General features: G+C 38.3%; 4 protein-coding genes across 11 annotated transcripts in view; 3 read left to right on the top strand and 1 right to left on the bottom strand.

The window, feature by feature from the left end:
- LOC122648973 (alanine--glyoxylate aminotransferase 2 homolog 1, mitochondrial-like) overlaps positions 1-2,044 on the top strand; it is a 5,383-nt gene extending 3,339 nt beyond the window's left edge. Inside the window, exons 6-9 of the mRNA XM_043842304.1 lie at positions 103-328; positions 1,540-1,653; positions 1,760-1,846; positions 1,933-2,044. Of these exons, the coding sequence (XP_043698239.1) occupies positions 103-328; positions 1,540-1,653; positions 1,760-1,846; positions 1,933-1,976 (471 nt within the window). The 3' untranslated portion in view covers positions 1,977-2,044. The remainder of the gene's footprint in view (positions 1-102; positions 329-1,539; positions 1,654-1,759; positions 1,847-1,932) is intronic.
- Positions 2,045-6,621: 4,577 nt separating this feature from the next.
- LOC122640932 (transcription factor TGA1-like) lies at positions 6,622-19,709 on the bottom strand. 6 transcript variants are annotated; one of them, XM_043834242.1, is made up of 9 exons: positions 19,678-19,709; positions 16,810-17,023; positions 16,634-16,708; positions 15,657-15,716; positions 15,489-15,566; positions 15,272-15,335; positions 10,415-10,686; positions 8,918-9,145; positions 6,622-7,226 (listed from the first exon to the last, which is right to left on the bottom strand). In XM_043834242.1, the coding sequence occupies exons 2-9, from the start codon at positions 16,966-16,968 to the stop codon at positions 7,074-7,076; spliced, it is 1,089 nt and encodes a 362-aa protein (XP_043690177.1). In that variant the 5' UTR covers positions 16,969-17,023; positions 19,678-19,709; the 3' UTR covers positions 6,622-7,073. The 6 variants fall into 6 exon arrangements, with proteins under 6 accessions (XP_043690177.1, XP_043690192.1, XP_043690170.1 ...); XM_043834257.1 differs by having other exon boundaries at positions 16,810-17,007; positions 19,678-19,695; XM_043834235.1 differs by lacking the exon at positions 19,678-19,709 and adding an exon at positions 19,411-19,465.
- Positions 19,710-28,728: 9,019 nt separating this feature from the next.
- LOC122667805 (nuclear pore complex protein NUP96) lies at positions 28,729-44,523 on the top strand. Of its 2 annotated transcripts, XM_043864250.1 has the most exons (7): positions 28,729-28,901; positions 29,407-32,012; positions 32,216-32,339; positions 33,099-33,238; positions 39,872-39,877; positions 41,563-41,657; positions 44,158-44,523. In XM_043864250.1, the coding sequence occupies exons 1-7, from the start codon at positions 28,871-28,873 to the stop codon at positions 44,351-44,353; spliced, it is 3,198 nt and encodes a 1,065-aa protein (XP_043720185.1). In that variant the 5' UTR covers positions 28,729-28,870; the 3' UTR covers positions 44,354-44,523. The 2 variants fall into 2 exon arrangements, with proteins under 2 accessions (XP_043720185.1, XP_043720177.1); XM_043864242.1 differs by lacking the exon at positions 39,872-39,877 and having other exon boundaries at positions 33,099-33,241; positions 41,560-41,657.
- Positions 44,524-48,615: 4,092 nt separating this feature from the next.
- On the top strand, positions 48,616-50,914 carry LOC122648883 (UBP1-associated protein 2A-like). Of its 2 annotated transcripts, none has more exons than XM_043842176.1 (2): positions 48,616-50,047; positions 50,708-50,914. In XM_043842176.1, the coding sequence occupies exon 1, from the start codon at positions 48,641-48,643 to the stop codon at positions 50,045-50,047; it is 1,407 nt and encodes a 468-aa protein (XP_043698111.1). In that variant the 5' UTR covers positions 48,616-48,640; the 3' UTR covers positions 50,708-50,914. The 2 variants fall into 2 exon arrangements, with proteins under 2 accessions (XP_043698111.1, XP_043698110.1); XM_043842175.1 differs by lacking the exon at positions 50,708-50,914 and adding an exon at positions 50,161-50,365.
- Positions 50,915-55,482: the final 4,568 nt, after the last annotated feature.

Here is a 55,482-nt window from a genome sequence, read left to right as displayed (position 1 = left end):
AGGTACATTGGAAACTTTAATTAGGTTTTTTCTTTTAACAACAAATTCCAATATTCATACATGTAAGTTATCATTCTTTTAATTTGCTGATGCACTCAACAGGGCATTGGCAATGGTCTACCTTTAGGGGCAGTAGTGACGACACCAGAAATTGCAAAGGTTTTGGCTGAAAAAATTCAGTTTAACACTTTCGGTGGGAACCCTGTATGTTCTGCTGGTGGACTTGCAGTGCTTAGGGTTCTTGACAAGGAGAAGCGTCAAGCCCATTGTGCGGATGTTGGATTACACTTAATTGAGCGTTTGAGAGCCCTTCAGCAAAAACATGACAGTAACTATTCTTGAACCATGGCATAAAAATTTCTTAGGGATAGATTTCTCATGGTTGCTTTCTGAAATACATACTGGAAAATTGCTTTCAACTAATGGTTGTTTGGTAATTGGCATTGATTATTAATTGTTATTTGTAATTCTGGAAAATATTTTGCCTATTTTTATATTTTCAACAATCAACTTAGCTGTCATAACTCGGGTATGAAATATTCACTGAGCAATGTTTGAAATCTCGAGTGAAATCTATCAAACTTGGTGAAATATTTCTATTTGGTTGAAATGTAGTAAAATTGTCGAAAAAGTTGCCAAAATTCTGATTGAATCCTGCCAAAATTGGCGAAATATTTCCCTAGTGGTCGCAATCACCCTACCAGGCGAAATCTCAAACATTGCATCTGGGTGGGCTTTTTTCCGTGGATGCGTATGAGACTGGCCTTGCATTTGCCTCATCTGTGACCTAAACATCTTCTAGTAAGTGGAAGCATCAAGTCAAAGCATTTAACATTATAAAAATAAATTATTTGTAGCCATGTGATCATTCATTGGAGTTTTTTGGGGTGAACAAGTTCAGGACATAAAGCCATACCCAAGCCCAATGCAATGCTTCTGAAAGAGCAGTATACTGTATGTACTTTCCTTGGATTAATAATGGGGAACTCCTGAATCAAACTCCTGTATTCAAACTTATGACTTTGAAAGGCAACAAGCTAATTGCTTCTGATTTGGGGTTGAATTAGATGGGCTGCAAAACATAGACTCATGTATGATGGCTTAGCCAAGATTGGGATAATGGAATTTGACTTCTAAAAGTGAAAGTCAAATTTTGCATTGAATATTGGAATTTTGTGTTAGATACACCTTTGAATCCACACTCTTTTTGATTGATTTTGGCATTAATTGGGGTTATGATGCAGGAGGATGTGTTTTTTTAATTGGGTTCCATGCTATTGTATGTGAAAATATCGCATATCATTTTAGTGCAAGGGATGTTTTGTGCATTCTATTCTTTCTGAGGTTTTTATTTAAGACTTTTACAACAGTTTTAATAGTAGACTGCAGCCCTTACTCTTTAGTCTCAAGTAATTGAGGGTTGTTATGCATTTTGATAAAAAGGGGGTAGACGCTAGGTACCACTTGGAAAGTGTTGCATCATGTATACTGACATGATTCTCTGATCTATTTGTCTCATATTTACATCTTTTCCTGCAGTCATTGGAAATGTGAGAGGCAGAGGTTTAATGGTCGGGGTAGAATTTGTTACTGACAAGAAAGAGAAGACGCCTGCAAAGGCAGAAACTACTGTTCTATTTGAGAAGCTGAGAGGTAATACAATACAATAATACATAAACAAAAGTTCATGCGTATATCTGTTACATTTTTCTTTCAAGTCTAATTTCCTTAACATTTTTGGATTCCATTACTACTGAAGAGCTTGGAGTGCTAATTGGGAAGGGGGGTCTCCATGGAAATGTTTTCAGAATAAAACCACCTATGTGCTTCACAAAAGATGATGCAGGTCTCTCTCTCTCTCTTCCTCCTCCCCCATTTCTCCTAAAAAATATTTTACTTTTTGCAGACTTTAACTTGTTTATGTATTTGCAGATTTCGTCGTTGATGCAATGGACTATGCCATGTCAAAGTTGTGAGCATTGACCTGCCATGATTCTAGAGTCCACATAAGATCTAACTGTAATATAAATAAGTAGATTTCTTGGGTACTTTAATGTTTTTTTTTTTGATAAAGTTGGGTACTCTAATGTTAATAAATAAGAAATAGCTGTTTTCCTTCTCAATGAGTATAAACAAGAGGGATATGTGAATTTGTGGGGATCAGGGCATGGGTTTCAAGGTGGTTCATCTAGTGAAGTCTGGGTGGATTGGTTTTGGGAGTAACAATTTAGCTGGTCGAAAGGTCATGGATTTTTCCACTTCATCCTCTCCTTGTGGCAAGTTTGGTGCCATCTGTCTTACATTGGAAGGAACCCTTTCCTTTTCTGTTGTTTTGGGGCTCATGTAGATTGTGGACTAGGCTTGTTCAGTGGATGTTCTAATTTGCTTTTGCCAACACCTACTTTGGTCTGTAAGGGTGGCCTTTTTCCTAAAAAGATATAGGGAGAGGGTTCTCCATGACCCTAGTGTGTGACAGGAGGGGGGGGGGGGGGAGGATCTGCAAGCCACACTAATGGCGGTGCTTAGAAATGTGGTCAGAGCAAGGGAGAGAAAATAATAAAGAACATCATGCGAGAGGGAAATAGTACTCCAACGTTGTGGGGATTCTTTTGCCAAAGATATATTAAAAAATTAAAAAAATGATTTTATCACTAATAAGATAAAGTCAAAGCCAAGTGAGGGGCATTATGAACAAACTATTTGTATGAAATGATATTTGCTTTCCCTGATCTTATAGGTTTCCCAACATTTCTTTGGCCTTTATAATTTGTTTTTGGGGGTAAAAGATCTATTCATTAGAATGGGTTGAGCTCATGGTTGTAGGGTCAATAGGTTCTTTGCTAAGGCGACAGTAACAGTGTTTGACGGATAATGACCAAACTGTCGTACACATCATGGACTAGACCTGTAGGGTCAATAGGTTCCTTCAACTATGGCCTTTATAATTATTTGGTGCAGTATGATCTAGAGCATAAACCTACCCCCACCCCAACCTAACTGGGATATTGGCTCAAAGTAATTCTTTTTGCATATTGAGATCCATTATATGAGCTGCGTCTTTTTACAGCTTTGCTTGTTCTGTCTAGCTAGATCCTTTTAAAACCTACCTCATTCCCCCAGCGCGATTGAATGAAACATCTCTTGGAAACAATAGATTCAAACCTAATACTAATCTAGTTTTAGGCATAACATCTTTTATAGGCCCCAGAACCAAAACCGAAATATGATGGTAAGCTGACACGTGTATATGTGGTAACCGGCAACCTTCTCCTCCCACGAGTTTTTTGTTAATTTTTTATTTTTAAAATGTTATACAGTGGTGGGACCCACATCTTTCCTCTTCCCCAGCGAAGTGCGAACTGCATTTATCATTTTCATCGTTGAACTCCATGGTTCTCCTCTCTTCGAAACAGCTATCATCAGAAAACTTACTTCGCTTTTGCCCAGATTATCCTGCTGAACCTTCCCCGTTCCCATTGAAGCACTCGTTGGTGATGAATCTGGCGAAATCAGTGTTGAGTTTGAGGACTCGCGACATGCACTTGTGGATGGACGAAGCCAATCTCCTTGGATTGCAGAATATCTAGGTCCACAAAAATTAGGGCTTTTGCTCTATTTTTCAAAGGAGAGAGAATACCTCCAGGCTGTCCCCAAAGCCCTACGGCACGCTCAACTCCACCAGCAGCTCCCTTTGGAACTTGGTTGGGTTGACAACATGATTGAACGAAAAGGTTTATAGACGAGAGAGAGAGAGAGAGAGAGAGAACCAGCTTTCCTCTCCTTTGTATCTCCTGTCAAAAACCCCACTTTAGGAATCAAAACCAGAAAATTGTACTTGCTGCGAATAAAGTACTAAAACCGGATCAAATATACTCCCAAACTAGAACAGCAACTCAGAAAACAGGGTATTGGAGTTGAGAAACGGGAAGAATTATAACTAGCTGTGACTGAATTGCAAAACCAGAAAAACCCTAATAATAGAAGTGGAATTCGAAGAAGATTGAAAAGGAAATATTGCGTCTGAGAATCCAAAGTAAAGAACCAAAATAAGTATGTAATTTGGTGTGGTTATGCAGTTACGTTTCCGTTCAACTCCTTCCCAAATCGAGATCCAATTTTTTGTTTAGGCTATCGTGCTCTGCAATTCCTTAGACATTGGTTGAGGCATAGGCTGGGAAGGAAGGGCAATCGTGTATGCAACTCCTCCGTTGGTAAGGGAATCGTGTTCTGCAACTCCCAAACACTGTCCTCGTTTGCTCCTCCTCCGACTCCACCCCCTACAACTTACTGCCCACCTTCTTGATGGCCATCACCTTCTCCTTCTCAGCTTCAGCAAGCACAATTCTAGCGCCGGCAGCAGGCAGAGAAGAGAACTAGAGAAGAAGAAAAGAAAGAGATAGGGAGTAGGGGCAGGGTTTAAGATCTCAGCCAAAACCTTCTTTTGGACGTCTTTCTTTGTCATGTCTTCGATGAAGTGAAGAAGTGCCTTTCGCGTGCTCCTCACAAGCAGCAGTGCCAAGTGGCGTAGGGACAATAGCCATCGTTGATACAGAGACAGTGAGCAAGCGAGAGAGGAAGGTATAGCGAAGCACCGAAGAGAAAAGAAAATGGGACTTTTTGATTTGGATTAGGTTGGGAATGAATTATTCTTAAATAAAAGGGTTTTGGGGAGGGATTCAACACATCCCCGGGGAACTGGGAAGGGATCATCGTTGGATTTTTAATTGTTTGTAAAATTAAAGATTCTAAATGTGGTTCTTCTCTAGGGTTGTGTCTTTTTTCTTAATAGACATCTAAATAGTCAATAGGTGTCCATTGGAAGACTTGTTTGAATGGCTAATAAACAAGTCCTATGAAAAAAGACACATGTTTTGAGGACATATCTTCTGGAGATATCCTTTAGTGGTGTCTCCTCCTCTCCTGTATAGAAAGAGGAGTTCTTGCTCGTCCTCTAACAATTGGTTTTGAAAACATCTTTAGAAGCATTTCTAGTTTATGTTTTCTTTCCCATCGTAGCCGGTTAGCATTGATGAGTTAGTGAATATAGCCTCTGGACACCTTTTGTAATCACATTTGAAAGTGTAATCTATATAATTAGAGAGTTGTTTCGTCTTGGAGGTATAAGTGCATGTCAACCCGGATTACAGAATTGAGGCATCTAAAAATCTTAAGGAGAGCATTGTTTGATGCGACTCAACTCTACCATTTATTATTTGGGTTACACAAAAAGACGTGTATTATTGATGCGGTACGATACTATCTACCATACCAATGAGATAAGTCTTGTATTTACTTGTTTGTTGTATTTGTAGTCTTACATTAGCAGTCCATGATATTTGATTCTTACAATCATCTCAAGAATCCGACCAAATGCCAAAGTACCTTGGAGTGATAATTACAGGTGATTGTTTGTTCGGAGAGAGGAGATCCATGGAGGTCACCTTTGTGGTCGACAGTCGGAGATGTTGAAGATAAAGCAAGTGGGTCCCACTATTTCCTTTTATAATATTTTAAAAAATTTAACAAGAAGCTAAGTAGGGGGAGAAGGTTGCCTGGTACGATGTGAAACAGACGTCATCTTATCACCATACATATGTGGAGTTGATCCAGACTCCCAAATGTCTATCTGAGCCTTAAGGAAAAAAAATAAAATAAATGCACCTCTTAGAATAAGACAAGGGGGTAATTCAATGAAGGCGTTAAGTTCTAAATACAACTATAGATGTGTCATTTAAACACTCCCCAAAATATATAAAGAAAAACCATAACTATCAACTAGTGACACTGCTACACCGCCACCATCCTCAACTCAGAATTCGATCCAAACCAGGTTCAGCTGATTCTGATTCAGCCAGAATTGGCTGAAATCGGCCAGAACCTTTAGAAACCCAACATGGATTGACCCCTCCGGATCGGCCAGAATCAGAATTGGCCGATTTGATAGATTTGATTTTGATTCCAATTCTTGAAACCCCGATGCCAGCTCCTCTTTATTTTTTTTTCTTTAAAACCTGTCCTTCAAAGAGTCTGCAACAACTATCCATAAATGGGACTGGCGGACTTGATCCATCCATCCGTAGAGCTATACCATTCGATGATTGATTTATAGCTTTCATCTCCAAACCACCTTCCAATTTCCCTTTTCATATAAGAAAGAAATGAGAAAATAGCATTTAATCTTCGGGTTTCCAATAGATCAGATCTTTCCTGTTTCTTGAATCCAAGGTCAGAGATTCACAACCTGACTCAGTTCTCTTTGTTAAACTTAACAGAAAAATAAATGCAGGCATGCAAAGCAGTTTGGCATGGAGGAAAATACCCTCACGAGCTTTTTGAGTTTAGTCTTCTTCTTTGTTTACAAGCAACCATGTCTTGAGAAGACCGAGAATTCATTTTCCTTTAATTACAGAGAAAAGTAAAAAAGATTAAAAAAGCATGAAATAGGATCAAGCCAAGGGTAGGGTGAGGGGAAGGAGGGGAGCTTACAAATTAAATTTTGATTCTTTTGAAGAAATATAACATTGGTTGTCTTTTTCATCTGTCCTGGTGAAAGTGACCAAAGGAGAATAAAAAAAATAAATAAATAAAAATGAAGGCATATCCACTAACAAAAGGAGATTTAAAAAAAAGTGAGCCATTTAAAGTGTGCAAAGGCACATCAACATGAAGAAATATGAATGTACATCTTTCCTCCCCCAGATCCTAGCAGTGCAGACAACTATTCTACAATTTTACATGAGAAGTTCCTTTTTCCGCTCAAACACTAAACCTACAATTCAACAACTTTGTGTAGACATATATTACAAATGTCCATGAAAGATAAACTTACAGAACAAAACTTCCTCTTCACAGATGGCTTCTGGAGTTTCATATTTACAAGTTTTCTTTCAATAGTGGGGGCACTGCTTAAAAAATGTCAGCAGCTTAGATAATGTTCATAAGAAGCTAAAATGATCACTATCGAGAGGCTTCTGATAATCGAAGTAACATTTTCCCTTGCCGCTGAGACATGATTTCTCCAGCCCAAGATCAAAACCAAGAAACTGTAAAGTCAGCATGTCTTTCTCAACAGATTAGGATGGCTCACGAGGACGGGCAGCCCAAAGAGAACTTAAGGCTCTAAGGCGGTGGAAATAATCTCCCAAGGCAAGCAGACCCCGAGCTGCTTGACGAATTGTCAGGATGCGAGCCATTTGCTGCAGGGTTTGCTGGCGAAGGTGGTCTGCCTGTTAGGAAGAAACAACCCTTGTTAGTTCACTAAACAATTTAAAGGTGTTTGGATGGATGGATGGATGGATGGGGTGAGTTTCAAACAAACAACCAATTAAACAAAACAATGCAACTGGTTTTGCAGGTGAAATTATTCTGTGGACAAGATTCACTTTCCACATACTGGACTGAAAGCACTTGAATAGCCAAGTTGCCATCTAGAGAGACTAGTTTAGGTATGCCCCATAATTTTTACACCCATTGTAGAACAAGGGCCCTGAAACTGTGTCAAAACCCTCTAGAAGGTTCTTTCTCATTAGAGTCTTCACAACAATGATTTTCGCAAATATGACAAGAAGTTCAATTTTTACCACCTGATATTGTCACAATCAAAAACCAAATAGACTTTTCTACTATTCAGGTACTAGGTTCAGCTCATTAACTAAAGATAATCACAATATTGGATCTCATTCAAGCGTATTTCAAACTTCCATCTTCCAATGGAACCAATACAGCAATACTAACTATTTTAATTCAAGAACTTATGTGAGTTACCCCTTCAATGACTACATGGGAAAAACTTTTCCTGGTACTTTGGCATAAATAACATTATCTATTAATGGAAAGGGCCACGATGAGAAAACAACTGTAAGCACAATAAAATGTGAATGCAATAGTAAAGCTCACCCACAGTAAGCACATACAGGATGATCCCCAACATACATACATATTATTCTTCAAGGCCCAGCGCTCGGCTAAGTTTATTGGCTAGGGAGAGCTAGATCTGACTCTGTTTCTTATAATACAAGGGCCTGGGGCCTGGTCCCTGCCTATACAAAGAAATTTCTTTTTTACATCTAAAGTGATCACTCTAAATTCCTCCACATATTGAAGTATTATCACTTGGTATTTGGAAAATATTTCTAACTCGGCATGTTTCAAGGTAACTGAAAATTTCCATTCTTGAGACCTCTTCAGTTAATTCCTCCAAAAGAATTTTGCAATGTTCTAGGAACCACTTCTGGAATTTTCAATACCCTATAGGAAACAGGTCTTTTCAAGTCGTCTTTAGAGACAGGTCTTTCAGATTGCACATCCAGAGACCTTGCAATGAAAAACCCACCTCACATCCACAACCCACATAAAAAGCAAAAGCAAGGAGGATTGAGATGGCCAATCCAAATGATACACTAGACAGGTGACCCTCTAGATTGCACCACATGTACAGCACACATGCCCATGTCCACCCTACCCTCCTGTATTGGACCCTTCACCTATAAATGTCAGCCACTGAGATATTGTTTGCTCCAAATGAAGGAGGACAAGAAAGGAAAAGCTTTTTTGGCTTCACTTCACGTGTGTTGGGCTAAAACCAGACAGACAGATGGAGAGGTGAATCAGGTGATGTAGCAAAAATGGTGCACCTTCTTGCAAAACTCAGGTTCCATGTCTAACCTACCAGGTCCACTCAAAATCCTTGGGAAGTGCCTCCCATGAAGCCCTTTAGATATATATCCATGTTAAGAAACATACCAATAGTTAAACTAATGCCCATTCTATACAAACAAAAGACTCCATTTAGACAAAGGACGCTGAACAAATATCTCAAGAAACATAATGCTTGAGGAAGTACAAGAGAAAGCAATGACTGAATTTGGAGTAAAATGCACAAAGACAAACTACATGATAAGAAGAAGTAATATGATACCTGGTTCACAAAGGTTACAAGAGCATCCAAATTTCCTATCGCTGTAGCCATCTGTGATGTATAACTTCCAGCTCCTAGTGGATCAGCTGCTAGAGTCTCAGCCAGAGTTAGCTGCAGTTTATCCATCCCTTGTGAAAGAGCATCCTCTGCTTGCTGAGATGATTGCTGGAGGTTGCAGACATCCATAATCTGTTGTTCTGTTAAAGGGTCAAGTTGATGTAGGAGAACCTGAAACCAACACAATTATATCATCACACATTTCACAAACAGAAGACCATCCATATAAGAATATGACATAAATGAAGAGTGGTCTGCAGAAAAAGGTATAGTGTTATAGGTTTTCAAACACCCAAATATATGAGTTTCACATCAAATAAGAGACTATAATAGAACATAGTGTTTAGAATTCATGCAAGAAACTGAGACTGGTCTAACGTACAGTGCATGGATTGTTAAGTCATAAGCAAATAAGGGATGACTAATGACATGCTAATCCAATGTGTAAAGATAAGTGAAGCAGCTCCCATTACACCAACAAAGGCATACTCGGTGTCAAGATTCCAGAGAAAATTTTGGGGGAAAAAATGAATAGTTTAAATTAACTTTTACCCTCAAACTAAACAATGTACCAAGATGCAGAATAAATTCAGTCTGATCATGTCAAACAATAGATATGCAGTCCCTCCCCTGACCTTCTTAGTTCCACCGCAATGAGTAGACATGATGGCATCTAACAAAGACTAATTTACTATACAGTCAACTTATGAACCCCCAGCCTCAAGGTCACAAGTCCTTGGATGTTTCCAAATGATACGGAATTCTCATGCAAGGGGCAAATGCAGAAACACAAATAACTTTCATTAAGGCAATAGATTACTAACTTTTCCTTGTTACATATCTTAATATTTCTGAAGGAATTGAGAATCTGCATAAACACATTGTTCCTTGATATGACTAAACATTTATGTATTCCTTAAGAACCTTACTTCATCAGTTCTATCATTAAGGTCAGAGACAAATTGTCGGCATCCTGCCAAAGGAAAGCAAGGTCTCAATGTCATAAAACTATATTACTGAGGGTAGTTTATCATGCTGCATAAGTTTGCTACTGTATCATCACTCATGACTTCTACATGTTATAATAGAGACATTTTGAGCAGTTGTACCTGGATGGATCAATAGCTTGATGATAATAACAATAAAATAATAAAAAAAATAATAAGATCATTGCTTAATATTAATTCCAAAAATATTGGGTCAGTACGCTTCTGTTTAATCCTTTACTTGTTGACCCAAAAAAGGAAAAGTGTAGACTACAATAAACTTAATGTTAACAAAATAGCAAATATAGAATAAAGGGAGATATAAGATGCAAGCATTATGTCCATTAACTGAAGAATTAGCATGTAGAAGGATGTACTTGGTAACACAGAAGTGGAAGATTTTTTACGATCATGTTCATCATATATCCACAGATTTAAGTTAACAATGCATCACCTTTAGAACCTCAGATGGGCGAAATCCTCCAATCCAAAGAAAAAACCGTTCAGCTGATGTTTTCCACATGCCAGACATTAAATAGAAAACATCAGCTTTTGCTACAGCAGCTTTCATGCGGAAAAGATCATAATAGTGGCTCATGCCACCATCTACAAGTATGCGGAGCTCTATATCAGTTACATGAGCTTGCAAAGCAGTTCTTAATTCACGTGTCTGTCTCATTTGCTCTTCAACCCAATGTCCATACTCCATCTCAAATGTAGCAACCCCTGAAATATCACCGGCCAAGTATCAGGAAGACAAGTAGTAGAAGTACAGCAAAACAATTTCATGAATCAGAATAAGATATTAGAAACAAACCATAAGCAGTGCAAATACAAGGCTCAATTGGTTCATAACAAGCACTCAAAGAATTGGCCTTCCACTTCCCCTATTTCTTTTGGATGGGGAACAAAGTAGGTAATTGGAAAGAGAGCACTACACAAGAAAACTGTTACAGTGTGTATCGGTTTAGGGGTCCATGGATCTTGTACCATGGGATCATGTCTAAGTAGCTTAGCTAGTTTATGTTTTATCTTTCCCATTGTAATTAGACTTATTAGGTTTAGTTAAGAGTTTTTTTTTTTTTTTGGTGAATAAATAATTAATTACCAAAACCCCAAAAAAAGGGGGGGGGGGAATACACAGGGGGGAAGATACAAAGCCTCAAGCCCTAGGGAGAAGGGACAGGAGGCTGAAAAAGAGAGACAGATAAGCCCCAGGAGACAACAATAGGCATGTTCCTTGGTGAATCAATAAGAGAACTATGACGTAACATGTAGAGCCTGGAGCTAGTGTCAAAATAGATGGCTTTCCAAATCATAAGAGAGCGAGAGTGATAGGTCTTATTTGTATTTTACTTTAATTGTAATAGGTCTTTTGACTCTTAGAAGACTGCCAACTAAGAGTCGATTTTCATTACTATAAATAAAGGTTCCGCTCATGATAGATGTATTATTCTATCGTGTTCAGCTTTTCCCATCCTCTTGATCTCCTCCATCTTCTTCTTTTTTTGGGAGGGAGGGGGGGGGGGGCAGCAACCTATGCTGCCTAACTTCTACCTAAGGCCCTAGTTGGTGATGATATGAAGACAAACTAGGGCCTCCTTGCATCTACTACCTGATTTTACCTACTATGGAGATTCATCTACAGAAATCAAGGGTTATGAGCTGTGATATTATGTTCTGGATTTTTTTTCTTCACTGCATACAAGAATTGAAATTACTTTCTATCCAGCGAGCCAATTATCTTTATTTTGCAGGAACTGATTCATCATTCTGGTAAGACCACTCGTCCCCACTATTGGGCTGATCTGGGCATCGGATTTTATGTAATTGGAAATCCCCTTTAGGGTCTGCGATACCCTGTTTCTCGCCCTTTTTTTTTCAGATTCAATATCTGAAATTAAATTGGATCAGTCCATCAGATCCCTACCAGTTATTTGGGGCATTGCTGCCCTCTATTTGTAGGACCTTCGATTCTATTGGATGTCCATCTGACACCCTGTGTTGCTGCAATCAAAAAATCACTCAAATCTGGGTTTTCCTGGATACTGATTTGGTTTTTTGTGCTGCTGTCTTGGTAATACTCATCACATCAGTATTATTTTGTGGGTTGTTACCCTCCACTACTATACTACAAATCTCCAGGCTTGGAGACTACTCAGAAGTTGTTATTTGTATCGGCTGTGCATGATGACTGAACCCAAATCTACCTCAGACCATGTTAATGTCCAGATCACTACCAATTAAACTCAATGGAGTTTCCGATTATCTACTATGGGTTCAGGCAGTAAAGGTTTATATTATTGCCAAAGGGAAGTTGAAGTACCTCCAATCTGAACCTCCTTCTGCTGATTCCAAAGAACTTTCTGATGTTAAAGCATATGAGGAATGAATAGGTGAGAATGACACTCTGCTTAAATGGTTGTGGAACAGTATGGATCCTGCTATTGTTGCAAATGCCATGTTTCACACAACAGCAAAAGGAGTTTGAGATGACTTGAAGCAAACCTTCATAATGACTTATAGGATAAAAATTTTAACCTCAAACAGGGGGATAGGTCTTTAAATGAGTACTTCGGTGCCTTTAAGAGTATGACAAAGGAACTCAATATTCATCAGCCTCTAACCACTAATCTGAAACAATGGAAAATTCAGCGAGAAGAATTTCACGTTGCAAAGTTTATGTCCGGCTTAAATTCAGGTTATCAGTGTTAAGAGTTAGTTGGTTTTTTTTTATTTTTTATTTTTATGATATAAGAGTTAGTTGCTAGCTGGGGAGAAAGTGTCTTCCCTTAATGAATCTTTTGCACATCTACAGCGTACACTTGTGTGAAAACAAAGACTTCATGGATAAACATCAATACAGAAGACTGGTTGGAAAACTTATTTATTTAACTGTTAATCATCCTGATATTTCCTTTGTCATTGGAGTTATCAGTCAGTTTATGGATATTTCTTAAACATGCTCACTGGGATGCTGCTTGTCACATTTTGAGATATCTTAAAGGTGTTCCTGGCAAAGGTCTTGTTTATCGTTGTCATGGTCACACCGAGATTGTGGGTTACTCTGATGTTGATTGTGTAGGTGCAGCCAAGCGGCAACGATCTAGATCAACTATTGTATATTGCACTTTTGTTGGAATTAATCTTGTGTCTTAGAGGAGTAAGAAACAAACTACCATGGCTTACTCGGGTGTCGAGAATGAGTATAGAATTATGGCTCCTACTGCAGTAGAATTGATGTGGTTGAAGTCCCTCATACAAGAATTGGGGTTCTCTGTCACTAAACCTATGAAGATGTATTGTGACAATCAAGCTGCAATTTATATTGTCAGTAATCCGGTTTTTCATGGGAGGACTAAGCATATTGAAGTCGACTGTCACTTTGTGAGAAATGTGGTTATGCAAAAGCTTATTTCGATTCCATATATCAACTCTGACAATCAACTTGGTGATATGTTCATGAAGGTGTGTTCTGGCCTGTGTTTCTTAGACTGCCACTAAGAGTCGGATTTCATTTTTATAAATAAAAGATGTCACTCACAATAGATGTATTAGTTTATCGTGTTCAACTCTTTCCATCCTCTTGATCTCCACCATCTTCTTCTCTTCTCTTTGTTTCTATCACTGGTTGTTCTAGCTGTGACATTATTTCACAAACTACATAAAGAAGCAATCCTACAAGGCTTGGCCAATACAACAATGTCTACCAGAAGAGCCACAAACAAACGCTCACAAATTTACGTTGTATGAAAAGGACCAGAACCCTTGTCTAAAACCTAAAACCAGCAACAAAGATATCTACTCACCCCCAAAAGAATCATAAAACAGCCAAACAAAATTGATCCATGAGACTTCACCATCAAAAGAAAAGGTGGGGGGGGGGGGGAGGAAGCTGTCCTGTGGAACCGAAATTCTGCATTAGGAAGACCATAGGCTGTGTTTCCAACTCCTACAAGTACTCTTTTGAAGAGCATATATTCTTAATTGTTCTTTTCTTTTATTGTATCATATACTATATTTTTAGGTGGGGAAAGGGGCAGTGGATAGGAAAGTCATAAATTGACCACAAGCATTGGGTTTTGGTATTGCAAGGACGAAGAACTAGAATATTAAAAGATAACTTTTTATGTACTTTACAGGAGTATGTACATGTGTACAGTAAAATAATAGAGGTGTTAAACCAATTGGGATTTTATCTTGTAAAGAATTTATTGGGAAGGTAGGAATGGTTTTACTTCCAGTTGGGAATCCTTGTTGTTTCCGTGACCAGTTTTGTTTTTGTTTTTGTTCATAGATACATTTGCTGCATAGCTCAGTTTTTGCATGGGGGTCAGTTTTGGATATCACTACCAATTGCAATTATCATCTTTCCCTCAATGAAATGACATATCATGTTGTTGCTGACATAGGGGGAAAAAAGAGAGGTGTTTGTGAAGAACAATTATTCCATGAAACGGTAGAGCAGAAATAGATGGTGTAGTAACATAAAACTCCATTTCTTGTGGGTTGGGACAGACAAGAAATCAAAACCCAACCAACATATAGCTTTAGCACAGGAACATTTCCTTCATTTGTTTTAATAACCGAATGGAAATCCTAAAAAAGATCCTCATAGCTGGCCAAGCTATATGAAACTTGGAGGTTCTCAAAGGATAAGACATCGAAATATACCAGGGATCTAGATCTGTTCTAGAAAAGAGATCCAGCACAGGAACCTTTCCTTCATTTAGATTTTGAAGAATAAATGAAAATCCTCAAAAGGATCCTTACAGCTGGTCACAGTCTGTCAATACGGAGGGGCTTTCCCTCCATGATTATCCAGAGATTGGAAAGCAACCCACATAACCTTTATGACACTGTTTATTCTCATCTGTCTGCCACCATTTTGGACTACGATGATAAAGTTTAACAAACATCAAATAACAGGATATAGACAGAAGAAAGAATTAAAAGAAAATCCATAAATATTTTCCCAGAAAAGAGAACTTTGTCTAATGATGGATTAAGAAAAAATTGATTGAGAATCCCATTCCTCATCTTCAAATGAAATTCTATGTAAAACCAGAGTTTTAGGTGCTACAGTCAATTTAACTGCACTTTCCCAGAACTAAACGATCTCTAGGAAAGGAACTAGGGTCAGAAACAATACTTCATATCTTCTTATTTTTCATCTAGTGCACAAAACTCTGCTTTTCCACATGCACAAAGGTACCAAAAAAACAGAAATCATAGAGTAGCACTTGCAGAAAGATAAGCATTCATCAACATGATTGGTAATAAATATCAACAGAAGCAACAGATAATAAACCTGAGTTAACAGGTCCAGACATCCCCAGATGACTAGTATCATAAGCACCACCTACGTATACACCCTGCATAAAGACATACACTGCTTTATTTTACAGGAAACTAAATTTACACTTTATTGGCCATAAAAGTAATAGAAGAGAAAGGAACACCACCCTGCAAGTGGGGCATGCGACGCACGCAGGGCATGAGGGGAAGGGAGTTTTTTTTTGACACACCTGATGTCTAGCTCGCTCAAGCTCCTGCTCCAATTGTGCAAGCTTTAAACGACTTGACTCCAACTGTTGCACATAAGCCTATAAAGCATAATCTATATAAGGTGCATATCCAAGTCCTAACAGTAAACTTCCATAAAGGAATGGCTATTTGCTCATATCCATTCAAACCTTTTTACGCAAACGACTTTTACGAGCAGCCTCACGATTTTGTGCAAGACGTCTTGATACCTGTAGATAAATTTGTGCATACAGTTAAAAACAGAGGCTAAAATTGATATTTATCCAAAAATATAATATAATGTCTCTTTCAAATGATTCTGGGATGTGCAACTGATAAGGTGTGGCCTGTGACTAAGTTTTTTTAATTATTTACCTCATTCATAACTAAATTAGATACAATTTCAAGATACAGCTGAATTTAAGGTAATAACTTCAAATATCTTGATATGCTAATAATACCAATGGCTAAAGAGAAAACCCAAAAAGGAAATGCAAAAGCTATATCAAGATCCTTGATGGACAAACATACTTGAAAAATTCCTGCATAAGAATATGAGAATTCTGAAATTCATCAATTTTATCCAAAGCCTCCCACATTGATATATTAGAAGCACAACTCAAGGGTAAGGCATTTATAAGAAGTTAAGCATTAATTACCAGCGTATAAGGATAGAAGCAAAAGATGCATCAGTGTTTTTCTTTTTTTTGGATGAGTAACATGCCTCAAAAGTTGTACTTCAATAATGAAAATAAGCTAGAGTATCAAAAACAACAATAGAATAATCTCTCAAGCAACTTTGAAATGGTCAAAATTAATGCAATTTCAATTTTGTTTGAGGTTGACTCCAGAAATCAAGGCTCAAAGACCATACTCCGTATGTAAAACAAAACTTTTCAGATTGACATGCTCGAAAAAGGTGAGAAAGGACATGAGTGCTTATGATAATAGCTGCTATGGCTCTAAATAGTACTCATGGAGGAAGATGATACAGCCAATCCCAGGTAAGTTTCCTAAAGGAAATCTTGGCAACTACTGACCCTAAAAGCTACATATTTAAATAAGAAACCTTGAAGAACGTGAAACTTCTGTCGATGAGAGAGAGAGAGAGAAGAATGATTAATTGTCAACTACACAATCTGCTTACCTTATCAGGCGGCTTGGTTGCTTCCTGGTCGTACTTTTTGGAATGTTCCATGGCTCCATGAGAAGTCTCTTCCGACTAGAAAGTCATATTAGACAGATGAGACATAGCAAATAATGGGAACAATATCACTCCTGAATTCCAGTAACCAAGATAGAGTAAGTGTCGAGAATTCGCACCTTGTTGTCAACTCTTGTTTCCACCTCAACAATCGTGGATACACCAGTGTTTGGACTCATACTGCCTTTGAAGGTTTCACCCCACATGCTAATCTGGTGGGCTGGCTCATATATACCCATCCTTCTTGAAGCAGCGAATTGAGCTGATGGAGAGCTCATGCTATTTCAAATGAAAAATAGAAGGCGACAACTACTTATCTGCGGCATTGTAGAACTGCAATTACAAAAGTTACAAAGAGGATGGAGAACCAGCATAGATATAAGATATCCAAGAAAGCAGCTTCTAACAGTATTGGACATCTTCAAGAACATGTTAGGAAATCACATGAAAAAAAGTAAAAAGAAAAAAGGTGAATAAGAAATTTGATTAGGCATAGCTGCTCATAGAAGCAACAAATTCCAGCTAAAACTTAAGACTGTCCCACTATCGACCAGACCAATAGCTATTTAAAGAAATTGCAATGCAGCTTGAAAACTAGTACCCACATTATAATAAAGCTCTTCCTTTCATGGAAAATCTGTCAAAAGTGGTGAGGATTATAAAGAACAAAGTTGAATAAATATGTTAATTGAAAATAAATAAATAAATCAGTTATAACGATAGCCCGGGGTCAATTGACCATAGCTCATTTCAAATTCAGGATCCTAATGCGGTTCACGGGCCTTTAGACCACCACTTTCTTTTTGTTTTGTTCCTTTTGGTTCTTTTCAGTTTGTCCACTTTATTTTCAAATTCAATGAACAGAACTGAAATATTCTGGTAAACAGTACTCAATCGTCTTGAGCACTTGCATGTTTAAATCGTTGTTTAATAAAAGCAGAATAGTAGAGAAGCATAACTCATTACCCTAATGAAAGCAATATGCATGCATATTGCAAACAAGCCAAAAATGGGTAGCTTTATGTTTGGAACCAAACCAGCTCTGCTTCTGTCAACTGCTAAGTTGCAGAATGGGTAATAATTTCAATGATACCGTAATTAAGGGAATAAGAACCACATGATATGAGCGTTTAGGTGAAATTTTATAGAGCAAATCTTGTTGGGAGTACTAAACCCCCTGCCCCCAAGATGTAAGAAACATGTTAGCCACCAAAGGATAATAAAATCTGAATAAATGATCGGAAACATTGTCACAAGAGTCACTACTTAGTTCTACTCAAATGATCACAGCATATGGCCCCACCCCACGCGGTATGACATTTCACCTCTTTAGATTAGTTAACAAGACCTCTCTGAGTTCAACCAATTTAAAAGAAGAGAAAAGGAGACCACTTCAACTCCTTTAACACATGCCAGAGGCTCAAAAAAGTTCGTCATATTTTATGGATGTCTGGTACTACATTCTATAAGACTCCTGGATTAAAGCTCATCAGACACCCTGCAACAAAACCTCACAATTGCTATGGACAGGACACGCCTGAAACTACAACCTATAGTCATCTTCAAATCTTAATCACTGGACACATGACTTTTTATTGACAGTGAGATCTATCGCATGGTGATGTTATGATAGTTTTATAAATGAGGTTTTAACACAAAAGTATAGCAATAATATGGATGAACAGCTTAAAATTCCAGATTACAATTCTAAACTTCCCTCTTATCATCCATTGTGTACCAAAATTATTTGCATAATATGGATGAACATTAAAATTCTAGACTGCAATTCTGTACTTCTCTCTTATTATTCATTATGTACCAAAATTAGAAGATGCCAACTTATAAGGATAAAATCTAATCAGTCTCAAAGGGTAAAAAATATTGAAGACGATGAAAGATAGACATGAAGGAGGAATATAGTCAGAGTCATCCATCAATAGCTTCCTCTAAAACTTTAGTACCCTGGGAACATCTTCTTCTTCAGCGTATTTCTTTGTTACTTATATTCTTGCTTTATGTTTTCTTCCCCCTCTTCCCCTTTCTTTTGTTTGCAGGAAAGAAAAACAAAATGTCCCAACCCACACAGGGAAGGGACCATGGAAGCATCAAAAGAGTGGCTGAGGCAAGAAGACAACCAACCTGCCAGAGTTCATCACAAGATAATCCATACAACCTTACCTAAGCATCTTTGCACCAAAAAAAAAAAAAAAAACCTAAGCACGCCAGCTTTGGTTATGCTGCTTGCATCAGACTGAGATTCCAAGTGTCCACCATTAAAGAATCTTTTGTACCGTTTTACAACCCAACAACTCTCTTATATCCAAAAATAGATAAACAGAAGCATCACAATTCACCACGCAGCAGAGAACTGACGTTTTCCACCCAAAAAAGTTCCAACAACAAAACAACTCAAAGTAGATGCTAGTTCTGTACGGAATCACTTCACAGATGGATTTAAGAGTTTATTTTCGTTATTAATAAACATGAGTACTGACTCTACTGACAATTCCACCAGGCACACGCATACCCGCACACACCCTATATAGAGGCAAAAAAACAAACAGTTTATAAGCAACCATGACTGCATGAAAGAGACAACAGAAGCTCCTCCCAACGGAAAATCAAAAAAAAAAAAAAAAAAAAAAAAAGACGAAGAAACAACTACAGTGAAGTAAGAACAAATTTTCCAAATTCAATAGCCAAACCCTTAAGAATCAGACCTTTAAATCCAAAGGAGAACTCCCGGTCAATTTTCAACTCGTAGAAGATCAAATCCTTGAAGTCTAACAGCATCAAAATCCAGAAACGCCCAAAATTTCTCCACCTCAAAACTTCTCTCTCTCCGTAAACCTAGTTCCTTTAAAACCCTAACACCCATTCCTCAAGCTCAGGGAATCGAAAAGCAAAGCAACAGCTTAAAACACAAGTCGACGGACACGAAAAAATCAAAAAAAATAAAAAATAAAATAATTCTATAAAACCTCCACCCTTTTATCATCTGCTACAGTCAACGACCAATGTTGTCAACTTGTCATGTTTCCACTAAATTTTTTTTTTTTTGGGTGAAAATGCGCACCAGGTCACTTCCCTTCCTTTCCCTAACCCTGCAACAGTCTCTAACTTTCACAACTTACCACCAACAGTGACGTCACTGAACGGTAAAACTTACCGCCGGAACCGGGAATTTCTCGCCGGTAACTCGGAGTAATTAAAGAAATTTTGATAAGCGTGCGTGGTGGTTAACTATATTGTCGTTTTTTTTGGTCATTTCCACGTAAGCTAAGGTTGTAAGATTCCGGTAAAAAGTCCAACATGCGTGTGAACTGTCTCCTACTGAGGAGATGCCATGGAGTTTCTTACGGGGCTCATCACTAAGTTGCGCCTTGGGTGTATCACTTGAGTCGCAATTATGTATCGTGATTCCCCCGTCGCACACGTGTCCAAGCTAGCCAGAAGTTGTTTCGTAGGGGCACGTGTCTACAGTATCCGATATTATATGACTTTTGACTGCGAGCGAGAGATCCAACGGTTGGAAAAGGGAGACCGTGCATCATGTGTGTGGAGCAACTTAAGTTCAAACCCTAAACCTTTTTCAGATAAATTTACTCCAAATTATGACGGCATAAGTCGGTGTATGACGTCACTACTCCAAACATATCGATAATTTACTCGTATGGTAGTTTGATGTTTCCATCATCAGCCATGACATCAGCCATCCATGTCCATTTGTTAATTAATAATTGCCATTTTTTTTTTTTTTGGAAAATTAATAATTGCCATATTAGATTCATGTTAAGAGAACACCTTCTCATACAAGTATGAAGCCAGATACAGTAGTATTCTTGTAGAGACTTGTCTGATTGTTGAAAAGAAAACATTTTCTCATTCAGGTCATATACACGAGTCATATTCTTCTATTGGTAATACATTTTCTTGAGTCTCACTTTCACACACCCTTGGCTGTGGTGTGAAACAGTCACATCTGATTCCATACTATTCTACAACCAAATCTTAATATATCCTTCGTCTCTTTCATGGTTTTGATTTAATAAGACAATATACTGTTGCGTACCATATATTTGTTACTACTAATTAAATGATTTTTAGTTTTATTTAACATAAGGGCTGATGCTCTCTGTGCCGCAGCGTAGTCGGCGCCCAGATACATGGGCCTGCCATTCAGGGAGGTTGGGTGATTATTTTACCCACCCCATGTATCTGGACGCAACCTATGCCCTGACACAGAGGACATTTAACCCTAACATAATTAAGTATTTAATGACATCAAACCATGATGACAAAAGTTCAAAACCACATATATTACTTATCTTGTCTTCATTAGCACTGCCTATTTCATGCAACCTAATAACAAGTGTCCATTATGGCAAAAACCAATGGTGAATGGATTTTGTCTCCAATTCTATTGGGAGCCTCATCTTATAGTTTGAAAGATAGAGAGATTAGCTCCATAATGGTGCACTTTTCTTATGTAGAGAGGCTTAGTGGTCTCACAAGTGCTTATTATAAATAGATTGCCCAATGAGCTTGCAACCATATATATATCATGTATGGGATATCTTGAGCTTCCATATATAATGCCATAATGGTTTATCTAGAGTCTAGACCAAGACCAAAAAGAACAAGAAATAAATTATATAAATAAATGGTGATGTTAAGTTAGAATAGACTACTTATAAATACTTTAATCCAAGTGCGCTGTGTTGAAGTATTATTAACCCAAGAAGGTGGAAAAAGGTATTTGTTTTTGAATCAAGAATCTCTCCCTCTTGCCTCACATTTAGATACCCACCACCACCACCCAATATAGCCCAACACCTTAGCTGCTTTTTGCTTTTATTTTTAATTGTTCGATTTGGATTCTTTCTCCTAAGAAAGTGATTGAGAGGTGATGTTAATGGGAGTCATCTTTCCAAACTCACATCACCAACATAAATAATATTGGAAAAAGTGGGGTTCATTGTTTTTTCTTAAACCCAAGGTTATAATAGTATTGGTATATATAAATAAGTAACTAAGGAAGGCATTCTTGATTATTTATTTTGCCAAATGGGATATCAACTAGGCTAATCCAAGCCATTAGATGAAAAGAGTAAAATATGTGGTGTTCATATTTTAAACTTTGGATATATTATATGGGAAAAAGGTGGGCACACACACTCGCGGTGTACATGTCTTTCATAGTCTATCTATCTTCTCATAGACAATTCAAGGCTTGCCCTAGTGGTTCGCTACTCCTTTGGGAGATATTCGTCAGGAACTTGATTGGTGGTTTAAGTCTCCTTAGTAACATCCAATCCACATTTATTTGCTTTCCAAGAAGTGGAGCCTTTGGGTACCATATTTAACCCCTTGTGGGTTCTCTCCTTGCCTCCTTGTGGGGTCCTGATGGAATCATGGCCGACCTTTGAATTGCACCCAAAAAAATAAAAAAATTATACTGTTTTGTCATGGATTTACACCATGTAAATTAATTCAAACTGTTTTTATTCCTTAAGTCACAAATTGAGCCTAATTGTCATGGTTCAAGCCCAACAAAAACAAGTTCATTCCCACTAGGGCCCAATACTGGTAACTTGAATCAACAACAAAACCGAAACTAAAACAGTTTAACCGAAACCAATTATTAATTGAATTTGATTGGGATATTAGAACTGTTTAATAAATGGTTTGATTATAGTTTATACCTTGAATTGAATCAAAATTGAACGAATTAACCAAAACCAAACCAATTAACATCCGTAATTGACACCCACTGAAATTGTTCTCCTGCTTCTTGCTATTTGTTAGACGTGTATGATGCCAATATAAGCAGACAAATGTGTCATTCCCTTTCCCATATTATATAGTGCTCCTTTTTCATTGTATTTTCAATAGTCTATAAGCTTTTTAGAATGCTTATTTTAATTGTTTTTTAGCTATTTTATATTGATATCAATGCATCTACCGAGACTTGTGAGAATGAAACCTATGTGTCAGTGTGATTTGGGTCCAATGTGGACTGCATATATGCTGCTAATATTGAGATGCAAAGCAATATTAAACCAACATTGTTAGTATTATCTTTACTTGTATTATTGTTGATTAATTAGGTTTAGAAACCTTGATGACTATGATAACCCAATTGGCATGAAAGTTAAAGATGAGGGGAGAGAGTTTTTTTTTTAATTTTTTATAATTCATTCATTAGGTTTGAAATTAAAAATGAAAAAAGAAAAAAAAGGAAAAGTGAGTGGTCTTGAGGGACCAAAAAGAGATTGATTTTAATAAAAGTGAGAGTGTAGTGTAAATGATGTATTTGTATAGTTCTAAACAGCCTCCCAATGATATGGTTGGTTGAAGCTATAATGGTAGTCAAGTCATATACATTAGTAGAGACCACAAGTGGGTGTATCGTTGGTCACTGACACATTGACACGTGTACTTGAGGTATTCTATTGTGTTAATATGGTCCACTTTTTAAAGTGGTGGACGGGGGTGGCTTCTACATGGATGAGCTTCTGGGCGTGGTAAGTTCACACGTGTGAGACTCCCGGTGCTATCCATAGTCTGTGGAAGGAAGGCATAATGGTAAAAGAAAGTACACAATCTGATCCGCCAGAGTGGGGCTTAGTTTTTTTTTTTTGTTTTTTTTTGGAGTGGGGCCTAGTTGCATGCTGAGATGTTTCACAATCCACATACGTCACCATATGTCATTATTTTTCCATCAATCATGATACATTAAAAGGCATCTTGAAAATGGGACCCTTAATTTGACATTTTTAACGAATTATATCTATGGTAGATCAGTAAGAATTTTTTTATTTTTTTTTTTTTTTTTGAGTAATCTCTAAGTGTAGATCCAACAAATGAAAGGGGAGGGGATTTAAGAGAGAATATTATTTTAATTATATATTATATGATATTAGTTTATTATTCTATGATTTTAAATTATATATGTTTAGATCCCATTCTCAAAATGGTATTTATGTTTTCTAACAAAAACTTTAGTTTTTTAAATGCTTTTCTTATATTATTTTTGTTCACCATAAAACAGATGAATGAGATTAAACATGGTTTATTAACATAGAAAAGTATTTGTCGTAGTAAAACACAAGTTAGAAGGACACCAACAAGTTGCTATTAGTTTAACGAGTATTTTATATGTGATTTGAAAAAGAGTTGAAGGCATTTCGAAATTGATAAACCTATATATTAAAAACTATTATGCTTTCACTTTTGTTAATAATTGAGATTATGCTCTTAGTTATAACTTAAGATAGTTATGAGTTTGACATTCAGTTTGATTTTTTGAAACCTAAGAATAATTTGAATATTGCGAATGTTTCAGCACCACGTTTGATGAATCATCTCGATAACAATAAGTTTGATTTGTTTTACTAGTAAAGCCTACGATTCAAGTCTGTATAGCCTTATTTAAATATAATTTACAATTTTATTATTTTAAATTGTATTCAATGTTTAAAAAATGGATTTTGTGAATATAGTCGACACCGTTAAAATGTACAAGGCACCCACGTGTCTAATTAAAAAAAATAAAAATCTCTACTTTGATTGGAGGAAAAAAAAATTGATATAAAAGAAATAAAAGACTTTGATGAATGTATATCTATAGAAAGAGAGAGAGAATACGCCATAGGTTAGCCACACTTCAATTTTAGAGTTTAATTTAATCTAACACCCTATGTATTTGCATGCTTCTCATGTATGTACGTGCATATTTATCATTACTATAGTCATTATTGTGCATTCTCCCAAATCTAAGCATGGTTTATATATAGAAAATCATGAATATCTACTTAGATTTCTCTTGTGAGTTCTGGACACATCACTGACACTAGTGACACCAATAACTACCCTTAGTCAAATTATAGTTCCAATGAATGTTGTTATGGCACTAGAGACCTCCTTTTTCAAACCCCCCCTCGTGTTGTTTACATGTTCGATGGATCCGATGCCTAGCACATTGGCTTGTAGCTTCCAACGATCAAAATCAGTATCAGTATCTGTTGAGTCCAATCCGGATCAGTCAATCCGATCCAATTTTTTAATCTGCGTCTACAATTTACCCAATTATCAATTAATGGTTAAGCATGGCTCCTAACAATGAACAAATAAAAAAAGATGGTTGTTGTGGATGGTGACCATTATGCACAGTACGGACACCATCTCCATGATTCTCTCTCTTTCAAGAGGAATTAATTTTATTTTGTTGTGAGAAAAAAATTAATATTATAATTAAGTTAAAAGATACTATGTTAAGGATATTCTCCAGAGAGGAACAATTATACACCCACCGTCTCCATGACATCTCTCTTTCTCTCTCTCTCTCAAGAGGGATTAATATATATTTTTCTTGAGACAAATATTATATAATAATAATATTATTATTAGTAGGGAAAATATCATCCCCTCCCCTAAGTATCCATAATATCAATCAAATACCCAAGTTTTGAATAATGATAATACCTACTTTTACTTTTCCAAGATTCTATCAATCATACCCTAACAATTAAAAAACGCCATTAAGTAATGACATGACATGTACAAAAGTTATAAAACCCCAAAATACTCTTCATATAACTTTATTCCAACTTTACCCTTCCCTCCTTTCGCTTTTGTTCTTCTTCTCCCATTTCCTCTCGTTCCTTTGTGCTGCTTCTTCTTCTGCTTCTTCCGCTAGCACCACCGTCATCACCACCCCTGCCGACTTCGAACCTCTTCTACCGCCAGCACCACCACCACCGCCGAAACCCCTCCTGCGAAACATATGTCAAATATATTTCTGATTCTTCACTCTTTTTTTCCCTGTTGGCTAAGTTGATAACTCAGAAATGGATTAGTTGAATCAATCGATTTGAATCGGAATGACCATCGATTCTGAATCCAGTCAATCTGACCTAGTAATTCAAGGTCATTTTAATCGATTTTAGGTTAATACTTGCCTGTTTCAGGCCTATTTGCAACGTTTTTAACTACCAAAAATTGCAGTAACTACCTTTGGTTATGAAGATCGAAGGCACTGTTTATGGGCATCACGTCCCAGCTCTAACGTTTCACTGGAACTGTAAAAAAAAAAATGAATGCTTGTTCGTCCGAACTTCAATTTTTGGCATTCAGCTCAGAGAAAAATTCTGTTAACATCAATAAGTATTGTTGGATGAAGAAAACCCAACAGCAACAAAACCCAACTAGAGATGTTTCCCCATAAGGGATTTTGCGTTTCTTCCCTCCTCATTTCTGCTACTACTGTTAATGGCTACTGGAGCTGTTGGGTTTGGTTCAATGGGTTCGATCTCCGCCGCGTTCGGAGAAGAACGGTTTTTCTTCTCTCTCTTCATTTAGTGTAGAATCAATGAGGAGAGGGAAGAAATTGGGTGGATGGCACATTAGAGAAGAAAAGACAAACAAGATACAAGAAAGAAAAAAAAAAGGAAGAATAAAGTAGACGAAATGAAGTGAACAGAACAAATGAAGAGAGAAGAAACGAGGAGGGTGGGACACTAGAGAAGAAAAGACAAAATGGATGATGGGAGATTTATCGGGCATGGTTGAATTCGGTGCTTTGTTGACTACGTGGAGGATGGGGAAGAGTCGATGTCACATTTAATGTGGGCGATGGAGCTGCCTGCAATTAATGGCACCAGTGTTGCGGTGGATAGGAGGAGTGGCATTAGGGTAGGAATGCGAGACGAAGCTAAGAATCGCATACCTGGGGTCGACACGGTCACACGAGGCGGAGAAATAGTGGGATGGACACGACGGTGCGGATGATGTCCTGCGGTGAAGCTGATGATTGATTCGAGGCATCAGTGGCTTACGACGGTGCAAATGGAGATGGCAGGGATTGTATTTGGTGATGGATCGGAGACGGCAGAGGTGGAGGTGGTGCTAGCGGAAGAAGAAGAATAAGCAGCACAGAGGAAAAATAGGAAATGGGAAAAGAAGACGAAAAGGGTAAGTAGGGAAGGGTAAAATTAGAATAAATTTATATGAAGGGTATTTTGGAGTTTTAAAAATTTTGTACATACCATGTCAGCATTTAATGGTCTTTTTTAATGGTTAGGGTACAGTTGGTAGAATCTTAGAAAAATAAAGGAAGATATTATCATTATTTAAAATTTGGGTATTTGATTGATATTATAGATACTTAGAGGAGAGGGGATGATATTTTTCCTTATTATTATTATTATGATACCTAAATTAAAGATTTTTGGGATATTCTCTCTAGAGAGGAAGAATCAATTAATATTATTATTATGTAACAGGAAAACACAATAACCGGATGGGTCTGAAAGGAAATGGGCTAAAAAAGTACTAACAAAGATGGGCTACAATGTAGAAAAGCCAGGATGAGGAATACCCACAGGCCCACAGCACAATAGATGTAAGATACGGAAAAACAAAAACCAAACCCTAGACCGTTGAAACAGGGCAAAAAACAGTTCCTTTACGTTATGTTTGGATGTGAAGAAAATAAATTACAATTTTGAATTTGAAGAGACAAATAGACACATAAATCAAGTATTGCATCATAATGATTTTGATCTCATTATGTGTTTTTTTTTTGTTTTTTTTTTCTTTTCTTCTGTTTCTTTTCTTGGCTTCCAAACTCAGCCTTAAGGTTCCTCGGCTTTCATAACTAATTCCATAAACTGAAAAACATTAACAATAGCAGAAGGCCAAGGTAGAAAATACGGTTGACCATTAGAAAAGTCAATACTCCCTAATCCACTTCTATGGATTAAGGTATTGTGATAAAATCGATCTGACTTGACATGGCCGATTTGTATTGGTATTGGTATCTAATAACAGCGGTAACTGATACCGGTCCCTGTGAAATAAAATCAGAATCTGTTGAGATTGATCATGATTCTGAAGATTCCGGCAATACTATTTTGAATCGCTCATGATTCATGTTTGATCTCTATTTTTTTTTAACCATTCTATATTTATTTTTAGTTAATTAAACAATCGGAAATCAATGGATTATATCTCTTATATTCCAACTTCCAGGGTTTAGTTGATTCCATTTTGAACAAAATTAATGGTTCTTGAATTTTATCATGGACCGTGGGTTGATTGCCTCTATTGGCCACTAAACTCATCCAATGTCAATATGCTATGCATCTCCTAAGCTTAAACAGCGATTTAGAATCCAATGGGAGTAGTTTAGTTGGCAAGGATCAACACCATGGTTAAAGGTATCGATATCAATGGTTGTATTAGTCACTGTTGATATGTCAATACATCAGTATCAAATTTGTATAGATATCATATCGACCAATACGTCAATACAATCGATACTTAGAACCATGAGCGACACTTAACATTAAGAGGTCAACCGATACTTAGAACCATGAGCGACACTTAACATCAAGAGGTCATGAGTTCAACTATCTTTTACCCCCCTCAAAAAAATGTTCAACTATATTCGGCCTGCCTATAAAAATGAAAGGAAAAAGACCGGACACATCATTGGTATATCATAAGCCAGCGCCCATTGTGTGGGTGTGTGGTTCTCTCTCTCTTTTACTCTCTTGCCCTTCTTGTATGATACCCCATCTTGCACCCCTATTGGTGCTTCCTGCTACTTTATTGCACATGTGTGGTGTGCTTTATCCCTCTCCCTTAAAAAAACGGAGAAGAGTTCTTTGTTGGGGGAGCTTGGCCTCTGCACACGTGTGGGGTCAATGGGAGAGTGTATGGAAGCATCAATCTGACGGTCATTTCCACCTTTAATTTGGGGTGGGATGGTCATTTCACCCCATTTATGTGTCTGAGCGCAGTGTACACGCTCCCCCGGGCGAGTTCTTTTTCCCCCCAAAAAAGATCTTATCTTTTTTGTTTTTTGTTGGTTGAATAAAAAAAGATCTTATCAGAACTACTCATAAGGGGTAAGCCGGAAAGGTACCAGCCCCGAGGGTATGGTCCCGAGTTCGAAGTTGCACCAGTTCCAGACTTCCGTTCCAATTCCCAAATCTCATATCGTTCCCTTCTCCGCCTTTTTCCAAAGTCACCTCCGTCGCCTCCCTCCACTGTACTATTTCTTCGTTCCCGTGCTCAGCTGAAACAACCTGCATTAGAAACTTCTCTAGTCGTTTGCGAAAGATAAATCTTGAACGTTGTAATTTCCTTCTTCATCTTTCGTTTAATTCGATAATGGCGTCTACTTCTTCTGCTCATGCACCTGGTAAGCCTTCAGTCTCTTTATACTTTTGCCTTTTCGGATCATTTTACTCCAATTTTCCTGTATTGAGTTCAAATGTCATTATATAGTTTCAATATTTTTGAATTTATAGTTTCTTTTATTTCGTCATATGCGTTTCTGGTATTTATGTCTGTGTTTCTTCTAAGCAGCGGTTCGTTGTAAAGTTCTTCTCATCTAGGGTTTATCCATTTTTTTGGTGCTTATTTGTTTGCATCTGCAGATTCTTCGAGGCTTCTATGCTCGTCAGAAGCTCTTAATTTTTTTTTTAAAACTTTGTCTACTGAACTTCTGTAACTATTTGTTGCTCACATTACTTCATTTACCAGTGTATTAAGTACTGTGTAGTTCATAAAAAATAATTGTTGGGTACTGTGGGTTTTATTTGGAATTCCTTGAGGTTAACATTGTCAATCTTGACAGCATATGGTGCTTATTCATTTATTTATTTATAATTTTGATGAATGGGTTTTACTTTTTCTGTGTTTAGGGATTTATGATGAACTTTGTGGTGTTAGAAACAGCGTTTCCTTTGAAACTTACTATTGTAGTAAATTTGATTCTGGAACTTTGAGCTTGTACCTTCCATCTCAATGCAAGAAAGGAAAGATTTCTGTTGACATGTACAATCCTTCATGTTGGGCTCTCAGCGACATCAAAGCTTCCTTTCCTGTTTTGCATTCATCTGATTATTTTATGGAACCTTCCCTATTGGACTTGGATGCTCAAGAACTCAATGATCCTGGCCACTGCTGTCGTGTTCGGAATTTCACGGTTGGAAGGGTTGGATATGGATGGGTTAAGTTTCTTGGTGAAACTGATGTCAGATGGTTGGAATTAGATCAAATTGTCAAGTTTGATAGGCATGAGGTTGTAGTATATGAGGATGAAACTGACAAGCCTGCTATCGGTGAGGGTCTTAATAAAGCTGCTGAAGTAACTTTGGTGCTTCAAATAAAACCATTGTCTGATGAGAGGGTTAAACTGGATAGCATTGCTGAGAAACTTAAGATCATCACAGAAAAGCAGGGAGCATGCTTCATTTCCTTTGACCCATTGAATGGTGAATGGAAATTCTTGGTTCGCCATTTTAGCAGATTTGGATTAAGTGAAGATGATGAAGATGATATCATCATGGATGAAGCTACTGCAGCTCAACATCCAGAGGAGGTGGATGGTGGTGAGCCATGTGAAGTTGATGAAGAACCTCAAATTGGTCCCGATGGAGCTGTTCTATCCCATTCCCTGCCTGCTCATCTTGGGCTTGATCCCATCAAGATGCAAGAAATGAGAATGGTAATGTTTCCTGTTGAGGAGGGGGAAACTGAAGATTTTGATGGACTATTTTCGCGTGAGAAACAGAGTTTTAGTAGAGAGTATGGAAGACCTAGTTTACAGTATTCATCCAGGAAGATGAGCCATAGAGTTAGTCCTCCCATTGTGCGGAAAACCCCACAATCTTTACTTGAGTACAATATAAAAGGTTCAGACCAACCAGGGACCATTCTGATGGCTCGTCAAAATCTGGGCATTGCACCAAGGACAACAAAAGTTAGAGGCTTCCAATTGGATCTTAAACATGAAACTCCAGTAACTGGACACCATTCTAGATATGTAGTTGATGCAGGATTGTTCATGGGAAGGTCATTTCGGGTTGGTTGGGGTCCAAATGGTGTCCTTGTCCACTGTGGCTCACCTGTTGGTAGCACTGGTCCTGGTGTATTATCGTCTATTGTCAATGTAGAAAAGGTTGCAATTAACAAGGTGGTTAGGGATGAAAACAACAAAGTGAAAGAGGAGCTTATTGATTGCTGTTTTGCCTCACCATTGAGTCTCCACAAGTCAATAAGTCATGAAACAATGGAAGTTGAAGTTGGGTCGTTCAGACTAAAGCTTCAAAAGGTTGTATCTAATCGCCTAGTGCTTCCTGAGATCTGCCGGAGTTATATAGATATTATTGAGAAGCAGCTTGATGTTCCTTGCTTATCTGCTTCTGCCCGTGGGGTTCTGATGCACCAAGTTATGGTCTGGGAATTGATAAAGGTTCTCTTTTCTGTCAGGGAGGTCAGTGGACATTCAACACCTGTAGATGTTGATGATGAGGAGGATATGCTGGGTGATAAGAAGGATGGTTCTCCAGACATTGATCCAGAAGCACTCCCTTTTGTTCGCAGAGCACAGTTCAGTTATTGGTTGCAAGAAAGTGTTTGCCACCGAGTACAAGAAGAAATAAGCTGTTTAAATGAGTCCCGTGATTTAGAGCACATCTTCTTACTTCTGACTGGGCGGCAGCTTGATGTCGCAGTTGAATTGTCTGCTTCCAGAGGAGATGTAAGACTAGCTTGTTTGCTGAGTCAGGCTGGTGGGTCAACTGTGAATCGATCTGATATGGCTCGGCAGCTTGACCTTTGGAGAACCAATGGGCTGGACTTCAACTTTATTGAGAAGGACAGGTTGAGGTTGTATGAGTTACTTGCTGGTAATATTCAAGGTGCTTTGCAAGATTCAGTAATTGATTGGAAAAGATATCTAGGGTTGTTGATGTGGTATCAGCTACCTCCTGATACTTCTTTAGCCGGCATCATTCACACATATCAGCAGCTCCTTGATGCTGGAAAGGCTCCATATCCTATTCCAGTTTACATTGATGAGGGACTGGTTGAGGAGGCTGTGAACTGGAGTGTTGGGGACCGCTTTGACTTAGCCTATTATCTTATGCTCCTTCATGCGAGTGAAGAGAGTGAGTTTGGGCTCTTGAAGACTATGTTTAGTGCTTTTTCTTCAACCTGTGATGCACTTGACTACCATATGCTTTGGCATCAACGTAGTGTACTGGAAGCTGTTGGTGCTTTCTGTTCTAATGATCTCCATGTTCTTGACATGAGTTTTGTTTCTCAACTGTTGTGTCTTGGGCAATGTCATTGGGCCATCTATGTTGTCCTCCATATGCCTTACCGTGACGATTTCCCATATCTCCAGGCCACTCTTATTAGGGAAATTTTGTTCCAATATTGCGAATCCTGGAGTTCACAAGAAATACAGCACCGATTCATTAAAGACTTGGGTGTTCCATCAGCATGGCTGCATGAGGCTATGGTATGTCTGTAGCTGTGTGTGGACTTTAATAATTTGAACTTGTTAACACAATACCCTGGACATTTATCTGGATGAATTGGTTGGATTCCATTTGTGAAAAAATCATAGATGCTGAAACTTAGCTCCATCCTTAAATAGACTATAACTACCTTTTTTTCTTTGCTGGTAATGATAATTATTTCCCCCCACTTATACTGATGCAGGCGGTATATTTCCATTACCAAGGTGATCTACTAAAGGCCCTTGAACATTTTCTTGAATGCTCCAATTGGCAAAAAGCTCATTCAATTTTTGTGACTTCCGTTGCTCATTCATTGTTCTTGTCTGGTAAGTATCTGTTCTCCTATGTCTTTAATAGTGTTATTTGCCCTACTTTGCCAGCTAATTATAACCCTTTCATTTCTTGATTATTGCAATGATATTGTTGGTTCACAAAGTGATGGGGGCATATCTGAGAAGTTCAAAAGCAAATCATTCAACTACGAATAAAATCTATTACTTTACTGATGATGCTTCCAAAAGAATTTTCTAATGGTAAATTAAGTTAGACAGTCCCACTACAGTATTGTCTCTATTTTTATTAATAAATGTTTTCACTGTGGATCTTATTATTTATGTATACAGTGAATGACTATTTAATGAAATAAGAAAGACAACTGTAATAATAGAGGATAGGCATAGGCTGATTTGATCCCAGTTGAGCTGCCTCTAGTGACACAAAAGAGAGCCATTCTGGCATTATTCAGAAGATCCAGCTGATGCCTAGGTCCAATAGTCCATTGATGAAGGAATAGGTCACCAAACCCAAACCCTAGTGGGTAATGGGCGTAATATAGCTGCTTGGTGTCATTAAGTAATAACCACAAGCTAAATAGCTTCCAGAATTCAGGGCAATAGAATTCAAGACCTCATAGGATTATTCTCAATGCTTTTGTTAGCTGAGGTTCTCATTAAGCTGGGTATCCCCCCCTCCCTTCTTTAATGTTTTAAATTATTAAAATTTAAGTCTATTGTATACACTTTGTACTTATTTTATTTCTCATATAACAACATTATTGTTGGTTTGGTTGTTTTAAATTGATGCAGCTAAACATTCGGAGATCTGTAGACTTGCAGTTTCCATGGAAGAACACAAATCGGAGATTGCAGATTGGGACTTGGGTGCTGGGATTTATATTTCTTTTTACATTATAAAAAATACTATACGAGATGGTGCCATGTATGACTTGGTAAGAGAATTCATCATGAACACTCAATCTAATGAAGTGTCATTTCAACAATTCAGGTTTGCTACATAAATCATATTCTAATGTTTCACTCTTTCATAAAATCAGAAGCCAATCTATTATTTTCTCACTACTTCAACCATGTCATTTTGGGTTTTCTGTTGTCCTTCTAAAGTCTTCAACTCCATCATCTCTGTTGCACATGGCTAAAACATCTCAGTGACAAATAGTTTATCTTTGATCGGAATTGTAGCGGTAAGAATGTGCCTTATGGGCTATGGAAGAGTTTGGGTATTTTAATGTTCCAAGTTGTCAAGGTTTGAGATAGTTTGGTCATAATTCTTTTGGTTGTCAAAGATTTGGTAGAAAAAGATGGGGAATATACCAAATTCATCTAGGAATGTGCATATAGGTACAGTTAGGGAATTGCTTTACCACTGGTCAAGGAAACTTTCGTTGATGAGAAAACTATATCTTCCGCTTGGAGGGTTGATATTGTCACTTTGGCTGTTTAATAGATAGGATGTTGATGCAAATTTGAAGGTCTATCACAGGAGATCCAAAGAGGCCACCTAGCGTAGTGTGTTTAGACTTTTAATTTCTGTCTTAAGTTAGTTTCTTTAATGTTTTAAGTTAGTTCTCTTTTGCTTAAGTGTTTAAGTTGGCCTAAATGGGCTTATTTAATGGAAATAAGCATCGGGTTGGGTTTTGTATATGTTGGGCCGTTGATCCCATGGGTTTTCATTGTAATGAACCACTTCAATGGGCCTATAACATGGGTAGAGGCTAGGCATTCGGATTACTTAGGTCTGATTTGGTATGATTTCTATTTCAATTTCATTGAGTGATTTTTATTTCGGAAATTGTTTGGTTTGATGTTGCACCTTACTTCAGTGAAGTAGAAATCAAGTGGATCTGAAATAGCTGAGGAGCTGTTTCAGAATTTCTATTTCATTTGATTTCGCTTTTGCTCTTGAATGAGCACATGGTTAATTTGATGGGCAAAGTAGTAATTTCATGTTAAAAATAAAATCCCACCCTTCTCTTAATGTAGTCCTAGACTCCTAGGTTTGAAAATTTTAAACTAGGAGCCAATCAACCAGGATCTGTTATGAACAGGTGAATCGGCTAGGTCAAAAATTGGGTGTTTGGTGAAATTAGGGTTAGGGTTTGATGTAGGGGTTATGTCAAGTTGAGGTAGGGGAGTCTATCAGTGAAGATCCTGGGATGTTTTGATGGATGAAGTGTGTAAACTTGAATTAACAGCAATATAGGTTTAGGGTTTCGGGTTTTGGAAAAGAGGAAAAGAGGGAATCTATGGTTTAGAGTGGGAGGATGGAGCTAGGGTTTGGATCGAGTGCTATAGGGGCAGAGATGGTAATTTGGTTCTGGTTTGGTGAGGTTTTGATGGGTGGATTGGTCTGTGCAGGTTTTTAGGTTATGGAAAAATTAACAAAAAGGGGGAAAGCTAGGGTTGGGGCTGTAGAGGATTAGAAGAAGAATGGAGGGCAGGGGGATCACTTCTAACTTGCTGTTGTTGCAGAAATTCTCTTGCAGCAGCTTGTTACAAAACCATCTCACAACATCATGAGTCACTGAAGCTGGTAGAAAACCTTAAACAATGACAGTTAACGAGTGTCTGAAGGGTGAAAATACCAGTGTTATTAATATGTACATAAGTGAAGGAATAGAGACAGGACTTCTCTGGAATAGTTCAATTTAAAACAGCACATGAGATGAAACATACCAAGTTCAATTTGAAAACTAATATAAAGTTAACAAGCTAAGGGTCGCAAAAGAAAGATTTACCTTTTTGGGGGGGAGGGGCAATCAATGGAATAAATAAAATGTAAAATATAATAAAGAGAGAGATAATGCATACCAGCCATGAAGCTTCATTATGAAGAGCTTCAGGTATATCCAAATGTTCAGGTCTAACAAACTTTTGCAACAAATGTATTTTCTCCGATATGTCTTGATCAACCTTAGCATCCTCTTGAGATGAAGCAAATGTACGGGTGTACAATTTTGTCATGACATACTCCAACCCCTCCAAGACACATGGAAAAACATTAACCAAATGAAAAAATAATACATAAAAAGATCAAGGGGGGGGGGGGGGAGGACATCCATAACTTCAAAACAACTTGAGAAGAATAAGATAAGCCTAGTTCAAAAAGAAAAAATCTGTAGTACCGGGATGAGACGGGGGTGGGGGGGGGGTGGGGAGGGGAATTTTGGCACCTTTTTTCCTTTACAAGTTAGTAAGGTTTATAATTAGGACAGAGGCTAAGGTCCACACGAAGACTGGATACAAGTTTCTTTGAGAAACTACATGATTATATATATTAGAACATGGTGTTGATTGGATCAAACACCAATCCCTCCAGCCTTGATCAAACACAAGACAAAAATCTTCAATGGAGAATAAGAGCAGCAAAAAACTTTTCATTAATATCAAAATTCGTGTTCAATGCTTACCCCCTTTACAACCTTATATAAAAGACTCAAAAATAGATTCCTACACTAAAAAGGAAAGGCCTAACGCAATCCTTAGCCTATTATGTAACCTAAATTGACTAGGAAACTGAAATACTGAAGAAAATAGACTCAAAACATGGCTGGATTTATAGAGTCCTAATCTAGCCCAACTTAAATAGTCATATGACCACTTAAGTTGTCACGACCACTTAACCAAGTCACATGATCACTTAAGTTGTCACGACCACTTAACCAAGTCACATGATCACTTAAGTTATCACATGACCACTAATTACATAAAAATAAAATTAACGAATCCTGTATGCAACCTAATTACCCATAATTTAGGCCCATAAAAGTGGTCTATTACATAAAAAACCCATGGGATCAAAGGCCCAACATGTATAAAACCTAACCCTAGACTTATTCCCATCAAAATAAGCCTCATTTGGTGTTGTATCTGCATCAAGTTTATAATAGTATGGCAGTATCATAATATATAAGAAATTCCAAGGGGTTATTAGGCATGTATAGAAGAAGGGACACAAAGGAGATTACAATTTATTAGCTAGGGACAGAGTTGGAAGTAATTATAAGGGATGTATTGGCTTTGGATAATAGGAAACACAAGGGTAAGAAAAGGGAGAGATATGGTGACACTTAGAAAGTTGTCACTATCTTCTTCAACCTCATGATATGGGAAAGAATCCCATCAGAAGACAAAGATCGCTTGCGATGGCTATGGCACCCCAACCAAGACTACGATTTCCTTGGGAATTTAAGGATAAGCTCCTGGATTCCTGCGCTGTCAACTCCAAACAACAGCAACCCCGAAGGCCAGGTAATATATTCAGATTGATATCCTGAAATCAATCTGAATATATGGTTCTGGTTATGGTTGCAGGTTAGACTCTCACAATAGGGATATTCTTTGAAGATGAAACCCAACGGGTAGGTACGCCTACAGGTGGGGAACTTATACCCAGAATATTAAGCACAATAGTTCAGGGATAAAGGAACCAACAAAACTGGTTTTGCTTCAGTCCGGCAAAAAGGGAAGAGAGAAAAATAATGATGATGATGGAGGAGTAAAAGAGAAAGGTGAGAGAGGTTTAGAGAGAGGATCAGAAACAAGAGAGAGGGATGAGGGAAAGAAGATATCAGAGGAGGGGAGAGAGAATGTCGCACCACCTTTCTAAGCCATTGTACCTCACTGGTAAAAATAAACAAAACTCAAAATCTTAATTCATCCAATCTGAAACTGCAGGTTACGACCTTGTGTTTAAAAAAATAAATACAGACTCCTAACTAAGACTGATAACTGAAATAAAATTCTATCTAAAACTTTATCAATAGCAATAAAAGGAAATTATTAATAACTCAAACTCCTAATCGACCCAGTTTCAGATAAACCCAACTAATAAAACAAAAATATCCTACTAAACCCAAAACTTAATTGGACCCGGTTCATCTTCATATGATCCCCCAACTGTTCTCTAGCGTGATATATGATTAAGGAAACTTTTCTCTTGATCAAGCCTCAACTAATTGGCAGAGTGACCTAGTGGATGTAGATATTATGATTGAAAATCCTTTAAAACAATGTCAAAATGAGAGTTTCAAGAATAGGCTGGGGAACATTGACCTAATAAGGTAAAACCAAAATTCACCCGATGGTTGGTTGCATAGTTCTCAAGGCGGCAAGGTGACCTAAAGCGGTGGAGGGGTGCCTAAGCGCTTAGGCGACAAGGTACCCGCCTAGGCGCCCAAGTGTTATTTATTTATTTTTTAAATTTCTCATCTTTTCTAACATTATTTAGTATACTACAATATGTATCTTATATCATAAAAAATCAACATTAAGCCACATCAAGTCATAAAAAATCAATATTAAACAATATCAAGTCATAAAAAATCAACATTAAGTCTCATTAAGTACTCAAAAATCAATATTAAGCGACATAAAGTCATAAAAAATCAACATAGAACTAGAAGACAACAGAACTGAAGAAGCTAGCTATTGGAAGTTTGAAACAATCAAAACATACATTTGGTTTATACTGTTCTTGATTTATAGAAATATTCTTGTTATCTAAGACGTTTGACTGATCAAATGATTTTATTTTTACATGAGACTTTTTGTGTTAGGTAGAACACAAAACCAGCTTTCCAACAATTCCAAGTTGCTTAAATCTGATTTATATTGAAGAAGTTATGTTCTGGTCAAACCTTATATGATGTGCGTGAATGCTGTCAAAATTGCTCTAAATGAAAATATTTTTTTAAATATCAAAACAAATGAATATTTTACCGCATTTTGGCCTTTTAGCAATGTTTTACCATATTAAGATTTATGGAATTTTTAGATTTGAGAAAAAACTCAGCATTAGAAAGTTGAAAATTTCATCTATCGCCAAAAATCCAGTTTTTGTTCTTGAACCGGGGGGGGGGGGTTGACTTTTTATCCTTGTGGAATTTGATTTTTTAACTATTTTTATTGGATTCAAATAGGAGGTATTTGCTTATTTATGAATACAAATCATTTACTTAAATGATATTTGGCATAAATAAGTGCCAGAACATGGTCCGATACCAATTAAACCAGTGCAAGGTGCCCTACACTATGGTGGCAGTCGCCTAGGCCCCTACAGATTTGCCTGGATGCCTAGGCGACGCCTTGCCAACCATGGTTGGTTGGGTTGTTTTTCGTGAATCCTTTGCACTTTTGGCTTTCCTGTTTGGCAACTACTCTGCATATTTATGGATCTTGCCCCCCCTGCGATTGTCCTCTCTCTCTCTCTATCTATCTCTCTGTGTGTGGCATGCCTCCTATCGATTTAATAAAAGAAAAACCTTGATGTATGCCATGTAAATTCTTCCAAAAGATTAAAAAAAAGGTTGTGGTTTGTAAGACTTTCTTGCACTTATTCTAGTTTTATGCCAACAAATTACTTTCTCTTGAGCCAAGTGATTGTCAACCTGGTATTTACGTGTGCAATACTGAGCTTGATGTAGTTCAGCTGTGACCTCCATTTGGACAATTGGGTTTATTTTGAAATGGGTGGGTTTCTGTATTAGGATTAGCAGAGTTATGCACCTCCAATGGGCTTGGTCTGGGTATGGCTAAGGTATGAAGTAGGGTTAGTCATATGGTTTTTTAATTAGAGTTACGAGCTTCATAAAATATTAAGTTGCTGCTCCTAATTGGTTAGAGGCCAAGTCAAAATAATGTTAAGTTGGTTTTCTTAGATAGTTTCAAAATGTCATGAAAAACCTTCCAAGCCTCTGTGTTATTATTGACTCATTCCAAGTCATTCATGAGTCTCATATTTTCAGACAGTTTCAAGTCTCTTCAACTCACGATTCGGTTATATAAAACTTTAGACCCCACCAGTGCCTTGTCCCAATCAAAACTACTTTCAAACCATGCTTTACCTCTTGCTTTCTCCAGCCAAATGTTGCTCAGCTACCAAAAGTGGCTATTAGGTTTTGAGAGGGAAAAAAGAATCCTTATTATATGTTTACTTGTACAACTTTTTTCTTTCTATTAGTGTGATGTTTCGTTTATGGGAAAAAGAAGGCTGCTTGGTCGGGCCCCCTATGCCCAGACACATGGTTGGCGAAATGACCACCCCACCCCCCATATTGGAGGCTTGGGCATGTACTCCCATTGTTCCCCATGCTGGCGCAGGGGCCACACGATCAAGTAGCGTTCTCTCTCCCTTCTTTTACAATGACTTATCTGTCTATATTTGTTGTGCTAAATACCTCCCTCTCCCACCCTCCCCAGGGAATTTTTCTTTCTGAGAGATTGATGATTTTAACTTAGTAAGGTTTGGGGTTGAACAGCATTCTGATCCATTCAGTAATAGTATGCAATTAGGTAACCCATGAAAAGAATCAATAGACATGACCTTCGGCTGTTAGACATCATCATTGAGGGTTAGTTCAGTCTATTTTCATTTATTTCTCTGTTGCCACCTCCATATTTGTGATGGTTTATGAACCCTAATTTTGCTAAGTTGACATGGCAATTATGTTGATTTTGTGGACTTAAAATTGAAAGCTTCTACAACACTTAGTTCAAACAATATGCCTTACATAAATATCAGAACACTTCCATCCTAGCTCTAGTTTCCAAACAATTTATTGCCTGATGTGTCAATTGTTATGTCTCTTACAGGTATTACTGTTCCTACTCCCAGATTGTGAAAATTAAAATCTGTAATGTAAAACTAAATTATGGTTAATTTAGTCCCAAGTAAAGCCACAATAATTCACAGCAATCAACTAAAATAACCCCAACAGCAGGGTTTAAGCAAGGGCCGAAACTCAGATGTAAGGCCTAGGTTGTAATCCAAAACCCAGCCACTCAACAGGGCTGATAGCAAGGTCAAGTGCAGGTCCTAGGGTATTCAGCAAATCCTCCAAACAGGAACAGAATAGGGTGACCAGATTACAAGTTATCAACAGGTCACAAAATTAGAAAGTAGAAAGTAGAAATCAGTGGATAAAAACCAAACCAGCCAAAGGAATTCTCCCAGCTTTCGATCGAATGATGCTTGTATAGGGTAGAAAGACTGCTGAAAGTTTCAATTGATTCTGATGGTTGAATTGGAAGATATGGCAGCAACATCATAATAGAAGGTTAAGAGTTATCTCACAAACCAGCACTTTGTTTGGGATCCAATGAAGATCGAGTGGAGGCCTTGTGGAGTAGGTGATCTGCAGCAAATTTGGTGAGATTTTGATGGACAGAAGTGAAGTTATGAAGGGGGAGTGAAAATAGAAGGTTTGCGAATATGGATTCTAGCCAATGGAATGGGGTAGAAGTGGGGATCGAATGGAGGAGTTGGTGTGGTTCTATACTCCAAAACCCAGTAGAATCGATGGATGAAGGTGGAGATATGCAGCCTTGAAGTTGCAGCAGGAACTCAAGTCTAGGAGCAGCAGCAGTCTTCACTCGAATGGGGGAGGCACTAGCAGCAACAGCCTTTGATTGAGTCTTCACAGCACTAGTATTGATCACAGGGTAGCAGCAACACAACAGGGAATCGATTGCAATGGAGGAGAAGATAGAAGAGAAAGGGGTAGGGGAATGGCACAGCTATCCCAGCTGTTGAAACATGGAATTTCTCCCATAACCGATGGCAACATGGTCTGAAAATTCTATTCTCAAAAATCTTTCCCTTCCTTACAATAGGGGGCCTATTAATAGCTTAGGCAAGCTTACAATAAAAATAGAAACTAATCTGAAAATAGCAAGTAGAGAAATAGAAACTACTAAAACCTAACTAAAATAGAAGATAACTAAAATTAGAAACTTCTAGGCTTTATAGCTCAGCCTTCTAAAACAAACAAGGACGGACACTAAAATAGAAACTAAATAAATTAGCAACTAGGCCATTGGAGATGATCTCCTGTCAAAATCGTGACCAACAAAGGCCTCTTCTAGAAGGTCAGCTGGCTGGCTCGAGCTGGTCTTCTTGGCTGGTTAGAACGGGTCCAAGCTGGTCCACATGAGGCTGACTCGACCCACCTTGGTTCTACTGTTTCTTCTTCTGGTCAAAATCTACATCAATCTGACTACAGTATTAAGAAACATGGTTTCTGACAACCTAAACGATTATGACCTTTGAGAGGGATATAACCATTTGAATTACAACCTACTGAACATGCCAATTAACGTTTCTTTTTATTGCCTTCGGTAGATATAAAAATTAATATTTGTAAGGGCAGTAATATTGTCGTTTGAGCTTTCTTTGGCTGCTTTGGTTCTCTATTTATTTCTATGATAGTATTTCCTATTCTGATACTTGAACGTGCTTTATCTCCTGCAGGAGTCTCTTGAGAGAAACAAAGCTTCTTGTAGAGAGTTCTTTGGCCGCTTAAATGAGTCGTTGGCAGTATGGGGAAGCAGATTGCCAGCCGATGCGAGGTATTTATTCTTATTTCCTTTGCTCAATTTCTAGCCACATCCCCCCCCCCTCTTTTCTTCTACTCTTGTACATGTGCACTCAGGGATCACCCTTTGGTTCTGCTTTCGTATCCTCTCCCCCCATCATGCTATATGTACCACTAAGCTTCGCTTCTGGAATGATTGATACTCCCTCTAATTTTACCCATTCAGTTTGTAACTTTGTTTCTAGATCCGAGTTTATGCGAAGAGTCACTAAAATTTTTCCTTCATTACATTAGTTAGGCTTTACTGTTCCGTTCAATTTCAAGATTCAAGCCTATGTGAACAATCAGTAACTCCTGCATGCCATAACTTATGCTTTGCTGAATCAGACTTCTCAATCAGTGCCATTGTTGGAACACTACACTTGTTCCTAATCATTAGATATCTAGGTGGCTTAAATACTATACTTGATCCCTAACCATTTGATATAGGTGCCTTTCTTGGGTTGTGATCTTTTTGTTGGGCCCTATATATTTTTAATACAAATTCCAGTGCCAAATTAGAACTAGAAAGAGTCTTGCAGAAACTCAGGATCACCAGAACAGAGAAAATTTATAGAACTAAGGAAAAAATTTATAACTTGAAACAGGATGGTTAGACTGACCTGATATTCAGGTTGACTGGTCCTCTTGGTTACTAGAATCTGCCTGCAAAATATCTAAGCAAATTGAGATCTAAACAGGGATGCACAGAATAATCCTAGTGTAACAAGGAGAATAGAGCAGGTTTGCTGATACTTGAATATTTACGAATAATTCTCGGTACTTTAGATCAGAAACTTGGAGAGCTAATAACTAGAGGCTTGAGTGTCAAATTTGAGATAATTCTATACAGTATTCAGTAAGTTCTTAAACTAGAAAGCAAGCTGAAAATATGGGTGAAATTTGGGGTGCCGCTGGTTTCAGAAAAGGTTAGAAAACTAACCTGAGGATGCTAGAAGAATGGCACAGGAAAACAGGAATCCACTAGTGAAGAAACCCTTGGAGTCCTCCAAGGAGGTTAGGAATCCAACTAAGAGTACTGTTAGCCAAATCTTTGAAGAAAACGTCAATAATATTCTCATGAATTTGTATGCATGAATGACTGGTTGTATAATTATATATAAACCCTCAAAATCTGATTTCTAACATGACTAGAAATAGTCTAAACCAATTACTAATCGAACTGACTACTTAATTGACCAATAGAAGACTTGAACTCCTATTCTAACTAGGACTCCAACTTAAACTATCTATTAAAGTAAATCTCGTATTCCAAACTCCTAGCCATATTATAGGCCCATTAAAGTGGCCAATTACAATAAAAAAAACCCCTTGGATGAAAGGCCCAACACATATATAAACCATTCCAAGGCTTATTTCCACTAAAATAAGCCTATTTATATGAATTTCCTGCATCAATTATGGCTCTTGATTGGATGTATACTATTTTCAGTTTCCAGCTATGCCTTAACATATTTCCTCTCAATTGAAGTCTTCTTTTGGGAGCTTATGTTTGGTAAGATGTAATAAACATAGTTCTGTTTTACTGTCCAAGAGCATCTGTACCTTCACTAGATTAATGTTGCTACTTTACTAAGTGCAAATATGATGTATGTGAAGGGATCGAGTTTGATCATATGGTTTGTTGGTCTACTTCCACTATTTCTAATATGCCTTTAACATTTGACTAAACAGTTTTTTCTTGAACTTCACTTTGTGATTTGCCCCTTGCCATTTGATTATTCCTGACTTACCCTTCTGGGATAAATTTCTAGGTTTTATTTTTTTATTTTCCTTTTGCTATCTCCTTCCCTACCCCCACACCTTTCCCCTAAAAAAAAAAACTAAAAGAAAAACAATGTATGAGGTTTTGTTTTGATGAAAGTTTCTCCCTGTCACAATTTGGGGAGAAAATTGGTGACTAGTTGATGGTAGACTCTCTCTTTCCTGATGCGAGCAATTTCATTAATGTTCTTAACCCTTCACTAGCTGTCACTTCTTTTGTTTTGATCGATTGGTCGATCACGGACAAGCTTGGACTTTGGGTTGAAATGTTTCATAGGTTTTGCTCATTTGAGTGTTTGTGAATAGGAAATGCTCTATATGATTTTCCCTTCCCTCTCCCTCCCCCCCCCCCCCCCCACCCCACAAAAAAAAAAAAAAAAAAAAAAAGAAGTTAGGCAGTTCAGGGGATTGGGCCACCAGAAAGATGTAATGTTAAATGTTTGAATGCTTGGACTTTAGACACATAAACCCAACTTATATGATTTAGAAACATATCTTCTTTCACTGACCAGGCCAGATCTCTTCAACAATTTCGGGTTTGCCATGTTCTTTTAATATTAATTTCTCTGTTTCCAATTAGAAAAGGAATTTCATTTGGCTTGAGTAATCGAAGTTGTGTCTATCTAGTTATGCTCTAAAGTAAATTAATCTTTTTGCTAAGTCGTTTGCTTACCTTTGCATGGTTTGTTGTTTGAATCTGTGTTTCTTAGAGCGACATATTCTGAGATGGCTGAGGAATTATGTGCTATTCTTATATTGGATGGTGGAGAGGCCTCAACCTATGAAGATCAGTTGAGCTGCTTTGAAACCATGTTCAATGCCCCTATCCCAGAAGACCTGCGCGAAGGTCATCTTCAAGATGCAGTATCGGTCTTCACTTGTTATCTTACTGAAATGGCTTCATAGCTCTCTGCTGCCTTTTTGTTTTGGTTCATTCTTTCTCTTATTATTTCCTGTAGATGCATTGGCGGTAAACATTTCAGCCTAAATCAAAATTTTTTTTCTTTTTGGTTGTCCTTGATGATATCTTTGTTCTCCATTACTGTTCTTAGTGTTTTATTTTCTTACCTTGTCTCTCCAGAAAGGTGTAGCCACTTACAGTGCCAAAGGGTCTAACCCTGTTGAACAGTCAGCAAGGTATTCACGGCTTCTATGCTGCCTCTTGGTTCAGATCGCCGGAAAAATGATTCTGTTGCAAGTGCTCCATCTTCATGCATGTCAAAATCTTAGGTCCTGTGTTGCCTATGGCAGTAAAACTATGTCTAGCTACAGGAGAGGCCTAGTGTTGACAGAATATCTTATAATGGAGAAATATAATCTTCAGTCTTTCTGATGGCATTCATTCAACTAGGGTTTCTAGCTTAGTGACCTACTTCTCGAGGCATGATACTTTGGCTACAAATTTATTTATTTGGTTGCTTCCTGTGAAGATTGGGAAGGGAAAAGCCATTCCCAACAATTTAGGAGTGTAGATTTGGTTGTTTGCCTAGGGAGAGCGAAATCTGTCCTCCGGGAAAGTGTCCCCCCTTTCAGTTGCAACCAAAAGACATTGTGAAGGAAACCCAGTCGTTCTCACTTTTGCCTTTCCACGTTTCTTAATGGGAAAGCAACCAGACATTGGAAATTTCTTTGCTTCCAACTGCTTCAAAGTTGAATGATAACTCCAAACTGTCTTCATTTTGACTTCCTGAAGGATATGCGGACTTACCCCTTCACCTCCAGCAGTTCCTGTGACAAACCCCCTTTGCTCCTTCCACGGCAAGGCCAATCTAACATTGGCCACTAATGTCTCTGTTGGATCTGGTCACTGTGGCACTATCTCTGGCCACTGTAATGCCATCCATGACCACCCCCTTACTCTTGGTGGCTCTCCCTCTCCCACGTTCTTCCATCATTTCCAACCACCCCCTTCTTTCCAGTCTCGAGTCTTGACACCCTCTTCCAACCATTTTCTTTCTTCCTTGGGATACACCGCTATGACAAAACCTCAAATGATTGCCATTGTCCTTTTTCAGAGGCTCCTCCTACTGTTTTTCTTTTTACCAGACGCTTGGTTGTAGCAGGGATGATGAAATGCTGGCAAGTCTGTTTTACTCTTAGATAATTCCTCTAGGAGTGGCTTTGCTGGAATAACAATAGTTGTTGGCCTACTACTTTTCTGGAATAACAATAGTTGTTGGACTTTAAGGAGAGAGAGAGAGAGCCTCCAGTAGAAGAGTTTTGTTCAATTGCCAAGAGGCCCAAGACTGTGGGAGTGGATTGAGAATCGGTTGTTCAAGTCAAAATAAATCTTTGAAAATCTAGGGACTACAAAAGGATACATGGGCATACATGGATGGCAGAAAAATGCAACGATGCATGTCAATATATGAGAGGTTATTTGATTGAATTAGGTCTTAGGAATTTGACATGGGGCTTATCCAATTCTAAACCTATGTAATGGTTAGAATTGCCACATTATCCCGCCACGTGGTTATCAATTAGTGAGCCACCCTAATAAGTTTACTGATGAAAATCTTCCCTTAAAATTTCTTTAGGCTCCGTTTGTTTCGGCATAAAATTCTACCTAGAAAAATTTTACTTCAAAGTTGAAAAGTTTCCAATGTTTATTTTTTAATGGAAACAAATTTGAAAAACTTTTCAACATGTAAATTTTCTGTCAGAACAAACAAAACCTTAGGGGGAAAAGATCCCCATGTCTTTAGTGTGGCGATGTTTTTCCACAGCCTCGCACATCCTTGACATTCTTTCCTCTCTAATCAAGTGGGTCCCTTATTGACAAATTGATTCACATACCATGATTTGAGTATGGTGTCAGAAACCCTTTCTTTTTGTTTATATTTCATTTTACTTCATTTTATCATTGAAATTTTTATTTCGCATCTAATAAAAGGGACCTTATTACTAAGGCCACTTGACTGGGTGGGTTTGAGAGGGGTTAGGATAAATCGATGCCATTTATTCTAACCTAGCTGAAACATTGATGAAGGATTCTTTGAAAAGTTAAAAGGATTAGTAGCTCAGCCTAGCTGTGGATTAGACTGGGCCTGATTATTCTTGGTTTGACCTATCCCAAGTCTATCATATTCGGGTAGTTACTTGATTTAAAACAAAGGGAAATTTTTTGTAGTCCCCTAAACTTTTTAACTTATATTATCCAAATTTCCCTGTCAACTCTTCTCTTTCTCTCTCTCTCTAAATTTCCCCAATAAAACAAACTTTCATCTCTCCTTCTCTCCTGATTTTTTAAATATCCAGATTACCCTTCAGTGGCAGATTTTTATTATTTTTTTTCTCTTCACTTTAAATATTGTATTGAGAAGTTCCAACTATGTATTACAAAATTACTTTAATGCCTATGTTCATTCTAGCTTCTAAAAAAGCCACCTTAAACTCCAACAAGGTATGGCATTTGCCAATGGTATCCTACATATAAGAACATCAATATCATTAGGAGAGAGAGAGAGAGAGAGAGAGAGAGAGAGAGAGAGATATTAATGTATTATTCCAAGATCTTCCATTAATAAACTAATTGGTGTTATTAAATATTGGGATAGGATTCATTACTGTACTTAGAAACACTTGAGGCTAACCAGGAATCCATGATTCTCGATCTCCACATATCGATAGGCATCTCTGTACCCACTTTCCAACATACCATATTCCTCAATTTAGGAATGACATGAGGAATGCATATATTGGGATTAAGAAGTTCAAGGACATTTTCCTATGGTCATCAGATTCATCCCTCTAGAGCCGAGCATTTGTAGAGGCCAATTGCGAACAAATGTTCTTTGGGAATAGGAAGTATGACATTAATAAGTTGGTGGATACAAAACTCAGAACCACTTAATAAGAATGGATCTTGCTGCCTGAGAAAAAACTTACCTTGAAATCTATGAACTATACTCATTAAAGATTTACTCTTAACTCTATTAACAAGCAATGGAAAACCTTAGTAAAGAAATGATGAAGGCATCTCCTTCATGCCAAGCTTATAACAAATCTTCCAACGGTGAAGTGTTCTTAATAAAATAAATATCATTTTTACTATTATATGGACTAGGTTTTCCTCCATCTGTAGAGGAGGGTTCACCCACCATCCTAGGATTCATGGACCCCTCCTAGGTTTTATTATGTTCCCAAAATACCCTTCTGATGCTTTTTTCCGCCTTCTTCCACCTTGTGATGAATGAGATGGGAAACTCGATCCTTATTACATTGACCTGTCTAAGTTCGCCTTACAAAAGAAAAATGTATTGTCTCCAAAAAAACAAATGGGTAATCTCAAGGGCAAACTTAGTAATTTTGATTCCCTTAAACATATTCAGATCACTCCACCAAAAAAACACAAAAAAAAAAAACATATTCAATATACCTCTAAAGTGAGATAAACCCTTCATAGCAAAGATGGAAATGTATGGACTTAGAAGATTCCCTTGTCTCATACCCCTCAATGATTAAAAAAAGAAATCAACAATCCCACTTTTAATAACGGAAGAAACTATGTAACTAACAAGATCACACTAGTGATAAAAATTTACTTTTTCAATGAAAAAGAGATGAATTTACTTGATTAGTGGAGGAATTCACAAAGAAAGTACTTCATAGAGGAATTTGGGTAAATATAGATTAGGTGTTGGAAATGATAAAAATTTACCTTAAAGCAAGCAAGCACGCATATAAGAAGTTCCAAATCCCATGATTTCAAGAATCGGTTGATTTGGGCAAAATCTAGGGTTAGAACAAAATCCAATCGATTCCGACCAATCCAAATCAGAATCGGCTGGACACGATTCCGAATTTTGCATGGTTGTAAAGTCCTAAATAGGCAAGCCATGAATGAATCGGTTAAAGTTTTGACGGTCATGATCGCAGGATCACGGAGATTTTATTAACAACTTAATTGGTCCCACAAATGCCCAGTGTTACCTTTTTTTATTGAACGAAATCACGTATACAGGAATCGTACCAATTACGTCTTCTAAACCCTAAAAAAAAATCTTTGCCGACTCGTCACGGGCCACGGCCGTTAGGGATGGAGGACAGTAGAATACTATAAATACCTCTTCCCCATAACGGTAGGGTAGTAGAAGAAGTTCCCTGGTTTTCACCCTCATCGTTTCTCTCCTTTTCTGCTGATCTGCTTATCTGCAACTCTCGCTTTCTCTCTTTCTCTCTTTCTCTGCGCTTATGGCGAAGAAGCGAAAGGTCGACGGAGAGGTTGATGAAGAGGTTGACATGTCGGTCACTGAGCCCGACGCTAACGGTGAAGAGGGAAATGAAAGAGGAGAAGCAGAAGGATTAGAAGTAGAAGAAGAAGAAGAAGAAGAAGACTTGACAAAACTCTTGGAGCCCTTCAACAAAGAACAACTCATCGAACTTCTAGGTATAGCCGTTTCTAATGATTCAAAAGTATTAGAAGAAATCTACCGAGTTGCCGACCTTGATCCCGCTCACCGTAAGATCTTTGTCCATGGACTCGGTTGGGAGACCACCACTGAGAAACTCCGTGAATTCTTTTCACAGTTCGGTGAGCTTGAAGATTGCAACGTTGTCTTAGACAAGGCTACGGGTAAATCCAAGGGCTATGGTTTCTTGCTCTTCAAGCATCGTCGACACGCTCAGGTAGCCCTTAAAGAACCTCAGAAGAAGATTGAGTCTCGGATGACTGCTTGTCAGCTTGCATCCTCTGGTCCTGTCAATACGGTTCAGTCAAATTCGGTTCCACATACGCAGCAGACTCAGCATCCCTCGCATGATAATCTTCCTAAGAAGATTTATGTAGGTAATGTGCATCCGGACGTTCCTTCTGATAAGTTACATGCTTTCTTCTCTAAGTATGGAGAGATTGAAGAGGGTCCTTTGGGGTTTGATAAGAAGACGGGGAAATCTAAGGGTTTTGCTCTTTTTATTTATAAGACTGCGGAAGGGGCGAGGAAGGCTTTAGAAGAACCAAACAAGAGTTTCGACGGGCACCAGTTGTATTGCCAGAAGGCGACCGATAGCCATAAGCTTAGGTCTACTGCTGCTGCCCCCATCTCTGGAGGTGGCGGACCCGCTCCCGCCCCTGGGAATGTTCTGGGTGCTGGTGGCTTTAATACCCCGGCCAACGCAGGTGGTGGCTTCAATGCACAAGGGGGTGTTGGTTTTGGGGCATCCGGTGGTGGTGGTTTTAATGCTCCGGACGGGGCTATGGCTCAGAACGCTTCGGCCGCCTCTGCTGCACAATTGTTAGGTCAGGGGTTCTTTGGTGGAACCTTTCCGTTTGGTCAGGGGCTTCCTCCGAATCAGGCAGCGCTTGCTGTATTGGCCGCTGCTGGGCAGAATCCAGCTGCTTTTGGAGTTAACCCTGCTGTTCTTGCATCGTTGAACCCCGCTTGGGCAGCTGCCATGAATGCTGCCCCACATCCTGTTGCGTCCACTGCCCAATCGACAATACCGCAGGCAATGCCGGGATATGGAATGGGGAATCCAGGTTATCAGAACCCACAAGCTTATCAAGCTAATAACTCGTATCAGAGTGGCCCGATGGCGCAGCCTCATCAACAAAGGCCACAATCTGCTGTTGGGCAAATGGGAGGATATGGTGCACGTTAGGTGAGATGGATGTTTTGTTTTTTTTTGCTTAGTTTGTGATTTGGTCGCTATCCTTTTCTGAGGTTTCTTCGATTGTTATTTATCGCTAATTTTCTGTTTTACTTTGTTTTTAGTCTGATAATTTGGTTCGCGGTTATTCTTGTTGCTTTAAAGAATGGACAACTTTTGGGCCGTGGCAGCTTGGGGAATGAACGTGTTCAGATGCATCAATTATTCAGAAAAGGAACTTCTTTTGTTTTCATTTTCCACCTCTCTTTTTTATGGATGTACTTCTTCCATAATTTTCCTTGTGCATTTCTTAGCAGTTTTGCCGGGTTCTGTAACGAATATTTTCAAATTTCTTGCATAAGCTTTTGAACGTGGACTAAATTTTGGTGACACACAGCGAAGATGTTTTTGGATAGGCTTACTGGATATGCTCTTTACTTTTCCCCTTCCCTCACTCAACTGTTAAAGCATTGCTACTATCAACTTCCATTCTTCAATATGTTTTTTTTTGTTTTGTGATTAGTGTTCACTGCACTTTCTGGCCTCCAATGTTCTACAAACTGATATCGATTTCATCAGTCAGCCATAAGTACATTGTAACCCTTTAATTGAGCATATATGTGGTGCACTTGATTCTTATTACTGGTACTTCACTTTGGCAACACTCAATAGGTTTAATTGCGATCTGGCCTGTCTCGCATCACCTGATGACCATTTATGATCAAATTTACATACTTGATGATGGATCAAGCCTTCATCATGAAGGAGTAGAATCTCCTACCAGATTCTGAATCTTGGAACAAACTTTTGCCATATGTTCGGGCCCATCAAAGAGAAGCTCCCTCTTTACATTCCAATGTAAGACATCTGAACATCTTTTCCTGGTTATTCATATTTTTCTTGTGCGTGTGATTACATTTAATTATTCAGATGACTATACAGTGGTGACTACTCTATATAGTTGTCATATTGAAAGTTTGTTTCTTGATTTTTTTTAAAAAATCTTTTTATCCATCACACTGTTTTGTTGATGAGTTTGTTTGACATGTACTCAGTGAGAATTCAGTGTTGTATGGTGAAACAGAGATTTCTTGTTTCAGTTTATATTGACTTGGTCACTGGTTTACTACTTTATAGCATACATAATAACAAGTTGCAGTGTGATGGTGAAACTGAGAATTGCTTGCTTAATTTATATCAGCTTGCTCACTGATTTAGTACTTTATAGTGTAATTTGTTTGGCACTTGTGTGGCTTCCTTGAATATGCTTAGAGCCCATGTTCCTTGTCTTTGTTTCGTTGTATGGGATTTTTTATGTTCAATTACCAACTTGAAGCCTTTTTGATCTCCCAATAAGGTTTAGTTTTTACTATTTTCAAGTCATTTTATGTGGAAATTTATTGAACTTATTTTAGGCTTAGCTTTAGTTTCTGTATTGCCTGCTAAGGTGAAGATTTTGGTGGTATTTCATAGCATGGACGAACACCTATTCATGCATCATTTGGAGATGTAATTATTTTCCCCCCGAGTATCTCGGAATTTTTCTGTAGAAAGTAGAAAGTGGATCTCACTAATAAATAGTACCCCTCTCCTCTTACCCTGACATGGCCAACCCAAATTCTTATTTCAGCTGATCTATGTTTTAGATATATGCTCCTGATCATAGTTGTCAAGGCGTCGCCTAGGTGGGTGCCTTGGTTGTCCTGTTTGTTTCGCCTTGCCTCTAGCCCCCCTCCAATTGCCTTGGGTCGCCTAGATGACTTGAATGTAAGACTGGAATTCCAGTCCCAAAAAACCCACAGAATCCAGAAATAAGAATATAACCAGAAATTAGAAGGTTGGGGTTCCTAGCCAAACCAGCCTAGTGATGGACTTCCAATTTGGATCAAGTGTAGATGGTGTTATAGAGATGCTTGACTCCTAATTTGGTTCAGTTCAATGAGACACCAAATTAGAAGGTTAAGAGAAAACCTTCCAAACAGAACTGCTTTGGGCCCCTAGCAGCAGGCGAGTGTGAGTCTTGGTGGGGTAAGCCTACTCTGCAACTTTGGGTCACTTCTGATGGGTGAAACTGAAGATGGAAGGCTGAGAATGAAAATAGAAGGTAAAGAGAAAATAGAAGTTTCAGACCGTGGAGTAGAGTGAAAGTGTGGATCGAGTGGGGGAATGGTACGTAGGTGAAGTGTTTCAAACCCAGCAGGGTTGGTGGAGGTTTAGGGTGATATGGAATTAGAAAGTCTCAGCCAAAGAGTTGCAGAGGTGCAGCAACAACTCCAGTCGATGGTACTCTCAGCAGCAGCAACCACAATGAGAAGGATGTCTCCAGCCTTGAATGATGATCTCCAGCAACAGCAGCTGCCGCAGCAGCAACAACAACAACACACGATTGACCTTCTGGGCAGAGGAATAATCACCAGCCTTGGTTCGAAGGAGGTAGCAGCAACAGTCCTTGGGGTCAACAGAGGATGGATTCAGATCTTCTGATTGTATTTTTTTATTAGTTGTTGAAGTCACAGGAAGTAGCAGCAGTAGGGATCGAGCAGGGGTAGGGAAGAAGAGAAGATAGAAGAAGGGGGATAGGGGGAATGGGTCTCTCACCCACAGCTATCGCAGCATAGGGGGATACCCATAATCGATGGCCAACTTGGCCTGCAGTTTCTTTTCTCTAATAATTCTCACTTTCATTAAGATTTGATTCCTTTTAATTGGCAAACTTACAATAGAAACTTCCAAAAATAAAAGCTAATCTAAAATAGAAACTCAGTAAACTAGAAACTACTAAATCGTAAGAGTAATTAACTAAGGCTCTTTGTGGTGTAGTTTATATTTATGATCTATTTATGAATAATTAATTATGATAATGGGTTATGGGCTATAAACAATAATCGTTTGGTTACTAGTAGACTTAATAGACTATATAATGAAAAATATGTTTGGTATGCTCAAGTGAAGAATATATTATTAGGGCAAGAGATCACAATTTTGGCCTTTAGAACCCGCACATGCATGCTGGCCAATGGGAGCGCACGCCCAAGCATCGCGTTAGGCAGGATTTCTGCCTTTCCAGAGGGAAAGAAAAAGAGATTGAGAGAGAAATAGAGAGAGAGAGAGAGAATATTGAAAGAGACAGAGGAAGAGACATCGCAAGAGAGAAAGAGAGAGAAAGAGAGAGAAAGGCATATGTAAACAGCTTTGATATGAATGCTTGAGATATTAGAATCGATCACCCAAGCCCCTTTATTTATAATAACTTGAAGTAAATCTGATCAAAGTACAAATAGGAATAATAACACCTCAGTCCTAGTCCTACTAGGAATTCCTAATACAACTAGGAATGACAGAATAGGACTCGGCTGATGGTAAAAGAATAAAAATAAAATAAAATAAAAGAATCTAATCTGACTAGTACTACTCCTAACATGACTAGGACTAATCCTAATCAGCTAGGACTAGTAGGACTAATCCTAATCAAACTAGGACTGCTTACCCCAATCGTGTAAGCAGCCTATTTCAACACTCCCCCTCAAGTTGGAGCAAAGATGTCGATCATGCCCAACTTGACTAGATTGGGATGAAACAATTTTCCAGACAATCTCTTGGTGAAGATATCAACAAGTTGATCCGCAGATGTCATAAAGGGAATATAAATCAGCCTAGCTTTCTAACTTCTCTTTGATGAAATGCCTATCCACCTCAACATGCTTGGTACGATCATGCTGTACTGGGTTGTGTGCTATGCTGATGGCAGCCTTGTTGTCGCAGTACAACATCATAGGAAGACAAATAGGAACACCAAGATCTTGTAGCAAACCTTTAAGCCATAGTAACTCACAAATACCTTGTGCCATAGCTCGAAACTCAGCTTCGGCACTAGAACGAGCAACCACATTTTGCTTCTTGCTACGCCATGTGACAAGATTTCCACCTACAAAGGAGCAATACTCAGAAATAGACTTCCGATCTGCAGAACCAGCCCAATCAGCATCAGTGTATGCTTCTATCCGTAGATGACTATGAGTAGACAAAAGAATTCCTTTTCCAGGAGCTGACTTCAAATAGTGCAAGATACGAAGAACAACCTCCATATGAGAAGAGTAGGGATCATGCATAAATTGGCTCACAGTACTCACGGCGACAGCAATGTCAGGACGCGTGTGTGAAAGATAAATCAGCTTCCCTACAAGTCTTTGGTACCGACCTTTATCAACAGGCTCACCCTCTTTCTCCTTAAGTCGAACAGTAGGGTCCATAGGAGTATCTGAAGGATAACAGCCTAGCAACCTGGTCTCAGCCAATAAGTCTAGGACATACTTCCTTTGGGAGAGAAAAATGCCTTTAGATGATCTGGCTACCATAGTTGTCACGGCGTCACGGCGATCCAAGTCGGTGGAGGGGTGTCACGTCGATATATCGACATGTCGCCCGCTATGGCGTTGCCATGGCGAGCATGTCGACCATGTTTTATTTTTTATTTTCTCTATTTTTAATGTGTTAATAGATGTATACTCAAGCCATGTTTTATTTTTTCTCTATTGTTTCTCAAGTTTTAAGAAGAAAATTCAGAAATCGAAGAAGAAATCGAAGAGGGAAAGAAGAAATCGAAAGAAATCGAAGAGGGAAAGAAGACAGGAAGAAGAAATCGAAGAGGGAAAGAAGACAGGAAGAAGAAATCGAAGAAGAAATCGAAAGAAATTGAAGAGGGAAAGAAGAAATCGAAGAGGGAAGAAGAAATCGAAGACAGGAAGAAGAAATCGAAGAGGGAAAGAGAGTCAGGAAGAAGAAATCAAAGAGGGTCGCCATGGCGTAGGTCGCCATGCAGCCCTCTCCAGCGCCAGGACGCCATGGCGACGCCATGACAACTATGCTGGCTACTTCAATCCAAAGAAAGTATCGTAGTTTCCCTAGATCTTTAATCTCAAATTCTTGTCAAAGGAAGGTCTTCAACCGTCTGATCTCATCACCATCATTGCCAGTAACTACTATATCATCAACGTAGACTATAAGAACAGTGAGTTTTTCACCAGCCCTCTTTATAAAGAGTATGTGATCAGCATTACTCTGCTTATAGCCCACAGAAATCATGGCCTTGTGGAACCGGCCAAACCATGCTCGAGGTGACTGCTTCAGACCATAAAGTGCACGCTTCAGTGTACATACTTTTCCTTGGTTTCTGCAACAAGAGAACCCTGGTGGAATGTCCATATACACCTCCTCATCCAGTGTTCCATTTAGGAAGGCATTTTTTACATCTAGCTGCTGCAAATCCCATCCAAGGTTGACTGCACAAGATAATAACACACGAACAGTATTTAACTTTGCAACAGGTGCAAAAGTTTCCTGGTAATCAATGCCGTATGTCTGAGTGAACCCCTTGGCCAAGAGTCGTGCCTTATACCTATCTACAGTGCCATCCACCTTCTGTTTCACCACAAACATCCATTTACATC

Source organism: Telopea speciosissima, chromosome 1, assembly GCF_018873765.1.
Source record: "Telopea speciosissima isolate NSW1024214 ecotype Mountain lineage chromosome 1, Tspe_v1, whole genome shotgun sequence".
Taxonomy (NCBI): Eukaryota; Viridiplantae; Streptophyta; class Magnoliopsida; order Proteales; family Proteaceae; genus Telopea; species Telopea speciosissima.
This window is presented reverse-complemented; position numbering and strand designations above follow the sequence as displayed.

Coding starts and splice junctions, on each gene's coding strand:
- LOC122640932 (XM_043834242.1), bottom strand. CDS start 16,968: ATGAGCTCTCCATCAGCTCAATTCGCTGCTTCAAGAAGGATGGGTATA. Junction 15,717..16,633: donor CAACCAAGCCGCCTGATAAG/GTAAGCAGATTG, acceptor ATTTATCTACAG/GTATCAAGACGTCTTGCACA. Junction 7,227..8,917: donor TTGTAACCTTTGTGAACCAG/GTATCATATTAC, acceptor TCTTCCTAACAG/GCAGACCACCTTCGCCAGCA.
- LOC122667805 (XM_043864250.1), top strand. CDS start 28,871: ATGGCGTCTACTTCTTCTGCTCATGCACCTG. Junction 28,902..29,406: donor TTCTTCTGCTCATGCACCTG/GTAAGCCTTCAG, acceptor TTCTGTGTTTAG/GGATTTATGATGAACTTTGT. Junction 32,013..32,215: donor CATGGCTGCATGAGGCTATG/GTATGTCTGTAG, acceptor ATACTGATGCAG/GCGGTATATTTCCATTACCA.
- LOC122648883 (XM_043842176.1), top strand. CDS start 48,641: ATGGCGAAGAAGCGAAAGGTCGACGGAGAGGTTGATGAAGAGGTTGAC.